Here is a 59247-nt window from a genome sequence, read left to right on the forward strand (position 1 = left end):
CGCTTCTGCATTATAACAGCCAGAAAAATAGCAGGTTACGTTTCAACCATTAGGGGGCAATATCTCCTTGCACCGGAAAACGCACGGAGATGCAAAAATATAGTGTTTACTGGGGAGTAGTAATACCCTACAGGTAGGCTACATAAAATTGTAATCCAAGGGCCAGTATAACAGATACAGACTAAGTTTAAACTAACTCTTGACTAAATTCCATTTTGAATGATGATTCTCCGTACAAAAAATAAATTTAGTCCACTACTAAGCTTAATCTGTGTGTTTGGAAATGTTCCCTACATTCTAAAGCATAGGTTATTCTTGGGTATTTGGCGACAGGTCGCCTTGAACGACATTTGAAGAGTTACACTATAACACCTCCTACTGACACTTCTGTATTTCAAGAGAGAGAAACATAGCAGGTTACGCTTCAACCATTAGGGTTGAACGCACGGAGACGCAAGAATATATGGCTTGCACAAAGAAAATGACTTTTTATGAGTACTCAATTTGTTCTCTTACGTTCAATGATTGAGATTATTTTTTTCCTGATTTGGAATTGCAAAAGACTGAGTCCCACTGTATTGCTCAGGCTGCACTGCAACGTCTATTCACAGGCGCGATCCCACTACTGAGCGGCACGGGGGCTTTGACCTGCTCCGTTTCCGACCTGGGCCGGTTCACCCCTCCTTAGGCGACCTGGTGGTCCCGGGCTCCCCCAGGAGCACCATATCGATACCGAACTTAGCGTGGACACCCGATCGACATAGTCCGCAGCAGCTCAGAACCCCTGAGCTCAAGCAATCCGCCAGCCTCAGCCTCCCAGTAGCTTGGATTACAGGCGCACGCCACCACGCCCGGCGAAAGCAAAGCAAGCAGTAAGTGGTAATGAAGTTTCGAGCTGATGACGTCATTATGTGATACAGCCGCCATCTCGTGGTTACATTTAGTAAATAGAGGTTTACAGAGTTTTGCTTCATTCTCAAAAAATAAAAATGCCTTTAATGGTACAAATGCTTGGGTTTGTTTGCTGTACGATACACCCGACGTAACTCCTAGCTAGTAATATTTTCCCCATATTTTTACTTAAAATAGTGCTAGTACCCAAATATAACATTGGGATATTGCACGGTAAATTTGGCTACAGTTTAGATATGTGTTCCCCAACGAACAAAAATGAACTCTTCTGTTAGGATACATTTTTGTCTATGTCGGAAAACATGTATCGCATATTGCCTACGCTTCTACACTTTTAACAAATATAATTAGCCTTTCAATTATTTAAAATGACTACCCTGTACCCCATTACAGGTTTTAGCAAACACATTCCAGCCTCCTATCAACCCCTGTGTGGTAATCAGATAATCACAGATTAACCAGCTGGTCACCTCTCACCGTGACACTGCAAATTTAAAATGTTTTACCTTCAATAAATACCGAGTAAATAAGGTAGATCTGCCTAATAGAAAATAAGATATTGATTCAGATACTTTAGTTGGCGCCTATCATTTAAGTTCATGTGAAACTTTTAAAGTTTGATATCATGAATGTTATGTACATGTTTTTTCATCATAATTTGATTCATAAGAAACTACCGACCGGACTTCAAACCACGCCATATCCTCGTTTTACGGCATTTTCGGTCACGAATAATAGCAAACAAACGGGCTTCCGTAGGGAAATCACGCATGCGCACGGCTTTAATGTCGTCTGTTCCAGGCATGTTTTTGCGATAGCTGTCTGGTTTCAAAACTTTATTCACCATGAAAGGTAGATTTAATACAGTCGATATTAGGGCTGTCATCGCCGAGATCAATGCCAAGTAAGATATCATTTTTAAGTTTTCGGGAACATTGCATTTGACAGCTATCTATCGTCTGCTGTGCTAGCCAGGACTGGTCCAATTCATAACTAGCTAGCTAGCGCGAACGAGTGCCAGGTTAAAATTTAGCTGTAGCCATCAGCAAAGACCACAACTAGCATGTCAGTGTATCCATGTCTTTTGGAAATCTGCCACGTAACTGAGATTATAGAGCAAAACTGAGACACCCAGTTAGATAGAGTTGCTATCCTAACGGTATTGGGGGACAGCTAACAAGAGGATGTAATTTAACACATGATACATGTAAACATTCAACGGCATGACATTTTTGCCACTGTTATTTCTGTGAACACATTTTTGTCATTGTCACTCATTTATTTTCTTCCCGCCCTTGCAGCTTCCTTGGTATGAGAGTAAATAACATCTATGATATCGACAACAAGACTTATTTAATCCGTCTGCAAAAGTAAGTTGCTTTGCTGCCATAACAGCGACTTTGAAAATACGTTTTATTATTCTCCTTGTTGAGCTGTATCAAGGTGGACATAACCTTTAGTTCAGGATAATATTAGTTGCGTTATCAAATTACTTCATCAGTCAATGATGCAGCTTTGGTGGTATTTTGTTGGAAGGGTGAAATATTCAATGTTAAGATTTTGGGTCCTTACTGAAACAGACAATTTAATTTAATTGAAATGTATGTCCCTGTAAAACTGATAAATGAAAGGTTCTTTCTTTCAGGCCAGACACCAAGGCTGTGCTGTTGCTGGAGTCTGGAATACGCATTCACTCAACAGAGTTTGAATGGCCCAAAAATATGATGCCCTCTGGCTTTGCCATGAAAGTAAGTATTCCTGATTGCCCTCTTCTGCCGTTGTGTTCAATGAGATGAACTAATTTCCATTAACAATAGTCACTTTGTGACACTAGTGCCGGAAACACCTGAAGTCTCGGCGGATGGTGATGGTGAAACAGCTGGGAGCGGACAGGATCGTGGACATCCAGTTTGGCTCAGACGAAGCAGCCTACCACCTGATAATTGAGCTTTATGACAGGGTGAGAAACTTACATGGTCATTTAAGTGTCCACCCTTATTCATGTAAGGTTGTAAACAGTTCATTCAACTCAGTCCAATTATTAAACTCTCGATAAGCTCAGCTTTGGTTTGCAGATTTGGTTTACAGATGAAGATTTGGTTTACATTTATTCCTGTATCCATTTCTTTGGTGCTGTGAATGGGGAATGGGGCATCGGCACTTGTCATTGGCACGTGTATACTGGCACAAATATATGTTGGTGCGAGTCTTGCAGTGTAGGAGTGCCACAGTGAAGGCATGGGTTTTCCCTTTCCACAGGGAAACATTGTCCTGACTGACCACGAGTATATGATCCTGAACCTGCTGCGTTTTCGCACGGCTGAAGCAGAGGATGTGAAGATTGCTGTTAGGGAGCGATACCCTGTAGAGAGTGCCAGGACCCCAGAGCCCCTTATCAGCCTGGAAAGGTAACCGGGCCACTTGAGGAGAGTGGGATACCTGGTGGACTGAGTAGGGGAAAAAGGGTGGGGTTTGGGGGAATTGTGTGATAGGCCAGTGCGCAAGTTTTCTGTTTATTGCTATAATTTAAAATACAATTAAGCTGTAAATGCTTGGCTGGTTTCTGCCTCAGTGCACATCATGGATAACCAACTTTTATAGATTCCATTAAATTTCATTACATTACATTAATGGCATTTGGCAGACACTCTTATCCAGAGCGACGTACAACAAAGTGCAACGTGCATACCCATAACCAGGGATAAGTGTGCTGAAAGACCCTAGAGGGAAGTACAATTTCAACTTCTACCTGTACAACAAAGATAAGGACTAGGGCATCATCAGATTTATATTTTATTTATTTTATTATTATTATTATTTAGGTGACTGGGATATGCAGCATCTATTTTGTGAAACATTCTTTTAATTGTTTTGGTACATGAATATGTACACAATAACATGAGCTAAATGCATTTATTCTTAAAGGCTCACTGAAATCCTGTCCAGTGGCACTAAAGGAGAACAAGTGAAAAGGATCCTCAATCCACACCTTCGTAAGTGATATACATTACCCTCCAGGCACCCCAGTGTTCCTACAGCCTGCTCACAGTTGTTTCTCTATGTCTCTGTTTCTCCAGCATATGGGGCCACCCTGATCGAGCACTGCCTGATGGAGGTCGGCCTCTCTGGCTTTGTGAAGTTGGACAGCCAGTTTGACATTGCTCAAGGTAACCCTCAGGAGGGCCAGTGCTCACTTTAAAAGTAGATCAGCTCATCTTATGCAGGTGGCAAGCAGAGTAAATTTGTCTATTACTGGTTTTGATTGGAACATCTGTCATTTCTTAACATAAAATTTTAAAGCTAGTCAACTTTCTAGTTGACCAAACTAAGTTGTTCATTGCATTTCTTTCGCCGCAATGGACCTACATGGATCACTCCTATTCTGGTCATAATTGCACCAACAATTTATATTGTGTGCTTTGGTAGTCCCGGCAATAGAATAAATAGTTATACATAAAACAATGCACTTTTCAGCTCTGTTTGTCAGTAACTGACATTATATTTAGACAGAGATTCTGCTGTTGGGTTTTTTATTGGTAAATTTATTGGTGCATTGATTATCAGAAAGGGAGTGGTCCATAGAGGTCCATAATATCACGGCGAACTGCATCTGAAATCTTGAAAATTAGTCGCATGTCAGTGACTGGATGTATAGATAGGTCTCCGGCTAAGTGGAAACATACTTTAATTTCATTTTTGGGTGAACTGGCTCTTTAAGAAATACATTTTGCACTGGAACTAATACTGTAGCCAACAAGCTTCAGAAAATGTTTTCATTCATGCTCTTTTGTTTAGATGCTCAGAAGGTTCTGAAAGCTCTTGAGAAAGCAGAAGAGTACATGGAGAAAACGGCAAACTTCAGTGGGAAAGTAATTAATCTAAAACAACTTTGTCCTTTCATCATTAAGACGTACGGTTGCAATATTACAGTCTTTGCAAAATGTGTGTTTTGGCCTTGTAAACAGTAATTGTTTAGACAAATTATTAAATTTTTATTCTATATGTTTGTGCTTTGAGTATGTAATTATCAGTTAATTAATTGTTTGTGGGGAGTAACACATTAAATATATTCTCAGTTGACTGTATTATCCTCTTTTAATTGTAGGGCTACATCATCCAGAAATGTGAGAAGAAGCCAAGTTTAGCACCAGACAAACCTCCAGAGGAATTACTCACGTATGAACTTGTTAATGTTTCACACGAATTTCATGCTAAAATGTTCTTTTGTGTTGTTCTATATGTTTGGAGGATTGTTTTTTTTAGGATTGGGGTCTTTTTAGGGGTGATGTGTTGATGTGTTGTCCTTTTGCGTAATTCTCCTCTCTGCTATTTTATGACATTCATATCACTGGCAGGTATGAAGAGTTCCACCCCTTTCTGTTTGCCCAACATGCCAAGAGCCCATTTGTGGAATTTGAATCTTTTGACAAGGCAAGTTTTGTTTTTGTTTTTTATTGTTTTTATTGCTTAATTTTTCTGTCTTCAAAGCATTTTTTGCCTTCTGTCTTCAAGTTCAATAGATAATTTTTGAGGTTATTGAGAATGCTAGTTACATATCTGTTACTCTAGGCAGTGGATGAGTTCTATTCGAAGATGGAGAGCCAGAAGATTGATGTGAAGGCCCTTCAGCAGGAAAAGCAAGCTATGAAGAAACTGGACAACGTGAAGAAGGACCATATGCAACGGCTTGAGGCATTGCACCAAGCACAGGTGGGCAGTGGTGCAGAGATACTTTCAACACAAGGGTCAATGAAACTTTCAGATTAACGGGTCTCAAATGCAGCATCCCAATAATCTCACAAGAAAGCAGTAAAATGTTTACTATACTATTCATTTCTCATTACAATATTCAATGGAGAAGAATATACTGTACTATGACTTACAGTGGCTTCAGAAAGTATTCAGACCCCTTCACTGTTTGCACACTTTATTGTGTTGTAGATTTTAATTTTAAATTGATTAAATTGATATTTTTTCCCCATCAATCTATGAATTCCTGCTCATCAGGCTTCACTTGTGGCATGACATGTGAAATCATATTTTTAGAAATTGTTTTTCAAATGTAAAAATCTGAACCTTAAATCTTTCATTTACATAAGTATTCAGATCATTTGTGGTCAGGTACATCCTGTTTGCTTAAATTATCTTTGATATGTGTCCCAATTTCCATTGGAGTCCTGTGTATATAAGGTCCCACAATTCACACCTCGTGTCAGAATGTAATATCCTTCAAAAGTAGGATGTGTCTGTTCTTTATATGATGGCATTGTGATGGCCATAGTTTTTCATTAGAATAATGCTGATGTGTGATGCTGGCAATATATGATGATATGTAACGAATGAGACATTGATGACGTTTTGCAGGAGGTGGATAGGCTGAAGGGAGAGCTGGTGGAGATGAACCTTGCCATGGTGGACCGGGCACTGCAGGTAGTGCGGAGTGCGCTGGCCAACCAGGTTGACTGGACAGAGATTGGCCTGATTGTGAAGGAGGCCCAGGCAGCCGGTGACCCTGTGGCCTGCGCCATTAAGGAGCTGAAGCTGCAGACCAACCACATCACCATGCTGCTCCGGTGAGTCTTCCACAACACTGCACAGACTGTAACAGTCCATGTAACTATACTACTTCGGTAAATTTGGGCCCATTCTAATAACATTTGCATATGGTCCATCAAATAATATTTACATAGAATCAAAAAAATATGTTAAAATACTTAGCCCATATGCTGAGGAGCACTGCACACACTGTAACAAGCTTGTAGCAAAGTGGCTAAGGTACATGACTTGGTGGTTTAAACCCCAGTGTAGCCTCGTTAAGATCCACACTGCTGTTGGGCCCTTGTGCAAGGCCCTTAACCCCACATTGCTCCGGGGGGGATTGTTTCCTGTTTAGTCTAATCAACTGCAAGCCACCTTGGATAAAAGTGTCAGCTAAATAATAAAATAAATATTAATTATTATTATTATAGGAGCTGCAGGTAACCGAGCCACTGAGCCCTCGGCTGTGAGGGATAATGAGTAAGGGTTTCCGCCGGTTACATTTTCATCATCTTTTCAACATGTTCTTGCCATCTCTTCCCAGGAATCCGTATATTGGCTCAGATGAGGAGGCAGAGGAGGAGCAGGAGGAGCCAGAAGAACCAGACGAGAACGAGGGGCAGAAAGGGAAGAAGAAGAAGAACAAGAACAAAGTGCAGAAGACTAAAGCACAGAAGAACAAACCCATGCTGGTTGATGTGGACCTTAGCCTTTCGGCCTATGCCAATGCAAAGAAGTGGGTACCTGCTTGTTCCGTTACAGCTTGTGCAGGTGGATTTGAATCCACCACATTGGTTTAAAAATATATAAATATTGCATGCTTGCTTGAGCATGGTTTGAATGCCTGATACATTTTCAGGAACGTCTCTACTAAAATATTATTTGTATCCTTGATTGACGCTGCCCTTAAAATGTCCTCTCAGATACTATGACCACAAGCGGAATGCAGCTAAGAAGGAGCAGAAAACGGTGGAAGCTGCCCACAAGGTGCTGTGATATGATCATAATTTTCCAGGCCCCCTAGCAAAAGAGATTCACATTATTTGACTTGTTTTTTTATGCTGAAGAAGGTATAAAGCTGGCCAGCTTGTCATTTGCAAGCAAGTATGAAAACATTATAGAGCTAATAGCTAATGTGTTAGCTAGCTTGCTAGCATTAAGATAGATACTAAGTACACCAACAACTTGGATCTAAAACAATAACTGTTCTTATTTGCTAGTATGAAGAAATGCCTGGGGCCATGAACATTTGTGAGAATGTTTGTTAAATCTGCTCAATAGGAGCATAGGAAAAGATTGTTGATCAATTCAGAAATATTATATGTTTGAGTGTAAAGGGGATAATGACATGATTGGGTCACATCCTCATTGTTGATCTCATTTCTGTTTCAGGCTTTTAAGTCGGCAGAGAAGAAGACCAAGCAAACACTGAAAGAGGTTCAGACAGTGACAACCATTCAGAAGGCCAGAAAAATCTACTGGTGAGATCCCTGTGCATCACGCATACACTAAAGTAAGACTCATAATGGATAGTAATAGAAGTGAACATATTACACATGCTAGTGTGTATTAAGTGATCTAAGCCAGTTGTTCTGAACCCTGATCCTGGAGATCTACTGTTCTGTAAGTTTTAATTTCAACCCTAATTTGACAAACCCGATTTGACTACTTATTAACTCAATCAGCTGAATTATCATTAGTTTGGAGTGAAAACCTACAGGGCAGTAGAGCTCCAGATCTTCTTTGACAAATGAGGATGATGAGTTCATTTTTAGTTCATTCGGAATTGTTGCACATGATGAAGGATCTATTACTTCTACTCGCAGGTTTGAGAAGTTTCTGTGGTTCATCAGTTCTGAGAATTACCTCATCATCGCAGGGCGGGACCAGCAGCAGAACGAGATGATCGTCAAACGTTACTTGAGGACAGGTCAGAAAGGGCCTTTGGCCCAGCACACAATGGTCCACTGCTAATGAGGTAGTCACAAAGGAGATATTCTGTTGCTGCAGAATTATAGTTTGTCTACTACCAAACACCACAAGCCATCATTCGCTACCATACAAATGGCTGTCCCTGACTAAATGCATGATGGTTTGTTGTGAAAATACAACAACAATATTGTTTTGTTAAATGTATTTTTAAAAATCCAAATTACTTGCAAAAGTTACACTATAGTGCACGGATTCACTATAGTGCATCAATAATACATTACCGGTAATAGAATTTCATTTCTTAAAAAAAGTTAATAAAAACATGATTTCTGTGAGACTGCATGATTCTGTATCTCACCATTATAATAGAGGCAAGCTCACATCCAAAGTGTTTAGCGGAGGTGCTAGGTAAAAAAAGAAGAATGGAAAGTAAGGAAATAATATCCACACACTGGATCCACATATGCTCCCTGGTGATATTTATTAAAGTGAGCAAGACGGTCTGTAATTAAATAATAATAAATAGAGAGCTCACTTTAATAAATATCACCAGGGTGCATTTACAGCAATTTGCGGGTATTATTTCCCTAATGTATCTCACCACAACATTCAGTTGAGGAAACTGATTCTCCCATCGTCCCCCTAGGTGACATCTACGTCCACGCTGACCTCCATGGCGCCACCAGCTGCGTCATCAAGAACCCAACGGGTGAGTCAGCTCAAATATCGGGGCCTCTCTAGACCATTCCCTCGGCCATTACATAACATACACGTGTACTTTTGAGTAGATGACAATCCTGAATGGTTCAACAAGGATGTGGAAGTGGCAGAGAAGGACGAAACAGTGTTTGGCCAGATTGCGTCTTGCTTTTCTTTTCATAATTTCAGTTCTGACTGACATGATGGAGTACACACTTCCATCATCTTCAGCAGTTTATTGAACTGGTGGCTTTGTTGCCTTTTGGGACAGTGTTTTTGTTCACCCCTCTTGGGGTCTGTTGTCAGGTCTGTGTGACGCTCAGGCTGTGCTGTTGCAGGTGAGGCCATTCCTCCCCGCACACTGACGGAGGCGGGCACCATGGCGGTGTGCTACAGTGCAGCCTGGGACGCCAAGGTCATCACCAGTGCCTGGTGGGTGCACCATCACCAGGTGAGCTCAGCAGTGCCGTACAGTTTGATGGAGGCTGATATCATTGAAATTGTAGTAAGACAGTTATTTGAGGGCAGTGGGTCAAAGTAAATATATTGATCTGCTTAGTTCTGATTGAAAACCAATAAGTGAGTATGTCACAGTCTGTCCTAAACCTGTTTTAATAACTCTCTTATGACTCCCTTCTTGTACTGATCCAGGTTCATCGAATGCTTGCTCCCTTCTACCCCTAGTGCAAAATCACAGTGTTCCTAACTTTTATTAGACCGGTATGGTTGGTGGGTAAGTATCACACTGCTGGTCTGACACCGGTTTGTTTTTTCACTTGTCCAGGTGTCAAAGACAGCCCCCACTGGAGAGTACCTGACCACTGGTAGCTTCATGATCAGAGGTGGGCTACCAGACTGCGCTCTACTTCCTGAGTTCCTAACATTCACTTTTGGACAATGTGCCATTGCAGTGTTGTCGGTAATATTATATATGGTGGGCTGTGATGTTCGGGTAGCTACAAGTTGTACTTCCTCTTAAATTCCTTCTTCGCCAGTTGCGTAAGTGACATGAATTCTAGGCATGGGAGTATATGAATACATGGATGTCTCTGCTCTTAGGAAAGAAGAACTTCCTGCCACCCTCCTATCTCATGATGGGATTTGGATTCCTCTTTAAGGTAAGCGGGGACTTCTCAGGTTCAGGAGCTTCTGAGACACATTCTGGAACAATCCCGACTTTTTTGTGCATGTGTATGAGTAGGCATATAGTGCTGACTATGGTTGAGCAAGATGATGGTGGCAATGGTCTGTGCAGGTGGATGAGCAGTGCGTGTGGAGACACAGAGATGAGCGGAAGGTGAAGACTGTGGAGGAGGACATGGAGTCTGTGACCAGCAGCACTGCAGACCTGCTTGTTGATGGGGAGGAGCTCATAGGTACGGATTCACTCGCAAGCATTAGTATACAGTGCACGTTCACCTGAACATACACATTATTCACATTCTGGAACTGCTGCATGCAGTCACGCAGTCACTCTGTAGTGCCCTGTGTTTCCAGGAAGCAGGTTTTAATAGCAGCAGTGTAGTCCTCCAATGCATGTTCGTCTTGGAGCCACTTATACCACTACTGAATGTCATTAATCATGATTACTAGGTACTGCACTGTTGATTCATGGGCATAGCTTGTGGTTACACATTTGTATTATTTGTTCAGTAGTGTTCACTGTTGTGAATAAATAATACATTTGTGTTGACCAGTATCATTTGTTACCTGATGAGTACTAAATTGTAAATGGCCATTGATACTTAATACAATAATTACTTTGCCATATTGTTATCATAATATGTAAGAATATAATTCAAACTAAATTCTTTTTTGTAATTACAAATATTTTTAAAGGGTATCTTTGAAATATTTTACGTTTGTTTTGAAAAGCAAGCAGAAGAAAAGAAAATCAAATAAATCTTCAGCACCCGGTAGTGTTGCTCTCTCTTTATCCAAGTAAGCACAGCATAGCACTCATTTACCTTGTGTCAATTACCATAAGTTCAACTGAGCCGTAGCCAGTCTCAACAGAATTAGAAAAAGAATTACAGGTTACCTGATCACTGAAGACACAGGGACCTTTTAACACTAAAAGTTTGGAGGGTGATTAGTGTCATTTGGAATTTTGAAATCTTTCCAGGTGAGGACAGTAGCAACGAAGGAGAGGAGGATGATGCTGGAGAGCAAGGAGAAGAAGGAAAAGGGGAGGGGGCTGTGAAGGACGAACCCGCTGCAGAAGATGCAGAAGAGATGGAAGAGGAGGGGAAGGGGCAGGACTCCAAAGAGAATGTGTTGAAGGAATCCAAGGAGGCAGAACATTCAGAGGAGGAGTCTGACCACGAGGAGCTACCAGAGGGAGAGGGGGAGGAGGAGGAGGAAGAGGACGGCGAGGAGGGCGAGGAGGAGATCAGCTTCCCTGACACCACCATCCCCCTGTCCCACCTGCAATCGTCCAGGTAACACAGCCCGCTATCATCAACATAATTTCTGTTGCCCATTACATTGCCAAACAATTTAGAGCAGTGGTCTCTAACCCTGGTCCTGGAGAGCTTCTGGATCTGCTGGTTTTTGTTGTTATTCTGTACTTAATGAATCAATTTGAGCAGTTGATTACACACTTAACTCACCTCACCTCACCTGGATACCTGGGTCTCTGCAGGGTGCTGATTTTATGGTGAAATCAAAAACCATCAGACCCAGTAGCTCTCCAGGACCAGGGTTGGAGACCACTGGTTTAGAGGAACGTTTGAGCACCAGAATGTTTGTAGAGAGCATCGTTGCACTGTCATTGTATTGGAGGGCTGGTCTTGTGAGATTAAGTACAGAGTTAACCTGTTGACCCTTCTTCCCTGGGTGACATTATTTCCAAATACGCTGTCCTTCATGCCTGCCTGCCACCAGTGTACTGTCATATTTTAGGCAAATGCAAGTCATTTACAGGAATTATACATACATTTTCTGTTCCATCAGGGGCCTCCAGAGTGCATCTTCTGGCTTCAAACAGCAATCATCCAATCAGGTGAGACAGACCATCACATTTACCCGACTGTGCTATATAGAGCTTGTGAGTATATCGGGTGTTAAATGGCCATCTGCCTGTCTTCCTATAGTCAGAAGTGGACGTGGATTTGCTGGGGAGAAAACACCTGACAGCCAAGCAACGGAGGTAAAATCCCTGTGAAATGGCATGCAATTTTTGGTAATCAATTTTCCAAACACGGATGGTGCAGTGGGTAGCACTGCCGCCTCACAGCAAGGAGGTCCTGGGTTCGAATCCCCGTTGGCCGGGGGTTCTCCCCGTGTCTGCGTGGGTTTCCTCTGGGTACTTCGGTTTCCTCCCACAGTCCAAAGACATGCAGGTTAGGCTGATTGGAGAGTCTAAATTGCCCTTAGGTATGAGTGTGTGAGTGAATGGTGTGTGTGCCCTGTGATGGACTGGTGACCTGTCCAGGGTGTATTCCTGCCTTTCGCCCAATGTATGTTGGGATAGGTTCCAGCCCCCCAGCGACCCTATTCAGGATAAGCGGGTTAGGATAATGAATGAATGAATTAATTAATTAATTCATTTTCCAAACATTTGGCGGTCTTTTTAAAAAATCGTTTACATTTTTATGTTCTTAATGAGACGTTTAGAAGTTATTCCATTGTTATACCATTGTGTTGTATAAGCGAACAATGAAGTCTTTTTCACCAAAGAAATATAGAGCTTACTTGTATTTTATAGCCAGCTGTCACCAGCTGTTTTATCTGTATACATGCAACACAATCTTATTTGGCTGCCTAGTTCTATATGTGATATTATGAACTCTCTAATATTAGAGTGATAACGGAATATAAGCATGGTCAATGTCCTGCATTATTTCTATATTTCGCTTCAGGACTTTCTTTGGCAAATGTTTCCATCCTGTGTTTCAGAGATATGAAAAAGAAGAAGAAACCACAGGATGGCAGTGAAGACCAGGAAGACACAGAGAGCAAAGGCGAGGAGTCAGTTGCAGCCAATCAGGACAAAAAGAATACTGCCAAAGGCGGAGAATCCCAGCAGCCTTTGAAGAGAGGCCAAAAGGTAAGGTTGTTTTCCTTACATTGTCGTCTTTTAACAGAGCTCTTTACTCTCTCTGCAGGGCCAAATGTTGCTTTTCCAGCTTTAGGTCTTCTGCCTTTGAAGGTCATCCACCTGGTCCTGTCTCAATTATACATTGGTTGTTTTCGGTATTCCCATCCAGAACAAGATGAAGAAAATCAAGGACAAGTATAAGGATCAGGACGAGGAGGACAGGGAGCTACGCATGAAACTCCTGGGGGTGAGCTGCTCCATGATCTAATCAGAGACCAGAGAAGATATGGAAGTCCTTGCTTCTCTCACCCTCACACAGGCAGATATCATTACTGCTTTGTCCGGGTGGACAAAGATATAGGAAACCTAAATACAGATTTTCTCCAATTATCGCAGTGGTAAACAACTCTTGAGTCTGAGTTATAGATAGATAACTTTATTCATCCCCCATGGGGGAAACTCATTTGCCACCACATCACCACATACACAAAATAAAAAACATTACATTTCCAATACAACAGCACTGTAAAAAGCCTCATCTCTCATGACTAACAGCTGGAACCTGCCGTTTGTTCCATCTGAGCTGGCCTTAGTTTGACTTACTGTTCTGAGCCTGAGTCTGAATGGTGAAATGTCTTAACTGTTATTGGCAAATGGACTGCATTACAATTGATCCCTTCGGGAGCAATTGGGGGTTAGATATCTTGCTCTGGGACACTTCGACACAACCTTCTGACTGCCAGACGACCGCTCTTACCTCCTGACATTCACTGTCTCCGGCTTGTATTATATATAGTTTTGACACATCAGGACCAGGGTTACTTACCTCTGCATTATAGTGAAAGCCACATGCTCAGAGCTGAAGGTATTGGTGTACCCTAACTCCTAATATACCGCAAGTAATATTTACAGCACTTACAGAATATTCTATCCCCTAACAATGCAGATGTAATTTCCACTTTCATTACATGGCCGTGTTCATTACATTCCTGTGTAATTAAATGCAGTTAATTACACAGGAAATATTTTGAAATGAAAACACAATGTTTCTACTACGTTAGATCAGTAACCGATTGTTCCTTTTTAAAAACAAATCTGTAAAAATCATAATCATAATAATCTGTAAAAATCCTGATTATAAGTAAATCATTTATCAAGTTCAATTTCAGTACTTGCGACATCTGTGTACTGTCGATATTGATGGTAAGGGTAGAAGCGATTTGATGCGTGTGCAAATTTCAAAACTTACATGGTCTATTTATGGCTGCCTTAATGTACAAGTAGTACTGACTCTGAATAGTTGTGTGCATGCCAACGTTCCCTGTCTGTGTCTTCAGTCTGCAGGCTCAAATAAGGAAGAGAAGGTGAAAAAGGGCAAAAAGGGGAAGGGGAAAGAGGACCCAGCAGTGCGGAGAGGTCCCCAGAAACCAGCACCGAAACCCCGGCCACAGGGGAGCGCTGTGAAGGGCCCAGAATCCCAGGCTGCAGAGGAGGTTCCAGCAGGTGAACAGGAACAAGATGAAAAGGTAGAAACCCCGATTGGCTGGTCACGTAGGATGTTATGAGAAACTAGTGAGCTCATTCCAAATGCTTATTTTTTTTCTTTTACTTCTGATCCGGAAATTGATAAGTCCGCCATCTTAAAGGACATTCCAACCCGTTAAATGTTCCTTCTAGGAGCTAGAAGTAGAAGTTAGGAAGTCCCAATCTTTCCTTTGAGCAAGAAAACATCAGCACATCCTTTGCGGAAGTATTTTGTTTTTGTAAAGCCTGATGCATAAATGATCAACCTGCCCATTTGCCATGTGTGTAACCAACGTTTCTTTGAGATCAATCGCATGCACATCGCTGGGGTTGGAACTCATAAACGTCACTTCAGTGAGCACTAAACTTGTCGTACAAGTTCCCCAGCGCTCTACTACATTTCAGTTATTGACATTCCATTTGGGGCGGCACGGATGGGTTACTCCAGTTTCCTCCCACAGTCCAAAGACATGCACGTTAGGCTGATTGGAGAGTCTAAATTGCCCGTAGGTATGGGTGTGTGAGTGAATGGTGTGTGTGCCCTGCGATAGACTGGCGACCTGTCCAGGGTGTATTCCTGCCTTTCGCCCAATGTATGCTGGGATAGGCTCCAGCCCCCTGCGACCCTGATCAGGATAAGCAGGTTCAGATAATGGATGGATGGATGGATATTCCATTTGCCTAATTTGCCACTTTTCCTAGCATCTCCCGATGGGTGGAGTACAAAAAATAGCAAGAAAAAGAAAAATAAGCAATTGGAATGAGCCCAGTGTCTGGTTAGCAAGGGACTGTGATTCTTATTGCGTGTACCTCTGTGATGCAGGAGGCTGATGACCCAGAACAGGACAACCCTGGAGCAGAGGTGAGATGTGAACAGTGGCCAGTTTTTAAGCTTCCTTTCCTCTCCATATTGCTTGGCCATCAGGCCCATCCATGAACTGGACCCGTGCCTTAACAGAATGAGCCATCCAGCAGCCCTGGCGGAACCATTTTAACATGCTTCTTGTGTTCATTTCCACTGCTAAGAAGCCAGCTAGTTAACTGAACACAAACATAAATACTATATTACTGGACTCGCACATTATTGTAGGATCACTTCAGCCCACCCTGTGTCTTGTTTTGTGCATGGTTGCACATGCAAAGTTGTCTTGTATGATTCCTCCTTCTGCTGTAGGAGGGAGAGAACCTGCTGGTCTCTCTCACGGGTCAGCCTCACTCAGAAGACTTGCTGCTCTTTGCTGTGCCTGTGTGTGCCCCTTACACAGCACTCACCAACTACAAGTAAGACTGTTCTGTCAGTCCCAATTTTTTAAAAATATAACCAAGCTACTGCAGTGTCCTGGCTAAATAAGAGCATTCCTTCCTTCCAGGCACAAAGTGAAGCTGACTCCAGGAACGCAGAAGAAGGGAAAAGGTACAGACACTGATACTGCTGGACAGGCAATGACTTGCCCAAGTGCTGCTCTCTGAGCGAATGCTGACCGTCTCCTGCTTCTCCTCCCTCCACAGCGGCCCGGACGGCAGTGTTCAGCTTCATGAAATCCAGGGAGTCCACGGCCAGAGAGAAGGACCTTTTCCGCAGCGTAAAGGTACGGCAGCTAAGGCCTCTTAGACGGACGACTCTGCCATCAAGCTCCATCTATCTGCAGCCATACGCTACCGTGGGCTTACGCAGCATCTACTCTGTGTGAATGATGGTCTGAAATTGAGTTCCCCCCACAAACCGTAATGGATCTAGCGCAGAGCAGCCAGATTCCCTTCAACATGACAAATTGGCCTCCGCCATGTTTTTCCATTTTGTTCCAGCCAGATACTTTTTTTGTTACTATAAGAAAAAGTAAGCAAGTTCTGGAAAAAAAAAAAGTTCAGGTCATGAAAAAAAGTAATTTTTTTATTTTATTTATTATTATTTCAGGACACAGATTTATCAAGAAACATCCCTGGCAAAGTGAAAGTATCAGCACCCAATCTGCTGGCAGCTAAGAAGAAATGAGCTGTACTGCCTGTAAGAAAGCAGGAAAGGACGAAACACTGAACAGATCCTTGGACTGCTACAATTTGCCAATTTTGAAAATAATTTAGAGGAGAGACCGGGGTTGTTGACATGATGGGAGCTGTGCTGCACTCGGTCGATCCAGATGCCTTTAATATCCAATATGAAATTATACCTTCAGAAGGCTTTATAGCAGACAACTGAAACTTGGATGATTACAAGAATCCCTTCAACTACTGGCACTTTTCCAGTTGACCTTTCTCTACAATCTCCCACCTAAGCAAAATCTAAAAACTTATTTTTACACTTGCATCTTTTCTTTGAGAGAATATGAAGAAACCCTATCCCCTTTTACATTGTACATTTTATGTTCAAGATTTAAATGGCAGGGGGAAAAGGTACACCAAATTGGACAAAGCTGAAAATGTGGATGAAAAATAAAATGTACAACTGAGTAGTGTGACGTACTCAATTGAAGTTACTTTCGTGCAAAACCTTCAAATAGCACAGCTGTTAAATCTCATTGGTTTTCCTCTAGACAATGTAAACAAGGTGACGGGGACAAATCCAGAACATCAAAATTGTCACTACCAGTGCTGAAACTTTTTTTTGTTTTTTTTGTTTGTAAAATATACTTTTTAAACAATTTGCAATATACACATGACAAACCTACACAAAAATATGCTTATTTTATATAATATATTTGATAAAACTAGACATTTAACAAAGGCAAACAGTGTTGGCTTCCTGCATTGGGCAAGCACAACAGTTGCAAGAGACCCAAGGAAGGACTGGCCGGAAAACAGTTTGGCTACACTGGTACTATAGAGTGTCTGCAGTCGTCCGACTTCCCCCTCAGACTGGCCCGAACTGCTAATCAGCACCTTGCATTACATTCACCGGGTATTGAGTAACAAGTACACACAGTTATTTTCATCAAATTCTGGGTATTCTGACCCCATTGGGCAGGAGGGAATGTGCCGGAACGTTCAATGAGCGAGGAAGTCGCATATGAGCTCTGGGGGGAGGAGGGGTTGCAATAAATGCCTCTGTACCAGGGCAACCTAATGCTCTCACTCATTCGCTCTCACACATTCAGGGAGGGGGGGGGGGGAGGTCTAGGACCCCAGCGTGTTGATGCCGTCAAGCCTCTGGGCCAGGCTCTGCAGTAAGTGTTTAGGCAGGGAGTCCCAGGACCCTGCTAGCTGCTCCCTGTGCTGCATCACTGCCTCCATGCAGAACCTAGGGAAGAGGATCCCATTAGTACACTGGGCTGTGGAACACTTGCATGGGGAAGTATGGTGTACAACATGCAATTGAACTGATGTTGGGAGTGTATGGCTGTGTGAGGTGGAGTGGCATTGAGTGCACAATCAATTTAAGCAGAGTGAAGTGACAGAGGGACAGCAATAGGTACTTATCTGTGCAGTTCAATTAAAACGTGCATTTACCGTGAAAGGGACTTGGGCTGCACACTGAAAACCAGTATTTCATTGCTGTGAGCCTGTCGAGAGAATCAGTACAATACAAAATGTTTGCTTTTTAGACGGGCAGAATCGGACAACCCAAAGAAAATGCAACATTGTCCATGTCTGTGGGACTTGCACTCACCGCCCTCTGGTGGGACAGTAGGTTGTTGGCGCAGCCCCCAAACACGAACACCTCGCCCTCAGGCCCGGCGCAGGCTGTGTGCCACAGCCTGGGAACACAACGAGGTCAATCGCATCCACATCGCTGGGGTTCGGAACTCATAACCGTCAGCAATTACATGAGCACTAAACCGGTTGTACAAGTTCCCCAGCGCCTCTACGACATCGAGTTATTTGTAAAATAAATAGGTTGTTTTCAATAGTGCCAAAGTGTTACATAAACATAGATGGCAGCACCATTTTCCTTCCTTCGACTTTCCTGCTCAGAATATAACAGTATTACTAATACCAAATCATACTGATAAAGCAATATAAACTGAATTTTCTTGTTTATTAAAAAAACTGCTATTGACTTATGGTAGCAGCCATTTTGTCAGTAGTATGTGAATGACATGGGCCTTTACTGTACATACACTCTGCAACAATTTCAACATGGCTTCACATTGCAAATTAATACAAAAACACTATCAGTCTTATCTATAGACCATCAATGACTGCTTAAAAATGAAAGTAAATGGTCATTGTACCACATAACCTACCTAGGGTTTTCAGTGTTTCTGTGCTTGAATGGCTTCCACTCGTTCTTGCTCACACAGTAGAGCCAAGCATCACCTGAGTGGCAAGAGACCACACACACAATGAATAACTCACACCTGTGTGCTCCAGAGGAAGAGCTTTGAGGTTGACTCTAGCCTGGCTATACTATTTCATGAGGCCTAAGTCGATTCAAGTCAAGCTGTTTATTCAAGCAGCACATTTTAATTATCAACAGTCACAATTAATGCCAGTTGTATTTATGTCATGTGTTATGTTATGGGTATCACTGTCTGAAATGCATATGCCATAGTTTCTAACATTTTAACATTTTCAAAACTGTAAAATGCATCTATATTTTTCCAGACAATTAATTGGGGAAACTTTAAATTGCCCATTTTTTTTCTTAATTCACCAATAACGACAGGAAAACTTTCAGGCATAATTGGTTTCCATTGTGGATATTTCCACAATTCAACTTCAATTTACTGAAAAATAGCATGAATACCCTGTATTATTGAGAGAAAAATATTCTATAGAAGTAAAGCCAACAAATATGCAAATGCTCCACTAAATCATCAAAAAACTCAACTAGCAACAACGTTCTTTTAAATGGTGTGCTGTCAACATAACGGTTATTTTCATTTGCATAAGACTGAATAATAAAACAGTAGTATTCAGACTGCTGCTTTAGGTTGCATAGTTATGACGTTAGTTATGTGACGGTTAAAAAATATGCAAAATATGTAAACACGTCTTTTCCCAGTTGAACTGAAATTAAACTGGTCTGGCTATGAAAGACAAGCCTTACTTCACCTACAAAAATGACTTCAGTTCACACGTTCAGCCCTGTCCTGAAATGTCCTGGATATGTTGTTTTTGGCTTCATACCGTTAAGATCTGCTTAAACTGTCCACTCAACTGAAGTAGGCTCAAAGAAGTGAGGCATTGCAGCTCCCCTCCCAAAACGCCAGAAATTCAAACATGCAGCTGGCCGCCTATGACTCACTGAGTGTTTGTTTGTCTGTTGTGAAGCCTCCAAACAGGAAGATGTGGTCTGGTGACACAGGGATGAAGGAGTGCCAGGATCGGCCCACTGGACCATACTGAGGGACACTCCTGTAGGGGGGTGATAGACATGAGGGAGTTATGGCCAGAACTGAACAACCCACAACAACCCACACAAGTCTGAATAACACTCAACTAATCAGACAACATTTTAAACAAAAACGTAGATGATTCTTCCATAGAACTGAAACACTACTACATCCTCACTGCTTTTAGTCCCAGCAAAACTACCATGAAGAGAAACATTTGCCTCATATTAAATAATGAAAAATATAAAACAATTGAAGTGGTTAGAAAGAAAAGACTAGAGCACAACTCACATTTCATTCCATTCCCAGGTATCCATGTTGATGTAGTACAGGTCATTCAGGCGATACTCCTGTCATGGTAAAAAATGTCGGATTTCATTTAGATTTAAACAGCAAAATGATATTCTTAATCTGTTTAGTGCATTAAACCCTTATCCAGAGAGACTATAATTACTATATAATCACATTATTTATTTAGTGCTTAAAGGCACAATGTGAGCTTGTCACAAGGCATTCCATCACACAATCCTCAGGGTCCACAGCTCAAGCCACTACACTCTCCAGAGGCTACGTTTTTTACTTTATCGGGATGGTTTTAAGTACTGAAAATTCTTGGAATGAAAAACAAGATGTACCCTGTAGCGACCACCAAACAAGTAGCCCCGGTTTCCAATGGTAGCACAGGCATGGGCAGCCCTGGGAGAGGGGTGGTTTCCCTGGTAGGTAGAGTGGAAAATCAAGTTTCAATCATTTCTGTGAAGCCATTTGGGTTGTACCATGCATTCCTCCATTGCATATCATGGAACAAGTTTGTTTTAATTTACTAAATTTACTTAATTTACTAGACCAGAAGAATACACTGAAAGGTGGTGGATGTGATTCCTCTCTCAAGTGAACCAGGATGGGTAATTGTCACACTGGCAATCTGTGGCAGTGTTTATTTTGAGGTTGGGGGAAAGGTGTGAAGGCATTTTGTCAGAACAAACACATCCTTTGACGTGTGGATTATTACAAATTATGCTGCTCTAAACTGTGCTATACTTGGGTCAATCAAGCTAACTGCGAGGTTACTTAGAATATACAAGTCTTTAAAAAACAAATTTATTAAAAATATATACAAATTAAAGTCTATCCTGGTTATTTACTCAAAACAGGATACACTACCACACAGAGTCTTTATGTGCAACAATCATCAGTGCTTAACTATTTGCCATACCTGGCTTTATCGCATCTGCCAAAAACCCTGGGGCAGAGAACCATGACATCACGTATGCAGCATAACAATACTGTCATATCACATGCAATAATACCTTTATGACTGGTTGAGTCCAGACAAAAGTCTCCAGGTCCAGCACATGGATATGATTGTTCCACCCCCTTCCAGCACCATTAGCCTGCAATAACATAGATATGCCACTCAGCATGGAGTGCTGTAGGAGATCGCCTGCTAAACAACTTGTGTTCATACGATTAAATGAGTAAAGTCCTGCTTCTGTCTCACCCAGAATGAAGTCTCATCATATTCAAAGGTTCCAAGGTGACCTCCGACTGCAGCATAGCCGTACCCTCCGAAGAACACCAGCCTTTATCATTGAGACAAGGTATGTGGGTCAGATGCAAGCCCCCAAACTCTGGTCTGCTCCAGTTAGATAACATGCAGCTGGTCCTGACCTGTTCTTATGCACCCAGCAGCCCAGCTTGTCCTTCGCGGAGGGGCAAAGCCCCTTCAGGTCCCTCATCTTCTCCCATCGCAGTGCCCCTGGTGTCCTCAAGGGGAGCCGGTAGAACTGTGGAAGGATAGCAGGGGCACTAATGAACAGGAATGATAAACAAATATGATGACCAAGTCATTTGACTTGGAATAGCTCGGTGTGGGTAACCGGACTCAAGGTAGAAGCCGCCAAATTACATTACTTACAGCCGTTCGGCAGACACTCTTATCCAGAGCAACGTACAATAAAGTTCAAAACCCTAACCAGGGACAAGTGCGCTGAAAACCCTAGAGGGAAGCACAGTTCCAAGTGCTAGAAGTGTCCAAAGAGATAAAAACTTGAACCCTTGTAGATTAATTGGATAAACTGACCAATAAGCAGTAATAAAGTAGTTCTGGCAAAATATAAACGTGATAATAACCATAGACAGTATTCGGGGCTAATTAGAAATCACAGGGAGCTGGGGAGGGGAGGAGAAAGGTGGGTCATTAGTCTGTGCTTAAAGGTGGTCAACGTTTCTGCTGTTCTGACCTTCACAGGAAGGTCATGACGTGAGAAACATCAAACCAAGCCGGGTGTCTGGACAAAGGAAATGTTGTGGAAGGCATCAATGAATGAATGAAAAAATCCTAAACATTTAAAACAGCTTGCTCGGGTGGAGTGGATACTATGCAAGTGCAATGCCACATGGGGAGGGGCCAAGGCCACTGCTGTGCTGAGGGGTCAATGGCCCAGTGGGACGTGGGTGTCTGAGGTACTCACCCGATTGGTGTTTCCCCGGGAGTGGTGACCTCCAAACAGATAGAGGACGCCCTCAACACACACGGCACAGCTTCCCGACATGGAGGGGGGAACATCTCCTTCAGTCATCCGCTTCTTCCTGTACACACAAGGGGTTTATCTGTTTTTACTGACTGTTTTAACGCTTTACATATGACTGTAATGTATTAAATAAAACAGTTGTGCACCCTACCTTGTAGTCACAACAGCAAAGACTGCATGAGGTAGACAAGGTCACTTATATAAAGATGTAGTAAGAACGCACCCATATAGCCTAAATGCTAATCTGACCTGTAATGATCTTATCAACATGCATGCACCAGCACAAATTAATCCACATTCTCCTGTAGATTACGCAATAAGAATCAAAATACCATCTTCCGGTCTCGGTGTTGTAAATCCATATTTCATTCCTTGGCAGGTAGAAGTCAAAAAAGCCAGTCGTCTGGGTGTTCTGCGATGCAAAGAAACAAATAAATGATCAAGAGAAAAGATACATACTACTTGACTTGATAATAAAATGAGTGATGTTTTTGAACATATACCTTATATCCTCCCCATACAAAAATATAGTTTTCATCAATCACAGCTATATGGCCACTGCGTTCTGCTGGCATGTCCATTTCAAATGCATCCTCACTGGGTGGGGATAACTCATGATCTTCCAACTGCTCCTCTTCCTCTTCTTCGCCCACCCAATCAAGCTCCTCATCTTCATCAGATTCATCTTCCTCTTCCTCTTCTCCCCCTTGTAGATCAATGGGTTCGTCCATCTCATCTGCCATGGTCAGCCAAGTTACGCTTTCTTTCTCTCTGGCACACCTGGAGCATCAGAATGAGACAAAGTTAAATTTAAATTTAAACAAACTAAATAAAAGTGTAGCAAAGCTAGCAGCAGCATATCAGCCCTTAAGTTACACAATGCGCCAAAAGTTAGCAAAAATCTGCTTCCACGAAAGCAGAAAATAAATTAAAGCTTAACGTCACCTTTGAAAAAATACTGTACTCGCTAGGAAGATGACTACAGACAACGTTGACTACAGTCTAGTCTTTCTTTCTAACAATGAGAATAACGAATCATCGCAACATTGCTAATTGGCTACAAAAGGACAATCATTTCTACTTAGCTAGCACATGAAATAAATGAACGTTAGCCAAGTTCGTGGAGGTTACGAAACTCGGGAGTCCACGAATGTTTTCATTTGGCAGTAGGCAACATGCCGCTAGCAAGCCAGTCCACATTTCGTCAGTAACATGCACACAGCTAATAAAACAACGACATTGCCTTCTTGCACAATACGCACAAGTTACTGTTTGCGATAAATTACGTTACTTAGTTGACATAAGATTTAATTAACCAATTGAAAAAATCATGCGCTACCATAGCTAGCGTTACAGCAGTGTTAGGTTTGATACCCATTTTGTTGCAATAAAACACAGAAAACATATTCTTTCCTGCTAATCAAGTATTGCTGTTGGGTATATATTTGGCTTTATTCACGTGTATTTTAAGTTCAAACTTACTTTTTGCTGAAGGTCTGATATTTCAGAGCTTGTCCTTTCACGGCTCCAGCTAAGTGGCAGCTAGGTCGCTCTTGTACGGCGAGCCTTGTTTACACCGGAAGTGTAATTGGGTATCTATTTCTTTCTGTAGGCCTTCGCTTGCAGTGAAAATCGTGCAAGAACGTCGCCATGTCTGTAAGGTCAATTTGCGACCGTTTTTCTCCAGAAACCCCATACATAAACACATTTCTAAATGAGTAACACACGCGTTATTTTATTGTGAAAGCATATTCAACGTTTTATTATCTCACATTTGCTTTCCATAAAAAAGTAAAATGGTAAAAACATAATCAACTTTTAGCAGCTTAAATAATTTTATATTTTATTCCACCAAAACAAAAGTTTATAAGTACAAGAAAATAAGATAAAATACAATGGGATTCCATTAGTTTTCTGCATGCACATTTTCACACAATAACTGCACAGCCTCTGAGCAAGAGAAGATGGTGACTTATCAAATCTAGAAAACTCTTCAATCTTGGTTCACTTATAGACCTTGAAGTTTGCTGAAATAAACAAAAAGAAACTATTGTTTATTCTCTCAGGCACAATACCTACAGGGAAATCATTGAACATTCTTTGTCATACATTCATAGTGGTTTCCAGACTACACAAACAACATGGCAAAATGTACTCTGCTACAATATCTGGTTATCCTGTTTAGGTATGAATAAAACAATGTTTATTTGATTAATAAGGGAGGTAATTGGCTATAAATGAAGGACTTACCTATCCTCAACTGTCCGGTTAGAAGGGTAGTACACCTTAAAAGTAAACCCACTTTTTGGAAAGGAACCCTTGAAGAAAAATAAAATGAGGTGTCATGTCACTTGTAATTATATCCCCCAACCTCCCTAATTCTTTCTCCTGTTTTTCAAAACACATAACTGTACAATGCCCTAACATTACCGCTCCCCCCTGGACACAGCGTGTGCTGAGCATGTGCACTCCTACTTTAGACTTGCCTGTAAGTCAAAAACTATTTTTTGAACAAGGCACACAGTGAGGTACTTGTGCAACAGGGACCCAAAGCAACCTGACCAATTTAAAGTGATAGATCACTTTCAGTCTTTTTCATATATAAAACACAATTGCATTATTAATGGACACTCAGTGAGCACTTTTTTAGGGAGACATGTACGCCAGCTTGTTAATGCAAATATTTAATCAGCCAAACATGTAGCAGCAACTAAATGCATAAAGGCATGCAGACATGGTCAAGAGGTTCAGCTGTTTTTCAGACCAATGTCAGAATGGGGAAGAAATGTGATCTCAGAAAATGCTGATCTCCTGGGATTTTCACATACAACAGTCTCTAGAGAATGGTGTGAAAAACAAAAAAAACATCCAGTGAGCAGAAGTTCTGGGGGCAAAAACACACTGTTAATGAGAAAGAGGAGAAGGGCCAGACTGGTAAAACCTGCAGGAAGGTGACAGTAATGCAAATAACCACACATTGCAACAGTGGTATGCAGAAGAGCATCTCTGAACACACAATGCGTGAATGTTTTTTTACTTTACCAATAAGTAAAAAAAAAAAAAAAAGGCTAATAACTACCCAATAAAGGGCTCAGTGAGTGTATGTTTTCTATGGGCTCAGTCAGACAATTCACATTTTAATTTAAAAAACTGTGGTTTCCAGAGATCTTACATATGAACATATTATAGTGTTTATTCACCATTATAAACATAAATACCAGTTTTTATATTGGGCCAGCCAGTACAGTTGTTTTATCAGGTTGCATGCACCATAGGAAATAGGTCTAACTGAAAAAAATATTACATTATTGAAGACTAATTGTATAGATATATGCTGTGTACTCTGTACAAGTTGGTGTGAAGATACATCTAAAATATCCTAAAATGTGTTTTGTGTATAATCAGATTCCCTTTGTCTAATATTATATGTTGTCTAATATTACGAATATTGAAACCATTCAGCATGACAAATATGCCATAATAGAGAAAATCATGTAGAGAGCAAGTGACCTATTTTAAGCCCTCCCCACTTTTTGCAATGGCAGCAATAGGGTCCTGCCTACTGACTCATGTAATATATGCAATGTAATGGCAAATGTAATATGTGTAACTCATGTCACATATGTAATGTCATGACTCAGACACAGTCAACAAATGACATAGTCTAGACTAGCACTAGTGATATATAGATTAGACGGAGCAGCCTGCACTAAAAGCAAGCTGCCTCACAGATCATGACATCATTTCTACTGTCTGTGCTGTCGGTAACTCAAAATCTATTTCCGTAGTAAGAAGATACTCAATTTTCTTCACATAATTTTGTTAAAAACGTATCTGAATCAGGTCACAATTTAAGGCTAACTTGGTTTGGATTGGCAATGCCTTACCGGGTTAATGCAGAGGCAGTCAGTGCTGGAAATGTTGAAGGGGTCATATTTGTCTGCAAAGACAATGACGTCAGGCACGGGGTACACCCTCAGTGCATAGTCGTAGGCCCAGAAAACCGGGCTGACGTACAACGGCAGGGGGGTCAGGTGACCCTGGGACAAGATGGTCTTTACAAACTGTGGAGAAATTAAAAGACAGGAAATTAAATTTAACTTTGAGAAGCCATACTAACCACAAGTTATAGAGACAACTGTCTTTTAAACAAATATCACTGACCTAAACTCTAACCAGTCCAAACAATACATGCTGATAATAATGCATACATACAGTATACTAGGGAGTGGTCCACATTCCAACTTATAATCATTCTGTTATGACTCTTGTCATACACAGTAACATATTGTTGAATTACATGGTAAATAAAAAACCAAGGTAGACACAGAGGAAACATGTATTAATGTTCATACCTGCTGAAAGCAACTTTGCATTCATTTAAGACCACAGTACAAGAGTGAAAATGTCCGATGGTCAACAAGCTTGACAGTAATTTTTCTCTCATGGGGGAACTCATATCAGTCAAGACAATCTGCATGTACACAGCCATCATTTCTGTGCAGGCGCAGTGCATCTAGGCTTTAATTTGACACGCTGATATATATGTGGACCTGCAGAGAACCAGCTCTAACTTAATTCCCATTACAAAGCAACAAACAGCACGGCTAAATTGTAAATTGTAATTGTAATTGTTAACTGAATCAAGTAGTCGAGCAGCTGACAGGAACACAGCAGACCTCCAGGTCAAATGAGTTGCCTTGGATTTGTATTCTCCATCGATAATGGTCAATTTGTTCACTGAACTCACGTGGTTGGGAATATCCAGATTGCCACTTGGCAGGCGCACACAATTCCTGCACATTTTGTTCACCAGGTCTTCCCTGATCACCACAATCTCCTGACTGCAGTACTGGATCCTGATAAGGAAAGTAAAACGCAGTCCAGAATGTTTACAGTCAAACAATGATGACATCACTTATGTTATATTATTGTTGCAAAACAATGTAATGGACAATGCACGCCAATGCCGGCTCCAAAATGCAGGTCAAAGGAGTAGAAAAGATGAAAATAAAATGCTTATAGCTTGTGTAGACAGAATACACTGAACTACAATATTCCAGTAACTGCACTATTTTCTAAATCACCACCAGGCAAAATAATTGCAAAAAAACAAAAAAAACGGGAGGGGGCTTTAGCGTTACCTGCACGGGTTGGTGGTAAAAACAGAAAATGGTACCCTCTGTCTGAAATCCTCAGTGATGTAGTCAGCCAGGGGAGGTCTGGAGAGATGCATTCCCACAGCTTAAATCGAGCATTTCCAAAGGCAAAGCAGATACTATTGCTTTGCTGACACTTAATAGCTTATCCAGCACAAACACCACTACTCTCTTATGCCCTGATGATAAAAGTTAACGTTGCGTGACATCAAACAACTATAATCTCCTTCCCTCACCCTTTAGATGCTGCACTGCAAGCACCCTGACAAAAGAAGGCGGTAATTGGAAAGCTGTCAGAATCAAACTCCTGCTGTTGCCTAATTAAGATAATGACATTTCCCATTTCAAAGTTTGCCGTGGTGAGAATGACAAAGTTTAAAATCATGCAACAAGACATTTAGGAAAATGGGTGAGGAAAATAAACCCAAATGGATCATTGGACTATGCAAATATTTTCTATTCATCTTACACCTTGGATATCCCTGTAAGATGTTCTTTCAGTGCTGGAAATAATGCACAATGACAGTGCTAGACTCATCCTGGAGCTGGTGGTGAATTGAGTTCAACACAATTTACCTCCAAGACAATTGACCACATTTTGACAGCAGAATGAGATTTTCCACGATTGAGGGTAATATATGGAATGTGCAGCAAAAGCAGTGAGGTCTGGCCTTTCGTGCACACTGGTGACCTCTGTGCTCACCTGGGTAAGATTGTGCTAGGGCCAGGGTCTTCTGGGCCAGGGACGAACACAAAGCGGCTACTGCAGTGTTGGAAGAAAGACCGTTTTGTCAAAGGCGGTGAAAATCAAACCACCTGCTTCTTGCCATCTCTCATTTAATGGTAGAATAGGTCATTTTAGACTTCTAATGGTCAATAGCAGCAACAAATAACATCAGACCACAACACTGTTTATCCCTCCCCTTCTCTGTAAACGCACTGACGTTCAAACCCGAATTGAATGACTATAAACACATGCAGAGGGTGAGTCAACATGTCAGTCAGCCTTTTTCAATGATAGGAAGGGATTTACAATGTTGTCTTGTAACAATGATTAAACACAAAAATCTTAACTATTATTAAATCTTAAATCTTAACTACCCTTTAATGAACAGATTTCTGAATAAATATTGGGAAGCAAAAATAAGGAATCTGAAGAACATACTGCTGAAATAAATCACTTTAATAAAAAATTAAAAAGACCGGGCAGCATTCAGTTTAAGTATACATTTCCACCATTTTCTCCCCATTTTGAAATGCTGAAGCACAGGGGGGATTATTGTTACACCATGGAAGGCAGCCTGCTTCTTTTCACAGTGGCACAGGAAAAAACTTCACATTTAGCAAGCAGACAGCAGGTGTTCGATCGCCCAGCGGGGGTCGCTAGAGAGTGACGAGACTCACACCCCGGCCTACTGAAGCGTCCCTAACCAGGGGTGACACTAAAGCCAATTACGCATCCCCCTGCTGGCAGTGTGTTTGCAATTACTCTGCACAGTGAAGCAGCAGATTGCCCCGGTGTACACATTCATTAACTCAAACGTAATGGTCATTCTCCGGACATCTCACCTGCTGTGGATGCTGGGGTGTTCGCATATCAGATCTGCGAGCACCTTCAGAGATTCTGAAGGGAGAAAGAATTACGATTTTAGGAGCGTTTGCACCAATCTTCAGATAAAATAAAAGTGAAATTGCGGTCAATTTAAAACCACAGCACACACTGAGGAGATTGAATGTGGTTATTATAGCATAGGGCATGCCCGTCATCCACCGAGAGTCTCACCTTTGAGGGATTTAACCTGGTTTTTGCCGTAGGGAGCGGAGGAGAAGTTCCCACAGAAGACGAAGCAGGTGGGCGGCATTGCGGAATACCCTAGAACGAGCGGAAAGGAGGACTCGTATGTCACTGTCCAGCTCCTTTCCCCGGGGGAGAACGCATACTCCAACTCGCAGTCTAGTGGGAATTCACTCAAAACCACCTCATTTAACACTGGAACAGTCACAGCCCTGAATCAGACAGATGCACGCTACTTATTTCAGTGCACTGGCTTTCTTTTCCCTCCTGTGAAAACAGCCCTGTGATGTTCTCTGCACTATTGTGCAATATACACTTAGTGATCACTTTATTAGGTAGACCTGTACACCAGCTTGTTAATGCAGATATTTAATCAATCAGCCAATCATGTGGTAGCAACTAAATGCATAGTTTAAAAAATAATAAATAAAACAAAGTCTAAAAAGTAAGTTTAATAAATACCTAATAAAGTGCTCACTGAGTGTACATCCATGGTGTATAGTATTCAATTGTACACAAGAAACATTGCATTCACTTTCTTTTTAAAGTGATGAGTGCTGTCAAAAACATAGCTACATGTTTCAGCAGCTTTCTGTTAAATATCATCACTTATGTTAATTTAGTAAAACTGCATCCTACACTTTAATTTTTTTACTATTGGGTCCTTACAACTTATAGTTGTGCTTTTACAAGTAAGAAATTCCCACCTTGCCTTAGCAATGCAGTAACAATAGACAATAGACTTGCCAGTCGGCTTTACATCGGCACTGGAAGCAAACCCCTGATGCCAGTAGAGTGTATATACATATACATACAAGTTCTCAACTGCCCATGAGGAAACATTATTATTCTCTTTCTCGGCAGGTGAGATTATCTAGGACCATTCTCAAAGAAAGCCTAAATCACCATACTGCACAATCCAAAATAAGTATGTTACTGGATATACTGTAAGTGCAGCAGCTAAAGTTGCCCTCACAGTAAAATGGTGTGGGAAGCATTAGATCACCTGAAAACATTGTGTGAATTTTCTCCAGAACCTCCACACTATCCAGCCAGACATCGGAGACAAAGATGAACATGGCATCCTCGTTCTCCTCTTCCAGCTGCCTCAGCTTTGACGAAGCCTTCACTGAAGTGGACGAGGGGCCACCAAAGAAGTTAATGTCCCCATAATAGGCCCTGCAAGCAGCAAACCAACCAACCAACTTTTCATATGCGTTCACCAACCAAACAGAAACATGGCCCAAACATCATACAAAATGCTACAGTGAGCACTTGCTACCACAACGAAGGACCTTCAACTTCAGAGCACAGAATCGCCCTTAGAGAAGTGATAAAAGAGTGATGCCTCATGAATCTCACATTTGAAGCAGCTATCATGTGCCTTTGCCATGAAAGTGAGTCCATTCACTCACCTATGCATGAAGTAATAAAAGTGTAATCAAAGGGTTCCTGGCTTGACTGACCCGCAATCTCTGCAACAAGGCCACTGTTCTACTCCCGGAGATAAACCATATCAGAAGGGCTTGGGGGCGCCAGTTTTACCAAGTAGGGAGCAGAGGCTGACATTATGCCAGATTGAGAAGCGTGAACTTTTAGTCTGCTGACCTGGTAGTGGAGGAGGGTTCGATGGGGGGGAACCCGAAGGCATTGACATGGAAAATGGAGTCCTCATACCAGCCTGTCAGAGAGAGGGAGAGAGGAGGTTAATTTGCTATGCTGGGCTGTGAAGAGGGTGACAGTGCATTACAAATCTTCTGCAACAGCTTGGGAAAACTTTGTAGCTATTTTTTGCTCTTCCTAAAAATAGGGTCAACAACTTGTAATTCGAGAGACCAGACGGCCAGCACATGGCTTATTTGCCTAACTGACCGTGTAGGTCAAATATAACGAAGCACTTAAAATAAGCATGCATCTAAGGTTTGCCAACAGATAAGTTTCTCCAAAAAACTCCCGTTCAATGTACTCTTGTCCACAGATGTCCCTAATCAAGCGCCATCCACAACTATGTCTAATGAGACTGGCTGAAACGATGTCAGCTGTGTACAGAATCCACTGAATGAGGTATATATTTTGACAGACATTTACTATTCAGCTTTATACATAAATGTTTTATGAATCATTATAAATTATTCTCTTTACCTTCTGCCAAAACAAAGCAGGACTCTGTGTACAGACCACTGTGGAACTGGTGAACTGGGGGTTAAAGAAAATCTAAACACTCTCTGAATGGCAGACGTCTTCCTGCAAAGCAAATTTTAAAGCTATTTTTCAATCAGATGCAATCTGAGATAGCAGGGGTGAGGGGGGCTGGCTGCTTGCACTGCTGCACCAACACATCACAGTGTATGGTTAAGGAGTGCCTCATTTGGGCTTGCCGCAGGCTTAGTTTTAGAAGGATATTGCTTTGGAGATGTTAACTTGCACTGTGCCACTGGGGTCCTCCAAGTAGAACTTGCCCTGAGGGAGGAAAACAAATCACCGCAAGAATGAATAACTGGTTCCCCGTTGACATCCCTACAACCCATCATTTACACCTTTTTTTCCTGGCAAATGTACAAGGCACTGGCATATTATTGGAGCTCTCAACAGATTCACAACGTGTACTTTAGGGCTGACACAAAGCACAATCGCCTTTGCATATTGTATTAGGCCCAAATACAGTGAAGAAAAATTCTAAGATGGAACTACTGTGCGGTTTTAATATTCTGCTTGAAATGATAAACCACTCCAATTCTATCTGCTCCATCCTTAAATGCACATAGCACACTAAATCTATAATCAAAATCAATTTTATGGCAGAGGGTATCTATTTGTGAAGCATTAGCACTAACACAATTATGGAAGCAAATCAAGGATATACAGTACTGTGCAGAAGTCTTAGGCACCCTAGACTTTATTATATAGACGTTTATTTTTTTGTGTGTGTTAGTATAATAGAACACATTTGAGATTTCCAAATATTCTTTTTCCGCTGAAGGGTGGTCACAAAAAATATTGATTTGATTCAGTTTTTAACTATTCGGCCAAATTAATAAAATGTAATGTAAAATGTATAATACGTTTATTTAGGACCTTTCATTAAATTATTTTTGGAAGAATCTTATCTGTACAGAATGTTATACAGGTGCCTAAGACTTTTGCACAGTACTGTAAATGCATGTTTGGGGGGGGGGTATTCATGTTGTTTTCCTAGGTGGTTATTTTTGATGAGGGAGGAAATGTCGTCCCATCACATGCACAGAAATCATAATCAAATATGCTTGCCAACCCTGCATGTTTTGTAAAGCGTCCATAAAGAATTCTTGCAAAAAACTAGTCATTAATCCTTGTCACAAATATGAATATATGTTTTATACCTGTACAGGCATTCCTAAGGAAAAACATGCTATACTGAGGAGGACCAGAGGACAGGAGCGTGTAGGATACAACACCTGCAGCCATTTATGGCCTGTATTCTTCATCATGATTTGAATATACAATTCTCTGATCACTAGTCTGATGTGTGACAGAACAGGTCAAGGTATTACACCCTCATATGTGACAGGGTGTAGCCTCCCACATTGATAAGTGACAGTTCATATAGAACTATATGGTGATATGGCTTGGCTCTTACCTCTTTAAGCTGCGTTACCATCCCAAGAACAATCACCTCCCCAACCTTTGCTGTGCTTCCCAGCAGAGCTTCCACTGTCTTCAACTGAAACCAACACCATTTGCACAACAATTATCACATGACCATTTTTTCCCCTCCAACAGCTGGAACTACAAAAGCCAAAAGAGGGCATTTAGGTCCCACCTGAAATTTGTTCCTGCCTTCCTCTTGTGCTGATCCAATCACAGGAGGTGTGAAGAGCTCATGTCGGTGCGTTCGCTATGGAAACCGGGACATAATATCATGGAATATAGACTCCACTGCAGGAAGCATTTAAGTGGCATGCTAAAGTAATTTTAAGAATGGGAGTTTCTCCTTTGGGAAATCAGAATGAAGAGTGAGAGGGATGCTGGAGGCGGACTGTCGAAGATGAGGAAGCTGGTCTGCTTGTTAGTTAAATTTGCCTACTCTCACTAGCCGCTACTCTACTGATAAATGTTGAGAGACAGACGTGCAAAAGTCAAGGTTAGAGAAATGAAAATTTTTTTTTTTTAAAAGTCACGATTATTAATTCACTCTCACCTTGATGTTTGTCTAATTTGACAAACTGCGCAATCTTACTTTAAACCGGCAAATGCCGCTGTTTGTCATTAGCATGCAACGCAGTCTTATTCATATTCTTATTTTTCTTTTAATCAATTTTTATTTTTTAACCTAACGTTAAGGCGGAGTCATTTTTTGTTAAGGCGGCCCGCCTTAACTATAAACCACTGCAGGAAACACTGGATGGACAAGTAGAGGTTGGGTAGGAGGATGAATGTGTAAAGGGCAGAGTTGCCGGAGGGTGCTGACCTGCTGGAGGATGGTGTAGCGTTCCCTGAAAAGCTCTGCCTTATCTCTGGCAGCACCACAGAGACTTGGGGTGGGGTGATTGGTCATGGCAATTCTGAAGGGGAAAGACACTTTTCACATGTACACTAGTATAATCACACATTACATATTTGAGCAATATTCCTGAACACAATCACTACAAATTCTAAGCCGTCTGCAAAGGAATAACTACAGACCTCATGGCTGTGATAGTCTGGAATCAACATTAAGGGCTGCTATGGAACCGCAAAAAATGGGATAACAAAATGGCTAACAGTCACAGTGAAACACAATTTAAAATACTCTTTCTCAAAAGGTTTTTATGCATTTTATATTCCAGGGGTTGTGCAACAGTTGGGTTTGAGAGCGGATTTGGGGTTTGTTCCTGGATAGACCAAACTACAGCTGATTTACAACTAAAGTGCACTTACATGGAGACATCAAGAGATAAGAACATGCGCTACATAGACTGAGCACAACTGCATCAAATAAGTACCCACTGCCCACGGCTTGTGTCTATACTCACGGCACAAATTTCTTCCTCTCGGTGCTGTAGATATATCTTGGCACATCAAATGCTCCGATAATGTTGAAAACATTGTCACTGAAAATAAGCAGAACAAAAAACAATGAACAAGGACTGAAATATAACAGCCAGCACATACAAAATGAGCAGTGTGCCTATGAAAATCAGGGCATTGTTCATTATGGGGGGATAACTCACATGGTTTCATCACATGACTGGCTGCACTCCTGAACAGCAGTTTCCACCACTGACAGCTCAATCATACTACAGGACACTGTGGGCAAAAAGTTTGATGACTAGGTTGAGGTAAGCAGAACACAGATGAAATAAGATGCTGCGCAGCACAGAGTGTATGTACTAAATCAAAATAAGAAGTGCATATGCATCAATGGTTCAAAGTTTATTTGCACCCCCCCCCCCTCCAAAAAAAAAAAAAATAATAATAATAAAAAAATAAAAAAATAATAATAATAATAATACACCATAGCCTAACCAGAAACATAGAAGGAGCCTATTTAACTTACATGGCTGTTTCTCCACTGCATCCAGCACTTTCTCAATAGCATCATCCAGCTCCACTGCACTGACAGACTCCAATACCTCCAACAGATACCTGCTGGCTTCACTGTATGCAGAAAACAATCCCCATCCTATAATTGCTTCAGCTGTTTTGGGAGTCCAAAACATTACCAACTCCTGATCTAGAGCAATCCGTTTCTATATAGGCACCAGATAATGCGCTGCACTTTTTCATGGATGACTGCTATAATGTGAACTTGTGTTTCTATTTCATGGAATTCCCAAACAAATCTTAGGTCAATAACTATAACAATGACAACTTTCGCTGACATCATGATCAGTGGCTGCCAGTGCAGTGGAATCACTGATTATTTCAAAGAATATAAAAACTGTAGCTACGTTACACAAGTGTACCCAGACATTAACTGAATAACTCATCTTTATGTCATGAATCACGTGACAGCAGTCATGAATGATGATACAGACGTGCGCATCATACAAAGGCGAGATCTGTTAACATATAAAATCAATGTTAAGCACCTCGATCCACTAACCGTAATACGGATGTAAAGAAACGAGCTACACATAGGGGACTCCATTGTTTTTAGCCAAGCTAGCAACCTGTTAGCTAATATGAGTTAACTTGTCGAGAGAACAATATCGTTAGATCTTGCAAATCTCGTAAAATATTAACTTGTAATTATTAACTTAATTGATAATGTGTGAGGAAAACGCAGAACATACGGTCGAAGCATAAGCCCTCGCATTTTGAAGCCAGCAGACACTTTCGTCTTTATTTTTCGACTCTCCATCTTCAACAGTTCGCGCGAAATTTTGCACTTCCGCTCCATTCACAACTTCGCCGGGGATGACGTCCCTCTGTAAACTCCAAAGGAGAGTATGGTTTTTGCACTATATCCTCATACAGATAAGAAGTTCCGTTTATTGAGTTGATTTTTGGGGAGTTTAGAAGTTCCGATTGTATGAAATGCGAGTGAATATCTTTGTTGACATTGACAACACCTTTACGCTTAATCATATTTCGTTTTGTATCTTCTTGCTAAAGACTATTTTTGTAAGAGGTTGCATGGTCTTAAAGCTAGTAGACCGTGTCAGCATGGAAATGCTAACTTTCGTGATTCGCATGTATGGTCGGCATTTAATGTAGCCTACATAGTTACGTGTACATGTACTAGAACATAAGATTTTAGAGACTCTAATGGTCTCCTCTTTTTTAAATGCACATTTTGTATATATTTATTTATGATTGCTTATTTTGAATAGGCGCGAACCAAGCAAAGACAAAACAATAAATTGGCATTTCAAAGCAAACCTGTGGCCAATTATAGTTTTTCATACCGCTATTTCAGTGCACAAAAATACGCCACTTTAAACTGCGTTCGGTTAAGGAAGAAATGCGTAATTTAAACCACCCATACTTAACGAACTTCATCGCTTTCCGTAAGAGCTCTTTCCGTTTCGCGTCATGTTTTCATGTACACTCCTGGAAATAACTTCATAGTCACATAGCGTACATGTCAGTTATTCTTAAATGGATTTGGCCACGGACTACACTGCAGGGCTTGTGGCCCGTGAACGAAGTGGCCACACGGCTTTAGTGGAAGGAGGTTTTCTTTACGTTTGGGGGGGTTATGTGGTAAGCAAAAAATGGTCACCAAATCAAGATAAAATCGTACTGGTGTTGTTTTGGAAGTAATGCCGTTATCTCAGGCTTACCCAATCAACACAGGAATGTACAACTTCTGCCTAAATGTATTTTTTAAAGCGAAGTGCAGGCAGGAGTCCAGTGCCTCTTTTTCTAGTAGGGTACGAATATGAAAAAATCACAATATTTGGATAATTTTGGAGTGTTCGAACCATATTGGCTTAATAGTGTAGCTAAGCATGATGACATTTTCGTTGTAATTTTTTCTAGGACGACCATTTATTATTTAGTTTTTGGCATATTTCACTTGGAAACGTTCGTGTGTCCTGTAGCATATTTTGTTCAATTGTTCCTTGTAGTCAATTGGTGATGACGAAGTTTTCCTACCCAATGATGAAATCTGGCTCTATGACATAGAGAGTGGTGTATGGTAAGTTATCAATTATTGCCCTTGTATTCTTTGAACAAATATAATATAGGGTCGTGTAGGGTCAACATATGTGATGGTATTTCCATTTCCCAAGCATGTGTGTGTTGTGCTACAGTACACAAATTCACAACTATCTACTATTTCTTAAAGACATGACACGCTTATAAATTGTGGAGGTGCGTTTGGGAATGACAGAAATGTTGCATTGAGTGCCAGCCCTTTACAATTGTGTGTGTCAAAACTTTTTTTGAATGCTCAGGAAAACTAAAATGAAGGATACCAAGTACTTATGCTGCTGTACATACACATCTTACACAAGTTACAGCATCTATTTTGGTGTCATTGTGATTGCTGCTGTAATACTAAGATCCTCGTTATCCTAAAACATTTCCTGAAAGCATATAGTCAATTTTAAGTCTTTTTAGTGCAGTTTTATGAAGATATTAACTCTGTTCACATACTGCTTATATTATTAAGGAGTCATTGTTCAGATTTCATCAAGACTGTACTGATACAATGTAAGTTTGTTGGTTAGGGAGCCAACATTAACACAGCCCATAAACTGGCAACTCATTTCCTTTTAATTTCCTAATGTGTGCTTTAATTAGGGAGACTCATGTGATGCGAGGGGAAGTCCCTCCCCCAATGTCTGGGATGTGTGGCAGCTGTCTGAATGGAGAGATGTACATCTTTGGAGGCTGCAATGAAGATGGCCACACCAATCAGGTCAATGCTCCAAACAGTGACATTAAAAATGTGGGCGAGTACCGCATAGGCTGGTTTGTATTCACTTCCTGTAACACTGTACCACTTTTGCCCAAGTGTAATTCTTCCTCCTTTGTAGCTTTACAAAGTGAATGTCTTGGATGGGGAATATACCTGGAAGAAAGTGAACAGCAGAGGTTCCCCACCCACCCCAAGAGATAAGCAATCTTGCTGGGTGTACAAAGGCAGGTAGGAGCCCTTTAGATGGAGCAATTCTCAATCATAAATGCTTAGGTATATATTTAATGCTAAGCACGACAATATATCATCAGAACTATGGCAGTGACTTAGTTAAAAAATAAATTTTAAAAAAGCAACTTTCATTAAAAACAGGTTGAAATGATGCAGGACATATTTAAAGTTTCATAATGGGTTTTAAATCATTTTTATTAGCTGTGGGGATTGAAGACATCAAACAAATATGGAGACGGGGAGCTTTTTACCTGCATAAACTTCTAACTGGGAAGGATCAAGCCAAGATTAATGATATCATAATTAAAATGACCTTATTAACAAAAGCCAGTGATAGTAGTCATTTGTTATGGTGAACAGAGACATAGTGGGTGCATTTGTTACACAATCACACAGAGTAGTTTGTGAAATCTATTGAGTCACCCAAAACGATTTTACCCAGTCCTACCTGCAGTGCACAGTGCTTTTCCTTTGCCCACAAAGCATTTCACGAAACCTATTGACATGACTCACAGCTACTGAAGGTGAATGGAGCATTCATGCATTTCTTTCTGATAATTACCCCATGGCAGGGGTAGGTTTTATTATTTCTTCAGTTATTTATCTGTTTATACACACTCATACACACACATATACCGTAGGGCCAGTTTAGCAAACACAGATTAAGCCTAGTCCTAGATTAAATGACATTTGGAATGGACATTCGCATATAAAATTCAATTTAGTTCAGGATCAGAAGCTTAATCGGTGTCTGTGACACTGTCCCATAGTTTATTAGCAATATGGTTGCAAGGACTGAAATTTTATTGTGAAGATATTTTCCTCAGTCAATGTTTTTTTTCTGTAAACAATATTTCAGTGACTTGTTCAGAATGACATTATTTTTTCTAATTAATTTCTTCACGGGCAGTACAATAACACCTCAATGATTGAACGCCTTTGGATCCATCCAGTAATATCTACCATGGAGACAGAGATGGATGCTGTAGAAATGGGATCAATGCGTCACGATGTCTTGTTATAATATCGTGCCTTTCGGTTGTTTTTAAATTAATGGTGAACATAATGGATATTGTCAGTATATTCATTTAGTTTGTTAGTATAATACTTGCATAAGTAGATCTAGTGAATAGGTCAAGGATCCATTCATTTTGTAATTCTGAAAAGCGAAGATAAAAATCTGTGGTGGAAGAGAGGCCACTTTATTTCAGTAAAAATACAGTCATTTCTCATTTGTCTCCATTTTCCACATACAGTGGGGTGCAAAAATGTGGGCACCTCCTGATTTAAATGTCTGTTGCAATGAATCTGTTAGTGTTAGTGTAAATGGTACAGAGGTAAACATATGACCTTCCTGCAAATTTTGAAGCAAGCTTTTTATTACTGTTCATAAATTATAAAAAGAGAAAAAGGCCCTGTGCAAAATTGGAATGTTTAATCCGATTTCTAAGGCCCAGACCCTGGTGATTTATTAGGGCTTCAGTGAGTCAGATGAGTATAATTCCAGGGCTGAGCTTTTTATTCTGAAGTAACTCCATGCCTTCTAAAGTATCTAACTGCAGTGGCTGTTCTGTCTGGTGTTAACCACCACGGGTTTCTCTGAACAGTTATCCAAGGATTTCTGAATGAAGATGGTTAATTTCCACCAAGGAGGAGAAGGCTACAAAAATGCTCTCAAAGTTTCAAACCACATATTTCCACTGTCTGAAACATTATTAGAAAATGGAAGATAAATGGAACAGTTGAAGTCAAGGCAAGGTCTGGAAGACCAAGAAAGATTTCAGATAGAACGGCCCAAGACCTGTTGAGAAATGCTCAGAAGAACCCACACATCACTGCAAAAGATCTGCAAAAAAGAGTAGCAGACACAGGTCTAGCTGTTCATATGACAACAATACAATATGCTTTAAACAACAAAGACCTACATGGCATGGAGTTCCCAAAAATAACGACTTTGACCCAAAATTAAGCCCTGAAGTATGCAAAATAAAACATTGAGAAGCCTTTGGACTGATGAAACCAAACTGAACTTTTTGGTCACCACCAAAAAAGGTATAATTGGAGAACTAAAAAGTTGAGAAGAACACCTTGCCAACTGTGAAGCATGGAGGTGGATTCATTATGTTTTGTGGTTGTGTGGCAGCTGGGGGCACTGGAAATATTGTGCAAGTGTAAGGAAGAATGGTTTCCATCAAATATCAAGAAATTCTAGAGTTGGAGAGAGGTTGGGCATTCCAGCAAGACAATGATCCAAAGCATACCTCGAAATCAACCATGAAGTACCTCCAGGAAAGACGGAAGGTTTTGGAATGGCCACCACAGTACCCAGATTTGAATATTATTGAAAATCTGTGGAGAGATCTCAAACGTACATGCCGTACATGCAAGCAGGTCGAAGAATGTTTCTGAGCTAGAGGTGTTCTGCCAGGAAGATTGGGAAGAAAGATATCCAAAAACGAGAATTGAAAGACTCTTAGCTGGCTGCAGGAAGCATTTGAAAGCTGTTATAGTTGCCCGAGGAGGAGTTACAAAGTACGAACTGTCAGGGTTCCCAAACCTTTGCACAGGGCGTTTTTCCTTTTTTTTTTCTTTTTTTTTAACTGTAAAATCATGTCATGTTTAACATTGTACCATTTAGAGGTCAGGTTCGCTTCTGTTCACTTAGACATTAATTGTAAAAGGTGTTTTGACGACGGGTGCCCAAATCTTTGCAGATTGTTTATTAAATTGTATTTCTAGCTATCTACCAATGTGTGGGTGCATTAATTTGCTATTTGTTTCATTCCTGGAAAGTACATAGCCTTTGTGAAAATGTATTAATGCTTCCTGTCCCTCTCTCTCTCTTCCTCAAGAAACTGCCAGCAAAGTGGAAAAACCACTAAGTGAAGGATGTGTGTTTACTGTCCTTAGGGATTTAATTAATTGAAGTCTTACAAGCATACCTCCAGCATATACTCTAGCAAAGAACGCAGCAGGTGATAGATTCAAGCAGGTAGAAATACACAATCAGACAGAAATTGTGTTATAACACAAAACTACAGCAGATGCACACTTTTTGCACACTTTTTCTTTTTGCTGATATGGATGTGATGCCATTGTATTTTTGTAGGCTCATCTACTTTGGCGGGTACGGTCACAAGCACCTCAGACAGCTGGACAATTCCAGGAGTTTTGTTATGGATGAGGCATTATGGGTAATTTAATGTTTGTGTTTATTTTATAATCTGGTGGTGGTAGTAATGCAGCAATTGTAATGCTTGTGTGAATATGTTCATAGGTAGAAGAGGTCTTTTGGGGGTGGAACAATGAAGTCCATGTATTTAACCCAAGCACAGCCTCCTGGAGTGACCCTCATACTCATGTAAGGATCATGAATGCACATTGTATTACACATGAAGGGCCTTTATTCATGACTGAAGATTTTAGGATTTGAAGTTGTTTCCATACACCCTTACAGATCAGATGCACCCTTACTAGTCATAGTATACAGTGAGCTAAAGTGTCAAATGTGACAAAAATAATCATCACCAGACCGTGGGTTTTTATTTAATCAAAAACTCTGCACATACAGTAAGAAAATGACCTCAAACATTAACATAATGAAAAAAATCATTCCAAGAATATACCAGCCAGTAAAAAGATTCAATGATTGGGCTTTTTTCAGACAGTCCATGAAGTGTTAGCTCTCCCTAGTAAGTGAGCCTTGTTAATTCTATTGACAGGGTGTTGCTCCAGCCCCCAGGGCTGCCCACGCAGGTGCTACACTGGGCAGTAGAGGGTACGTGTGTGGGGGCAGAGTGATGGTGAGTACCAGTGCTTTTGCTGGACCTTGTTCCGTGTTAGGGCTGCTCCTCTTCAGCATTAGCTATAGGGTGAGGCCTTAATTGCCCAGTTAAATGAAGCCTAGGTTCTGATTCTGTAACTGCAAATGTGGTTGTTTGATGGACTCCAGGGTGAGGTGACTGCTATGGTTTCTCTCATTAGGAGGCCAGGATGAGTGACATTCACTGTCTGGACCTGGAATCTTGGACATGGACTGAAGTGTAAGCATCTCTCAGTACCATAAGTTGAATTATGGAAAAGAATATGACCCCAATTTGTAACTTATATTCTATATATAATATTATATCTAAATGAAATAGGGCCCATACAAATTCTGGACTATGTTACTTGAAAGGCATCCTACCATTGTTTTACCCATTATCTTCAAAGTAGCACCTTAGAAAATCTTTTTAGCAATTAAAGGAAAATGTCAATAGTAACACATTTATTCATCCTTTTTCTAAACCACTTATTTCTGATCAGGGTTATGGGGAGATACATGAATCCACCCTCGACAGGTAGCCAATCAGTTGCAGGGTACAAACCATTCACTCACACATTCATATCTACAGGCCATTTTATAGTCTCCAATTAGCATACTGCATGTCTTCGGACTGTGGGAGGAAACCAGAGTACCCGGAAGAAACCCACACGGACATGGGGAGAACTCCACACAGAAAGGTTGTGATTCAAACTCAGTACTTTCTTTCTGCGAGGTGACAGTAGGGATGGGCATTTTCAGTATTATGGTTCGGTTCACTGCCGACATTTAATCAATTAACCGATTAAAAATCTATTTTTAGAACTCTTGTGAAATGCTGCACAAGCATGCTCCAATAGGCTGGACCACAGCCAGAACAATAAAAGCCAGTATAAGCAGATTCATTAGATATATTACTGCACAATAGGGGCATCATTTCAGGCAAAGAATGACTTAATTAATTTATGGTTGCATGAAAGACAAAATGTCTATAGCAGTGTATAATTTCCATTTCAGATATTGACACTAGTACGAAATAGGTGGGAATTGCCCTCTAGGCGGGGGGCAAAGTGGAAAGGGTTAAAATCTAATGTTTAGAGCTCAAAACTCATTTAACAATTGTCTTCTAATGTAGTGTGTAGCAAGGGTGTTCATTGCCCATTTCCTCTGATTATGTTCTTTCTAGTAGACCCATGTCTCCGATACCTAGGGGGCGCTCATGGCACACGCTCACTGCAGTTTCGGACAGCGCCTTATTTTTATTCGGTGGAATCAGCATTGACTGTGCTCCGCTGAGTAAGTCTACCCTCAGCATTCCACTGGAAGCCTCTTCGAGTAGGCTTATTTGCCCCTAGTATAACAGTGTGCTACATATTCCAATAGTGTATAAACCAAGGTAACCATCACAAAACACCCATTTAAAATATCTCTATAGGTGATGGCTGGATATTCGATATCGAGACAAAGTTGTGGAGAGAGCTGGAGCATCCACACAAGGACAAGCCAAGGTACATAACCCCTGTCTGGGGATCTGAATATAAGAGGTTCATGGGTTCAGACTGTTCTGCCTATGAATAAACTGACCATGCTCAGTAAACCGAGTATTTCATAATCCCTGTTTTATCACTGGTGAGTTAGATCGGCTGACTGTCTTGTTGTCGTCTTTATGTATTCTTTTTTTCTTATTCACAAGAAGCTTCTTGGGTTGTTTGGGTACCTATGAGCTGCCTTTACCAGATGCATCAGTTGGTCAATTAGCTGCATGCATTTTGGAATATGCTAAAACCTGAGTATGCATTGGACAGGTTTTTTTAAAAGAAGAAAAATGCATTTGACCAATTGTGCTTGGAAAGGTTGATTGCTGAGCTGATGTCAGTATGAATTAACTTTTGTCTGTGTTTCGGACGACTATACATAAGTTATTGCATTTCATATTGCCATTTGTACCCCTTTGCTCAGAAAATCTATCAAACCATCTTCATTTTGGAAGTGCTTTAACTTACATCAGTCTCTGAATATGCTTATGACATTATACCCCTCCTTTATGTATGGCAACCAACAATCTCCTTTATCTCGGCTCTCAGGTTGTGGCACACAGCAAGTCTAGGAAGGGACTCTGATGTCATTGTGTTTGGGGGAAGTCGGGATGACATTTTATTGGTGGATAAAGTATGTACTGTTTTTTTGTTTGTTTGTTTGTTTTTTTGGAGAGATGAGGAACAGCCTGATTCATGTCTCGCTTGTTTACTTTATAATCTCACATAAATAGTGTACATTCATTCATAGCGTAAACATTGTGGGATTTTGGAAATAAGATTTAGATTTAGAGCAGGAATACTCAAATATGGCCAGTTGTACTCCTGGTTTTAGTTCCTCCCCTCTATTCAGGGTTGATATAAACCTCATACACCAGGTGAGAGTAATGTCTGGCCTATGAGTTACATTACTGACCTATGGACTATCAGGCAGAAGAGAAAACCTGGAGTACTACTGGCCTTGAGGTCCAGTATCCTTGGTTCAGATAATACAACCTTTGTACTGGTGGACTTTTGACACCACCAGAGGGCGCTTAATTAAGCACACGCTGATGAGAACTTTTTGCTTTTCTAGGGTCACTGCAATGACGCACTTGTTTTCCAGACCCAACCATACACCCTCCTCAGGTAACATATTATTTTCCTAAGCACAATATTTGTAATTTAGGGGACAGCTGAATTATTAATAGGGATCTGATTAATAGCAGGCTTTTCAGCAGTGAAGCCTCACCTCGCTTCTGAATGGCAACTTGGTGCTGCTCCCAGCCATTCCCTGGCGAAGTATCAGGAGGCTGAGTAGCATTATGTGTGCTTGATTGTCATAGGTAATGAGATTTTAAAAAAACCTACAATCACACCTATTTGGCTCAAAGTCAATTAAGGTAGACATAGTCCAAAGGCCTCTCTCAATGCATTTTATTCATGTGCATACTGATAAACATTGCAAAACTGGAAAAAAAAACAAAAAGAAAAACCGAGATTATTGGTGATTTTATTCATAGCTACATAGCATAGCCACTTGGCCACAATGAGAGATACTTTTGATTATTATTTGGTAGATTCCACATACTGTATTTCTGCCTTCCTCTGAATTCTGTCTTGAAGTCCTTGAATCTTTGTAAAAGTTGGCAGGGCCAGCAAGACAAACTTGGGCCCACATAATGTGAAGCTGATGCCTCTTGCTTTCATAAAACGTATTCCATCACAAAATAAATACTGCAGCTACTTGAGGTTATACTGGAGTTTAATTGAAGTACAATGCAGTCAAAATGCTGAACTCCTTCATGTGCAGTACTCTACTTCATGAGTACTGCACTTGAAGGAGTGAAACTACATTCTACATGTAACTGCAGTATACATTTAATAATAAAAAATTAAATAAATACAGTACCAGTCAAAGGTTTGGACACACCTTGCCTTTTTCTAGCTTTTTTGATTTGTGTTTTATTTCCACAGTTTGTAATGAAGCAATTAATGTGTGGTCAAAGTGCAGATTCTCATATTTTATTAAACCATGTTTTTATACATTTTGGTTGCACCATGTAGTAATTACAGCACTTTTTAAACATAGCCCCCCATTTTAATGTTTGAGACAAATTAACATAATGTCAAATAAATTGAAAAAAAAATTAATCGGAAAAAGCAGAAAGAGGCAAGGTGTGTCCAAACTTGTCTGGTACTATATATATATAGAACAGGCTACTGTAGTAATAGGCCTACTGCAATAATTACAACCTTTGCAATTATTTTTTGTAATGCATAGACTTTGTAAAACCTTCCAGTAACATTTGACTTGAAAACACATGGAGGCTGTAATGATATAGAATTACATGTTTCTATTGTGTTTTATTCTTACAGGTCATGTGAAGATTACATCGGGAGGAATCCGGAGGTGCTACAGGACCAGTTGTTGTGGTTACCACGAAAGCTAAAGCAATCAATACTAAAAAGGATTTCTTTTTTCAAGCAAACTGCTAAATCTCAGGAAATAAGACATGGCAGCATATGGACAAGCCTGCAAAGATTGCAATAATTTAATGGTATATGATCATGTCAGGTGTTTGTCATTATATACAATGTAATTGCTGCTGAATTTATATGAGTACATCGTCCAGAAGATCTATGTTTTTACTACATAAAACCATTATTTCATGTTTGCTTAACTGTAAAATCCAGCTATGACCAGCTTGAAATACCAGCTAGCAGCTGTTTCAAATCATAGCTTGAGCTGGTCAAACCATGTTGAGTATGGAGCTGGTCTAACTGGTCAGCCAGCTGTAATTCAAAACCTAAGTTGAGCTATTTTTTTCAGCTGGGTAAAAACATATTCTGTCGGTTATGTAAAAAGAGATTTTGTTTTCTAATTTTACCAAAGTTTAACGTGCAAGATACGTAGTTATGAAGTACAACAACAGTACAACAAATCAAATAAAACCCAAATTTGTATCCTGTACGTTGTAGGTATCTATTTTGTTTGCATTCATGCATTGAGTCCTGCACACACTTGGTTGGCATAGCAACCACAGACTCTCGTTACTATGGTTTCGCAAACAGACTATTTGGATTGTAAGTGGCGCAGGTAATTGTCGTCACCATAATACATTCTAGTTCTTTTCAAAGGTGTTTTACGTCGAAACGGCCTTAGGGTATCTAATTTAAAGTGAGAGCAAGTAACATTTTAGTATATTTGACGAAAGAATATTGTTATTTCAGATCCGAACGTTTAAAAGACAAGTTTAACTTTACCAGCTAGAATAGTTCCTATCCAATTTTGCAGATTAGCAAGCATAAAACTTGCTAGTTGTTTTAACATAACGTTAATACAATTTGGTCAGCTGCTAGACTCCAATCAGAATGGATGTGGGTTCAAAACTGGAGAGTCTGGATTTAACTCCTGAAGAAATGAATCGCTTCAGCAAAGCTTTTAAAGATGAGAAATTCAGAGAAATGCTGATGGACTACGCCGAGGAAATATCAAACCCGGAGAACAAGAAAAGGTACGAGGACGAAATAACATTAATGGAACAGGAACGGGGCATGGATATCAAATTCGTCCATCCTAAACCAGAACGGGTACTGAAGACAAGTTTGGACGGCAAACAAAAGTGCTTTATAAACATTTGCAGCAATGACTTGATAGGCAAACCTGAATGCAGAGCTGAGAGGGGGGTAAATGGCAGAGTTGGGCAGCAATGGTCACTGCCGTACAGTTTGACCCCAGGAAGACCGGACATTGACTCAAAAGGTAACAAATATATGATATTCGATGTTGTCTTTAATCCAGACGCGCTTTACATAGCCGGGAAAAATGATAGGTTCATGAAACTCGTTGAAAGCACCGCGCTCCAGGGAATCCAAGATCGGTTTAAAGTTAAAATAGACGAAAAGAACGTCAAGGTATTAAAAATTAAATACAAAGGTGTGCCAAACCCAACTGTCATCCGCAAACCGCTCCCTGGTCATCTTGATAAAGAAAAATACGCAGAACCCCCTCAGAACGACCCCCTGAGTTTCCCATACCCTTACGACAATAGCCAAAGCCAGTCGCAGAAAGCACAGGATGGCCCCGAACCTAAAAACTGTGAGCCAAACCAGACAAAAGTGACAAAAACCAGAGCCAAACTGGGCAAAAATCTAGCTGACCTCGGATATAAAACAAAGCCCACTGAACCACACTACACTGTGAAGTACAGATCATATATTGATTTGCAAGACTACAGGTGTTCCAGAGATTCTGCGCCAGACCCACGTCCCAAAGAAATTGTCATCACCATTGATTTGCCTCTGCTAAACTCTGCTGCGAAGGCTGATCTGAATGTGACTGCAAAATGTATTGTTTTGGAATCCCTGAAACCTGCTTACAGGCTGGAGCTGCCATTAGCTTATCCTGTGGATGAAAATAAAGGAGGGGCCAAATTCAATAAAGTTAAGAAGCAACTGACTATTACTTTGCCCGTTTTGGCAGTAAAGAACCCAATGCAGATTGAAGCTAACAGTCAGCACCTTGTTAGCGATGAGGTTAGGGAAGAGAACAGCAGAGATGAGGACGATAACATAACTCAGTCAGAAGATATTGAAGGTCGTCAAGTACCTGCATCTGAACTTTCAGAACAACCTGAACTGGATAGGTCAATAGCGACCTCTTCTGCTACAAACACTCAGTCACTTGGTCCTGAGAAGGAGCAACCAGTTATCTCTGCTGAAAACAACAGCAATGGGTTTGAACTGACAGAATGTGCTATTGAGGAAGAGACAAGTTGTTTGAGGAGCGGTGAATCAGGCTGCCATACCAATACTTTGGTCTGCCATTGCAAAGAAGCACTCCCCAGTGCTAGACACACCGACGCAGCAGTTGATTGTGAGGAGAATTTCAATGAAGAGGTAAATCATTTCACAAATGCCTGCTGTGGAGGTTCTGTTCACAGCATTTGGAAGGCTGCCCATTATGAACCTGATTGCTATGCCTTAGTTTCCATTGAACGGAAGATAATGTGTCTCTTTGTAACAGCTGTACAAGACACTGACATTTTCAGCTATAATAGAACTTGCTATCAGAGAGTATAAAGTCACACTCAAACCAGAATAAGTGCATGATGCTACCAACTATGCACAGTTTAGTTCTTGTCCATACGATCCAACCTATGTTTTGTTATAACTTTTAAAATAATAAAGTAATGAACCTACACGCCATTTGTGCACACTCAAATGTTGCATACATACTGCAGCTTTCTTCAGACATAATAATACAGTTAGTCATCTACAGATTATATGAGCTACTCTGCATTCATTTTGGTTCAGGTTGCTGTAGTTATGTTAAATTAGTAATTGAGCCAATGGTTTAATTCAATTTGGCCGATTGTTCTGAAAATCCATTCAACATACTATACAGTTACATTCTAGGGCTTTAATGGAGTCATTTTAGTCAAGGCCAGGCGAAGATTCATATGTCATCACTTCCTAATTTAATCTGACATGAAGGGCTGAAATGTATTACAAGCTTGATCTCCAGCCAAAGAGAATGGAATGATATAGTATGCAGTGTTTCAAACCTGGGCTATGGGAAAATCAATGCTGCCTGAAATTAACAGCTGTCAGCTGTGTTTTGAAAAATGTGCTTGGTGGCACCACATTGAAAAGTCCTTCAGATTAGAAAAAAAAGTGTTATCCCATCTTTTATCCAAACTGAATTATCGAGTGCAGATCATGGAAAATGCAATATAACTGTAATTTATGGTGTCAAATCAGCCTGACTGAATGCATTGTACTGGGGGCTTATGAAAGCTGGTTAGATGTATGTGTGCTGCCAAAATGAAAACATTTTTGCATTTTGCTACCATCAGTGACCCCACAATGCTAAAGACTTAATGTCGAATAAATAAAAGAGCATTTGTAGTTTTTCTCAAGACATGAGATTGCCATAGGGAAAGAGCACATCTGGCTGTCCTTAAAATATTTCAGTGCACTTAATAAAGGACAGATTCATTTCCGTCATTCCAGGAAACAGAGATCTAGAAGTGATTGTACTAAAAGCAAAACTTACTTATGATGAGTTGTGTGTGTCTGGCATATCTGTAAAGCTTTTCTCTTTGACACATAACATCAATTCCCTCAGTATCTGAGGTTATAAAAATACTAAGTTCCTAATCTTGATAGAACACTATACTGGCCCCTGACTGCTGGAAGCTCAGCCCGAGTTATGAAAACAGGAGGTCATAATTCAATTCCTCCAATTTCTCAGCCACAATATATTGTTCCTTTTCATTTTAATTATTTGGGCTTGAAAGAATACAGGAAGGTTTGACCACATGGCTCACTGGGAAATACATGTGTTTCCTTGCAATTCACTGCTGTGGTACACAACAATATCTGCAAGAAGTGGATGTACTCTGTCCACACAGAACTCATACTATAACCTCATATTTCATTCAAGTTATGATAGCATTCAGGCTCATCTGTTGATCCGGAAAGGCAACATGATGATCAGACTAAGCTGTTTTTCACCATGCACCCTGCTTGTGTTTTATAGCCTCCGCCTGCCCCTCGCCCCAAGAAGATTAACTGTTTTAATAACTTTTCTTGCAGGAGGAAAATGACATCTCTCATCAATCTCCGGATAACGTAGAGGATGAAAAATCAAAAGCCGCATCTGCCGTCCCATCCGATCTAGGGTCTGGTGTGCAAACCGGGACCTGTTCCCATGAGGTTGAGCTCAGGCCAGGGCCTTGTTCAGTACCATGGTCAACATCAGCCCAGGAGCAGCCATCCCAGTGCTCTCTGCCCCTGGGTGAAGTCACCGGAGATCAAGGGGGCGAAGTTCTGAGGGAGATCAAAGAAAGCCAGCTTAGCCCATCTGGAGGTTTGAGCCCTGCAGGAGAAGGTGGAGATTGTACGGAGCCTGAGAAATTCAGCAGAGCTGCATGTGAGGCAGGGAATGAGAGGGCTGAGCTGGATGAGGATGATCTTGACTTGGACAGTGAGCCCCTTCCCGTTGCACTGAGAGAGGTCAATGGTGACGATGTAAGAGACAGGGTCATTAGTGACCATGCCACCTCCGCTGCCTTCACCTTCCAGAACGTTCTGTTGTATGAGCTGGACTGACACTACTCTAAAGCTCTTGTGGAGATGTAGCTACATTTGTGTAGCAACATCATTTGCAGCCCTATTTGCAACAATCGTTTCGATTTTGATTCCAAAAATTACTTTACACAGGTATATCAGATGTATGTCTGTATTGATGGCAATTTGTCACGTAAAGCAATCTCCATATATCAGATATCAAAATATGTGAGAATTATATATAGGACATTCGTTTTTAGCTTAAGCTTGGTGTTAAAAGGCATAGAGTTATAAAACATAAATTGGTTTGCCATTACTCAGCTCACTGTTAACTTTTTTCTGGATGTTCAGACTGGGTCCTCTGGGTGCTGATTGTTCACAGCAGTCATTAGCTTTGTGACTGCAAAGTTTTTGCTCTTATTCTTGGATGCTAGTTTTGTAACTACAGCTTGGTGCAAGGGATAATGTCCCAGAAGTCTCAGAGAATTCCATGCAGACAGGTCCGCACAAGCCACGAAGACACCCTTCTGGTCCGTGTCTTTAGGGCAACGTTTTTATTCTGCGTTTAGACCTGAGAAAAAGCCTGTGCATTAAGGAAGATTTTCCTCTGCAGTGCTGGAAGAGTCTCTGCCTTGAAGCACAGGAGTGCAGATTTAATGGGCTCTTGCAGCATAGGTTTCGATGCACCGTGCCTTATGTGTGTGACTGCCTTGTGATGTTTACTGCAACAATAAAAACATACAGTTGAATTAGCTTGTGATCAACTCATATTTCACCAGGGGAAAGTTTCTGTTATGTCTGCGTCTTCAGGAAAATGCAACACTGTTCTTAAATAACTTGCCTGAAGCTTTAGCAGGCTTATGTATCTGGATGCATTTCTTGTGGTAAAAGTGGATGCTGGAGCTGAAGTGAATTCAAACAGAAGATCCGTAAATGGGACAAGGTGTCCTCTAGGACGATGGTTGATGTCAGCAAATCTATGCAGCCTTAATACAACCAAATTAATTATACATGCACAGTAGAAAGCCAAACCCACTAATTCACATGATTAAGGTACTCTGACAAGTACTTCTGCATTCTGCTTAATGCAAAAATGTGTTCCTTGTCAGACTTAGTAGGTAGGGTAATTTAATCTTTTCCAGGACAACATGGCATTTATTATTTAAAGCCATCCGTAATCTGATCAAGGAAAATAATTTCAAACTTTCACTTCAAAATTACTTGAATATAAGAATGAATGAAAAGATACAAGTTAAATGAAAATAATTGTGTCTGCATTTGCAATTAGAGGTATTATCAGAGTTATATTTGAGTGGCTTGGTCCAGTTTACAACACACAGATCTAAAACATATGTACATTCAATACTGTAGAGGTAAGAGGCAGAACAAATCAAGCTATACACCAGCTGACCCATTCTTCCCTAAAATCCACCCAGAGGTCACAGTAACACGAGGATTCTGATTGTATAAAATTTTCTTCTGAATTTACACCAAAAAAGAGCTAAAAGGCAGGGGGGGGGGGGAAATACTCCACTCTTTTTTCTTTCTTTTTTTTTTTTTTTTAAGACTGGATATCTTAGTTTCAGGTTGTCCTATAAGTGATACTAAAACTCTTTGCATTTGAATGGATCTCTATGGGAATTTGGGGGTGAGATTCAGCTGTAAATTATGCTGATACAGTAAAGAACACATTTGTTGGCTAAATGGCTTTAAGTCATCAAGGGTCCAAGAAATGTGTTCTATACTGTATCAGCATAATTTACAGCTGAATCTAGTCCCACCCCCCAATTCCCATAGAGATCCATTCAAATGCAAAACAAAAATGTTTTAGTATCACTTGTAGGACAACCTGAAAATAAGATATACAGACTCTGATGATGTTGCTAGGTCACGGACATCAGGAAGTCATGGCATGCAAAGGATATGCAACCAAGTATAAAAAATGACAATTTAATCAATGATTGTCAATTTGTCCAATTATTTTTTGAGCCCCTAAAATTGGGGGGACTATGTATAAAAAGGTTTGTAATTCCTACACTGTTAACAATGTACAATGTAAATACCCTCAAATGACAGTCTGCCTTGTGAGATCATATTCATAATTTAGTTCCAACTCCAATATTCTGTGGTAGACAGCTTTATCAATGTCCAAATATTTATGGACCTGACTAGATTATTAGCGTAGTTGCTTATTATATGCGGCCTTTGTCATCACTTTTATTTAGCGTGCCAATAATTCTTGAGCTGACTGTAGCTACATTTTTCATGCCCACCATGGCAATGTTACTGTGTGAACACTAAAGGTACTGTCTTGGATGTTACCAGGTTGGTAATGTTTGTCACTAGAGATGTCCCAAGTAAAAATGTTTACAGAAAATATGATTGTCTGCTTTTGCAAGGGCATGCTATATTGTAGAATGCTTGATGGTATGGATTTTTAAGTGCTGGTCTTATTTTTCTGTAGACTTTGCATACATCTCAGGCGACTGATTTTCGTGCAGTTATTTTCTCTTAATGAGGGGTAATAAGGGGCTACATGCTTTATATGGAGGGGTATTGCATTGCTGGTTTGGGTTTATGTGAAGCTTGTGCTCTCCTAGTTGTATACTTAGTCTTGTGGCAATATCGATTAAAAACATTTACATAATTGTGTTTTTTGCACCACTGTAGAGTTGGAATAGTTAGGACGATGACCATTGCAGTTAGGAATGCAGTAGCGTCATGGGATTAGCTACCAGGAGCACTGGAGCGGGACAAAGCACATATGGAAAATATCTTATGAAAAATCCTGCCTAATTGGCCTACCAAATTTTTCACAGGCTTGCCCAAAAATGTATTTCTGCCTATACCACTCAAGCTTGCACAACATGAGTAAACAAAACATAAATCGCTCCTATTGTTTATTATTAGCCTGTGCGGCAAACATTTGTTTATCAGAACACCAAAACAGCATATTTCATAAAACTGTGTTTTGTAAAACACAGATTTTTAAATGTACTGCATTCCAAACGTCCTGCATTTTGTAAAGCCCTGGAATATTATACCATTCTCCATATCTAAGAGTATTAGTACATGATTCAATTTAAATTCATTTAAAAAAATGCTTCTTAATAAAATTCACTCAACCACTGCAGTCATTCACAAGGAAAGTTTTACTTATGTTATTAAAAGACACTCCAATGTAAGCCCAGACCCCATTTACTTTTTTGGGACAGTCCCATAAAACAACAGGCAAAATAATGGTCCATGAAGAAAAAGAGATATATTTTAAAGGCTTTGAAGAAGGATGCGAAGGAGACAAGAATGTCACTGTAACCTGCGGTAGCTCTTGCAGAGTTCATGGTCCCTGATGTCCCCCCAGCCCCCGTTCTTGACGTGAGGGGACACCCCAACAGCAGGCAGCCTCTTGTTAATGAGCAAACTCTCTGGAAACAGCTGGTCGGCGCTGCTCTGGAGGATGCTCTCGATTTTGGTCCTCTGGCTGGACGGCATGCAGGCCTTCTTGTGATGCATCCCACAGTCCCCGGCATGGAAAATGCGTGGTGCCTCGCTCACCATGACCTTCCAAAACTCAGTCAAGCAGGTGACCGTGACATGTTGCAGCGACCAGTCCCAGTTGTAGTCGTCATAGGTGCAAAAGGTGTCTGTGCACTGGATGAGCTTCTGGTAGGACTCCCTGCTCATAGCCATGCCCATGTTGTGCTCTGTGGACTTCCAGGCCTTCACCTCCACCTTGTTTGCCTTGCTGCTGAAGCCATTGTGGCTGTAGGCCCCCAGAGACAGGATGTCACATTCAGGGCACTGATCTCTCTTCAGAGATTCCATCAGCTTGAGGACATGGTAGAAGTCAGGTGACAAGAAGTGGTCCTCCTCAATGAGGAGAACCAGCCCCTTGTGGTCTTTTAAGGCTTTGACTCTCTCCCAGACAAAGTGCAGTTTCCACCACCAGTGGTGCTTAGTTTGGGAGAACTTGGCCTCTCTGTAATGGCCAAAGGAATCCGGGTACTCTGCATTAATGCAGCCCAACTTTAAGGCGTCTTTCTTGGGAATGTCTCTGGGGCAGTCTTTGGGGTCGTTCCCCGGAAACTCTTGAGGGTAAAGTTGGATGCTGAAGGGGAAGAAGATCTGAAGGACTTGGCAATAATCAACAGTGGCAACCACCTGGTTAATCTCTGGTGACCAATAGTCATGACTAAATATGAGCAACACATTCTCTATTCCCTTTGCCTTCCGAAGGGACTCTACAAGCAATTTCAAATACTCAGGCCTGTTGTGGACTTGGACCACCACCACCAGCTCATCTTGCTGACGTGCCTTGAACTTCTCCTCGTTTCTGATAGTCTGGTCAAAGTTCAACTGGAAAACAATCCCCCTGTAAACCAAAGTCATATTGTCCACTTCTGGTTTTGCAACTTTCTCGGGCTGTGTTTCGTTAAAAAGTCTCCTGTGCCCAGGGGTGACTTGCGCCCTGTTGTTTCTTGCAACTTCAATCTCTTTTGTGAACATGTCACTCTTCTTCTGCTTTCCACTGCTCCAAAAGGCAAAGGCACATGCCAGCACCACCAGAGTCAGTATAAACACTTTCCTCTTGTAAATTCGGAATCTCATGACAGGCAGTGGTCTTCAGCAATCTGACTATAAAAAAAGACAAAAATTATGGCAGGCTTACTATCCAAAAGGTCTTCTGAGGTGTTTATGGACACAAACCTTTCTTTTGTAAAAATAAAAAAAGGAAAATGTTATCCTTGCTTTTTCTTCACGTTTGATTCTTGGAATGCTATAAACATGGATCTTCTGAAAATATCAACAAAGCCAAAGCCTGCAGGACATGGTGTGCTATAACTGCAAGCAGGTCTGCAGCTTGCACCAAATCAAGCTGCAGATAACCCCTGAAAAACACAATCAAAAGAAAACAAACACATGAGTAGTCAGTCTTACTGTCTTTATATATAAATACCTCACTAGAACCAAACTGATGCCCATTTGGTTTTGACCCAACAAAATGGTAAGTTTACACTGCTATTCAATATGTCTGGCAGCAACAGTGAGCTGAATAAAAACAGATGGATAATTTTTCATTGTACAGGAACAGGGACCATTTACATGTACTGTTATGCATTGTTAAACATCTGTTCAGTTATGAAAGCAATGTGTCAAAACAGCATGAAATGTGGTTGTCATATCTTCTCAATTATACACTTTTCTGTGGAGCAGATTTGCCTAATTGACATAAAATAAAATGCAATACTAATAACGATGTATAAAGCACCAATACATATTTTAGCATGCTCATCTGGCACTGACATTTTCCAATATTGTTTAAATGTGTCCCAGTGTCACCTGGATTGTACCACTACCTATATCTTTTCAAGCAGCTCACAGCACACAATACAATATTTTCTGTATTTTTACAGTATACTGTATGTCCATCAAGGATGTTAAAGTTTCATGACATGCAAGTATCATTGGTCTGAAATTGTCTGATAGAAAAGGGTGCACATCAATGAATTGTATAAAACTATCAAAACTATAAATGTACATTCTGATTACAAGATTTTACATTAAACTTGTCCTCTCTCACTGAGCCTTGTGCCAGTAATATGTTCCCCTTTCACTTGTACCAAATGGTGTATACCTGGATGCTGGTATGGTAGCACTTGGGAAGACATCACCTGTCACATTAGCTCCTCTGCACCCATGCTGTATTTAGCACTTCTGTGTACGCCAGAGTGTGATCCACAAATGACTGTATTCCCTGGTCCTACCTGGGCTTTCACTTTGCCTCCATAAACATGTAGTGGCTGCTCTGCTGTGAACTACTAAAAATGTCAGAAGATTTTAAGTTAAATACAGACTTTGTGTATTTATACAAAATTTACATTAACATTTGCATTTACAGCACAATTGATGAATGTATACTAACTGTTTTTAATGTAAAATACCAAGTTAATAATTGGCCAGATACTCTAAAGGAATTAAATTAAATTATTTGGCAGTAAATAAATATGGTGGGTTCTCAAACATAAAGCAAGTCCCCTTTGGCATTTCCATTCTGGTGGAACTTGCAAAACGACATTGCAAAGGACAGTTCCTTGTTAAATATCTTTACACATTGCCATCTAAACAAGCGATACGTCGCTATCTTGCAAAAGATAGCTAACGTTAGCTACGCTTTCGTGGATGCAACCACATGCCACTCCATTTAAACTAATCCAATTGTGCCGTTTGAAGAAAGTCATGCATTATTGATATATGCCATTACACTTCGTTTTGTATAAATAGGATAAGCTGCATGGACAGTGCGGACTGAATTTATTTTACTACTGAGGCTTTTATGAATTACTTCAATAAAAATGGCCAGTTTTATATTCATTAAAAAAAAAAAAAAAAAAAAAACATCTACAGGTACAAACTTGACATTGCCTCATTTATTTTGCCATTCACACCTCTTGACCAGGAAAAGGGAAAGCGCCTAACCCAAGTTCCTTAAATACAGGTAATTTAAAACAATGAGAATTTGCAATGTATCAATTTAAATAATCAAGAGAGTTACAGGCAAGACATTGTTGATATGCTCGCTAATGCACTCAAAGACCTTCAAAAATTATTTTGCATAAGAAAGTTGTAGTAGAACATCTAATTGTACTGCTAATTGTAGTATTTGACGACAGCGAGGGCTTGCCACAGCTCATTTTCCTCCAGCTCGTAACGTTCTCTGACAGTAAGTTGCGGCTAGCTATCACTTACCGGAAGTGATAAAATAAACCCAAATGTCAAATATTATCAATTTAACTTAAGAGTTTCAAAATTCAAAGACTACTTTGTGTGCGTTAAAAAATTTACCGCGCCTGAAGCATGGACACGTTTAACCACAAATGTCGCTAGGTATTTAGCTTGCTAGCTAATTCTGTTTTCCAGGCACATCTGCAGCGCACCCTCGCCTGAGCGCGGTAATGTTAGTATCGTATCGGTTCGCCAGCATGCAACGAATCTAAATAAAAGGACATACAGCTAACCACACCAGTCCATCACGAAAACGTCAACGATGTAGTAATTAGTAGTAATCTACTTACTAAAACTGTCAAGCAACATAACGCCATCATTATACATACCACAACACTCGCACCGCTGGGAACGGGAAACATATTCGAAAAGGAACTGTGAATCCAACCCCTCCTCACGTTAGGTAGCAAAATAATGGTTGCCGTAACAAAACACACATTCCTCTTGTGGCATAAGTTACCTTGTCTAAAAGGTGACGTACTCGTGTGATACTGTTTGAGATCCGCAGTGATCAACAAAACGTAGCCGTGTGATGCTCATTCTCCTCCATTCTCATCCTCATCAGATTGCGATTTTCCCTCAAGCGAGAACTGAACCGATGACCTCGGTATCCCAGAATGCATTACGCCTCCAGGGTGCTCTCAAGAAGATCCGAGCTCGAAAGAACATGGCGATGACGTCACTGCTTTTCTAAACAGCGCCACCCTTCAAAATGTAACGCCATAACATATTTAGGACATTACAAGTTGCAACCATGCTTGACACCAATGTTCTTTTCGGGTTACCGAGCATTTGCTGTTTGATCATATAAACTTGGACAGAAGATAAACAGAACATTAGCTACAGGTTATTTAATTCCGTAAGAACTCGGCTTCGACATTCATGGAGACACATTTTTTTGTTGTGATTTTATTGAATTATTAATTTCCATGTGGATGTAAAATATAAACTCTTCAATTACCTTGCATTCATCACAAAACACACACTTGGTTACTGTACAGCGCTACTCAACTCCACGTCCTGCGAGCCGCAGTGTATGCAGGTATTTGCTCTTACCATGTGCTACACCATCTGATTTGACTAATTAGCTTATTATGTGAACCAAACAGGTAAAATAATTCGTGAAATCAGGTGGTGTAACGCACGGTAGGAGCAAATACCTGCAGATACTGGGACGTGGAGTTGAGCTCTACATTATGATCTGTAGTATCCATGCTAGTAACGTAATCCATAGTCCCCATCTCTTAGCTCAACCAAGGATGTGTACCTTCATTCAACTGAAGAAGACAGAGGTATATTTCTGGCCAGTTGTTTCTTAGTGAGGTAACTGGTTTTAGGTTGGTCCACTTCCTGATCACACAAAGGAGCCACTCACATTTTTCAGCAACAAACCAGGACAGCCGGTGTTAGTTAAACCAACACCTTTGTTCGCATGATGTCACCTGTTACCGACACCATTAGGAAAGTATCACCTTTTGAGACTGCCCATTAGCAAGCACCTTTTGATTGTAAATGTAGACGTGGGCTTGGCATCAGGATTCTGCGAGTAGAAGCCACTGTGTGGTGAAGCAGAGGGATTCTTAAAACAAACCTTTAAATTCCACCAGGCTTCAAAGCAGTTTTCGATTATTTTCAGTGATCATCAAGTACATAAATGAGGATCACCCACTAGCGGTAAACTCCCTTATTTGCTGCCTTTGTAAATGTTATACATATTACATTAATGGCATTTGGCAGACGCTCTTATCCAGAGCGACGTACAGTTGATTAGACTAAGCAGGAAACAAACCTCCCCTGGAGCAATGCAGGGTTAAGGGACCCAACATCTGTGCAGATTCTGATCGAATCACTGACCTTGCAGGTCCCAGTCATGTACCATAACCACTACGCTACAGGCTGCCCCACACTTTGCATTTCACTTTCACATTTTAGTGTCCATTTCTGATTGGGCAAAACAGTTAATTCAAGCAATGTATAAAGCAAGAAAGGGCCTAAACTCCTAAAAGAAGTTTGTCTAGCCACTCCACATTTCCAGAGGTTGTACACATTGTCAGTTACATTATCGGTGGTTTATACAAAATTTTAATATCCAATTTTTAA

General features: G+C 40.7%; 6 protein-coding genes across 14 annotated transcripts; 3 read left to right on the top strand and 3 right to left on the bottom strand.

The window, feature by feature from the left end:
• The first annotated feature begins 1504 nt into the window (after positions 1 to 1504).
• Positions 1505 to 17094, top strand: LOC133140876 (ribosome quality control complex subunit NEMF-like). The gene is made up of 32 exons (XM_061261153.1): positions 1505 to 1816; positions 2214 to 2282; positions 2558 to 2660; positions 2747 to 2872; positions 3172 to 3320; positions 3838 to 3905; positions 3990 to 4079; positions 4708 to 4781; positions 5018 to 5088; positions 5268 to 5347; positions 5486 to 5622; positions 6277 to 6485; positions 6995 to 7186; positions 7374 to 7437; positions 7843 to 7931; positions 8277 to 8380; positions 9029 to 9091; positions 9420 to 9532; positions 9866 to 9923; positions 10141 to 10199; positions 10337 to 10457; positions 11207 to 11522; positions 12037 to 12085; positions 12177 to 12232; positions 12982 to 13132; positions 13293 to 13370; positions 14461 to 14649; positions 15471 to 15509; positions 15822 to 15928; positions 16018 to 16061; positions 16157 to 16236; positions 16563 to 17094. The coding sequence occupies exons 1-32, from the start codon at positions 1758 to 1760 to the stop codon at positions 16638 to 16640; spliced, it is 3285 nt and encodes a 1094-aa protein (XP_061117137.1). The 5' UTR covers positions 1505 to 1757; the 3' UTR covers positions 16641 to 17094.
• Positions 16531 to 24091, bottom strand: klhdc2 (kelch domain containing 2). The gene is made up of 14 exons (XM_061261194.1): positions 23937 to 24091; positions 22958 to 23234; positions 22787 to 22866; positions 22395 to 22512; positions 21592 to 21707; positions 21422 to 21503; positions 21231 to 21314; positions 20556 to 20636; positions 20212 to 20270; positions 19833 to 19942; positions 18829 to 18901; positions 18252 to 18339; positions 18092 to 18144; positions 16531 to 17882 (listed from the first exon to the last, which is right to left on the bottom strand). Exons 2-14 carry the CDS (start codon positions 23195 to 23197, stop codon positions 17759 to 17761), a joined length of 1308 nt encoding a protein of 435 aa, XP_061117178.1. The 5' UTR covers positions 23198 to 23234; positions 23937 to 24091; the 3' UTR covers positions 16531 to 17758.
• Positions 24092 to 24341: 250 nt separating this feature from the next.
• pole2 (polymerase (DNA directed), epsilon 2) lies at positions 24342 to 36515 on the bottom strand. 3 transcript variants are annotated; one of them, XM_061261165.1, is made up of 20 exons: positions 36358 to 36478; positions 35663 to 35797; positions 34924 to 35024; positions 34598 to 34673; positions 34400 to 34477; positions 33856 to 33949; positions 33208 to 33282; positions 33025 to 33108; positions 31812 to 31868; positions 31551 to 31599; positions 31017 to 31089; positions 30415 to 30587; positions 29397 to 29486; positions 29183 to 29237; positions 28317 to 28376; positions 27599 to 27676; positions 27205 to 27313; positions 26342 to 26518; positions 24705 to 24772; positions 24342 to 24481 (listed from the first exon to the last, which is right to left on the bottom strand). In XM_061261165.1, the coding sequence occupies exons 2-20, from the start codon at positions 35767 to 35769 to the stop codon at positions 24463 to 24465; spliced, it is 1623 nt and encodes a 540-aa protein (XP_061117149.1). In that variant the 5' UTR covers positions 35770 to 35797; positions 36358 to 36478; the 3' UTR covers positions 24342 to 24462. The 3 variants fall into 3 exon arrangements, with proteins under 3 accessions (XP_061117149.1, XP_061117166.1, XP_061117157.1); XM_061261182.1 differs by lacking the exon at positions 35663 to 35797 and having other exon boundaries at positions 36358 to 36515; XM_061261173.1 differs by lacking the exon at positions 36358 to 36478 and having other exon boundaries at positions 35663 to 35804.
• On the top strand, positions 35766 to 46239 carry LOC133140909 (kelch domain-containing protein 1). Of its 3 annotated transcripts, none has more exons than XM_061261216.1 (13): positions 35766 to 36575; positions 36944 to 37014; positions 37623 to 37740; positions 37859 to 37968; positions 41081 to 41165; positions 41249 to 41332; positions 41694 to 41774; positions 41956 to 42014; positions 42963 to 43069; positions 43209 to 43281; positions 43858 to 43942; positions 44384 to 44436; positions 45667 to 46239. In XM_061261216.1, exons 1-13 carry the CDS (start codon positions 36471 to 36473, stop codon positions 45839 to 45841), a joined length of 1206 nt encoding a protein of 401 aa, XP_061117200.1. In that variant the 5' UTR covers positions 35766 to 36470; the 3' UTR covers positions 45842 to 46239. The 3 variants fall into 3 exon arrangements, with proteins under 3 accessions (XP_061117200.1, XP_061117191.1, XP_061117209.1); XM_061261207.1 differs by having other exon boundaries at positions 35769 to 36575; positions 42960 to 43069; XM_061261225.1 differs by having other exon boundaries at positions 35770 to 36379; positions 42960 to 43069.
• A 333-nt stretch (positions 46240 to 46572) lies between these two features.
• Positions 46573 to 51068, top strand: dnaaf2 (dynein axonemal assembly factor 2). Its single transcript, XM_061216044.1, has 3 exons — positions 46573 to 47317; positions 47411 to 48189; positions 49891 to 51068. The coding sequence occupies exons 1-3, from the start codon at positions 46663 to 46665 to the stop codon at positions 50404 to 50406; spliced, it is 1950 nt and encodes a 649-aa protein (XP_061072028.1). The 5' UTR covers positions 46573 to 46662; the 3' UTR covers positions 50407 to 51068.
• Positions 51069 to 53242: 2174 nt separating this feature from the next.
• LOC133133080 (alpha-1,6-mannosyl-glycoprotein 2-beta-N-acetylglucosaminyltransferase-like) lies at positions 53243 to 57774 on the bottom strand. 5 transcript variants are annotated; one of them, XM_061249083.1, is made up of 3 exons: positions 57608 to 57774; positions 55072 to 55253; positions 53243 to 54999 (listed from the first exon to the last, which is right to left on the bottom strand). In XM_061249083.1, exon 3 carries the CDS (start codon positions 54970 to 54972, stop codon positions 53671 to 53673), a length of 1302 nt encoding a protein of 433 aa, XP_061105067.1. In that variant the 5' UTR covers positions 54973 to 54999; positions 55072 to 55253; positions 57608 to 57774; the 3' UTR covers positions 53243 to 53670. The 5 variants fall into 5 exon arrangements, with proteins under 5 accessions (XP_061105067.1, XP_061105052.1, XP_061105075.1 ...); XM_061249068.1 differs by adding an exon at positions 56000 to 56183 and having other exon boundaries at positions 53243 to 55253; XM_061249091.1 differs by lacking the exon at positions 55072 to 55253.
• Between the last annotated feature and the right edge of the window lie 1473 nt (positions 57775 to 59247).

Source organism: Conger conger, chromosome 1 (assembly GCF_963514075.1).
Source record: "Conger conger chromosome 1, fConCon1.1, whole genome shotgun sequence".
Classification (NCBI taxonomy): Eukaryota; Metazoa; Chordata; class Actinopteri; order Anguilliformes; family Congridae; genus Conger; species Conger conger.

Bases quoted from the DNA above. Each gene is read 5' to 3' on its own strand.
- klhdc2 (XM_061261194.1), bottom strand. From the start codon at position 23,197: ATGGCAGATGAGATGGACGAACCCATTGATCTACAAGGGGGAGAAGAG. The intron at 22,513-22,786 runs GTATTTTGATTC...TTGTGTGTACAG, and splicing joins AACACCGAGACCGGAAGATG to GAAGAAGCGGATGACTGAAG. The intron at 21,504-21,591 runs GTCAGGACCAGC...TCAATGATAAAG, and splicing joins TGCTGGGTGCATAAGAACAG to GCTGGTGTTCTTCGGAGGGT.
- LOC133133080 (XM_061249091.1), bottom strand. From the start codon at position 54,972: ATGAGATTCCGAATTTACAAGAGGAAAGTGTTTATACTGACTCTGGTG.
- pole2 (XM_061261165.1), bottom strand. From the start codon at position 35,769: ATGGAGCGGAAGTGCAAAATTTCGCGCGAACTGTTGAAGATGGAGAGT. The intron at 30,588-31,016 runs GTCAGCAGACTA...TGCTGCTTGCAG, and splicing joins GAACCCTCCTCCACTACCAG to GGCCTATTATGGGGACATTA. The intron at 27,314-27,598 runs GTAACGCTAAAG...TTTCCTTATCAG, and splicing joins TTTACCACCAACCCGTGCAG to GATCCAGTACTGCAGTCAGG.
- LOC133140909 (XM_061261207.1), top strand. From the start codon at position 36,471: ATGGATTTGGCCACGGACTACACTGCAGGGCTTGTGGCCCGTGAACGA. The intron at 37,969-41,080 runs GTAGGAGCCCTT...GTATTTTTGTAG, and splicing joins TGCTGGGTGTACAAAGGCAG to GCTCATCTACTTTGGCGGGT. The intron at 42,015-42,959 runs GTAAGCATCTCT...TGTTCTTTCTAG, and splicing joins TCTTGGACATGGACTGAAGT to TAGACCCATGTCTCCGATAC.
- dnaaf2 (XM_061216044.1), top strand. From the start codon at position 46,663: ATGGATGTGGGTTCAAAACTGGAGAGTCTGGATTTAACTCCTGAAGAA. The intron at 47,318-47,410 runs GTTTCCCATACC...ACCAGACAAAAG, and splicing joins CCCTCAGAACGACCCCCTGA to TGACAAAAACCAGAGCCAAA. The intron at 48,190-49,890 runs GTAAATCATTTC...CTTTTCTTGCAG, and splicing joins AGGAGAATTTCAATGAAGAG to GAGGAAAATGACATCTCTCA.
- LOC133140876 (XM_061261153.1), top strand. From the start codon at position 1,758: ATGAAAGGTAGATTTAATACAGTCGATATTAGGGCTGTCATCGCCGAG. The intron at 7,932-8,276 runs GTGAGATCCCTG...TTCTACTCGCAG, and splicing joins AAGGCCAGAAAAATCTACTG to GTTTGAGAAGTTTCTGTGGT. The intron at 9,924-10,140 runs GTGGGCTACCAG...CTCTGCTCTTAG, and splicing joins TGGTAGCTTCATGATCAGAG to GAAAGAAGAACTTCCTGCCA.